Below are 72,089 nucleotides of genomic sequence, written 5' to 3' on the forward strand. Positions count from 1 at the left end.
TTCTTGTAAAAGCCAACATTTTAGAACATTAATTATCAAGGTTGCCTTCCCCAGATCTACAACATTCAGAGAGGAATAAGGATTAGAAGGTAACACAATATGTTTTGTAGGGAACACCTACTGAGCTCTGAACTCAAAGCTCCACAAGCATTTCAGATAACACGTTTAGAAACTAACAAATCACTACAGATCAATAAAAAAAACAAAAAAAAACAAAAACATTTTTCATTATTTTTCTATCCTTTAACTGGTCATCTCAAATACTTGTGAAGCGTTGAGTTCAGAGCTCAGCTTGTGTTCCTCTCTGAATGTCGTAGATCTAGGGAAGGCAACCTTGTGCAATGACATTTATTGGCGTCCTTCAAATGGTTCCAGAAAATGAAGTATTCCTCACAGAAAAATGTTGCAACTACACGTTTATCTTCTTTGTATGTATTGAGCACCAAAAAAAAAAAAAAAAGGAAAGGCAAATTGGATATAATTTCACACAACCAAAAGAATGGGCAGGGCAATATTTCTGGCACCTTTCCAAAATTGTCCCAGGATGTGGATGGCAGAGAAAAATTGATGAAAGATTACAGCGCAGCATGGTCCAGATGGTGGATAAGCAGCCCTAATAGAGTTCCAAAGAAATTCAAGCTGTCCTGCAGTCTCAGTGTGCATCAGTGTCAGCATGATCTATCAGTCAACATTTGAATAAAATGAAACGCTATGGCAGGAGACCCAGGAGGACCCCACTGCGGACACACACAAAAAAATCTAGACTGCAGTTTGCCAAAATGTATATAGAGTACGCCAAAATCTTTCTGGGACAGTCTTATGGACAGATAAGGCCAAGAGAGCTTTTTGGTAAAGCACATCATTCTGTTTACCAAAAACGGAATGAAGCCTACTAAGAAAAAGAACACAGTACCTACAGTCAAATATGGTGGAGGTTCAAATATGTTTTGGGGTTGTTTTGCTGCCTCTGTCACTGGGTGACTTGACTGTGTGCAAGGCATCATGAAATCTGAAGATTTCCAATGGGTTTTGGGTTGTAATGTGTTGCCCGGTGTCAGAAAGCTGGGTTTGCTTCCTTGGTCATGGGTCTTCCAGCAGGACAATGACTCCAAACATACTTCAAGAAGCACCTAGAAATGGACAGAAACAAAAGCTCTGGAGAGTTCTGAAGTGGCCAGCAATGAATTCGGATCTATCTGTGGAGAGATCTTATAATTGTTGTTGGGAGAAGGTGCCTTCACATATGAGAGACCTGGAGCATTTTGCAAAAGAAGAGTGGTCCGAAATTCCAGCTGAGAGGTATAAGACGCTTGTTGATTGTTATAGGAAGCGATTGATTGCAGTTATTTATCCCAAAGGGTGTGCAACCAAATATTAAGTTAAGGGTGTCAACAATTTTGTCCGACCCATTTTTGAGGCGGTGTGTGAAATTATGTCCAGATTGCCCTTTTTTTCCCCTGTTTTTTTTGTGTTATTACAATACACACAAATGGAATAAACGGGTGTATAACAAAACATGTCCAATTACAATAATTTTCTGTGAGAAATACTTGAAAATTTTTGGAACAATTTCAAGAGTGCCGACACTTTTGGCTGTGACTATATATTAACACACACACACTATATTTTTCAGGATGCTCTATCCCCATCTCCAAGACAAGTCAATATTCCAGACATGATTTAGAGAAGGTCTTTTTATTGAATCTGTACATACAGACATCCGCCAAGCTGTGATTGCTTACAGCAACACATAATATATACTTATATAAATATGGAAATGGTCCACTTATAGAATTTCTTAGCATTACTATACACTAGATCTATAAATACGTCTCGTCATACCATGTTACGCTGTAAACACTTTGCAATAACCTCTTAAATACAGGCACAATTCTCAGTACGACATGCTCTGACACAATGCAGTCACCAAGAAAACTTACATTACCATAGGTAACAATAAAATACTTCACAGACAGCCAAGCGTACCTACAGCAGACACTGGGGCGCTATGAAATGGTGCAGAGAACAGCGGTGCTAGGAAAGCCATAGATAGTAATATTTCATATACACATACACCAGCGAGCGGGTTACACGGAACAAGAGGATGGCGCGATCGGTGAATGGCTCAGGTGCTGGACAATTACTAAAGTCACGCAGCAATAAAGCGCAGCCAGGCTGCAGGAGAAGCTAATCGTACAAGTGCAAGAATAGGAATTGTAACATTCTAGAGCAAATTTGTTTTCGTTTACAAATTTAGTGCAAACCTATGAAGGGGTGGAAAAGCTAGCAATTTATTATTAACTATATATATTTTTTTTTTCATATTTTTTCTATTTGCATTTAAAAGAAACTTAAAGTGAATTTGGTGATAAAGTGCAAATGAAAAGAATTTTTAGGTGCAATAGTGCCAAATTGAATTAATTCAATTTTTTTTTAAGTGCTCTGTGTATTCTAGCGTTAAAGGGGAAGTAACACTTTAAAAAGATAATCATCTGGCAGTGTTGCATCAGAAAGGGCAACAGAGTAGAAGGACGCATTCAGACAAATGCACCGTTTAGATTTAATTCTATGGATTCTGTATGTAGCACAAGGAACCTCTATTGAACTAAATAGGGGCCTATGCTGCTGTAAGCTCAGGTCATCAGAAACAGAATGACTAGGTGTTTCATCCCAAAAAAAAATTAAAAACTGGTACAATGCATCTACCTGACTAAGGTCTAACAGTGTTCCTTCAACATTTTTTAAGTCTTAGGGTTATGCTTTTGACTTAAAGGGCCTCTTGGTTGTAAATCTATATAAAAAAGAAGTACCAAACAAAAAGCAGTAGATAATACATTAGGAACAAAGCAGGCCCTTTTTAGGAGATTGAAAAACAAATCATGTACAATTTCCCCTTTAACATACAAGACCTGATCATGTCCAGTCAATGGAATAGGACAAAGTTCTAAAAAAGACCATCAAGATCTAAATATAAGCATTGGAGGATGTTTTACGAAGAGTATGTAAAGCCATCAAGCAACAACCCCGCATCATTGTACTAAAGTTATACGCAGGATCAGGGTTCCCTCGTTGGGTGGTGAAGGCCCATAAAACTGAAGGAATTACAGGCACAGCCACAGCCAGGAGGTCGGTCAGGAAGTGGTCACTCCAGTGTTTCTTGGCTACACAAGATTGTGTTGGGCCTTTACTTCGCAGCTGAACCAGAGGCCCATCAAAGTCAAGTTCTTTCATGGCACGGTTTGACATGGAAATTGGAAGAGAATCATTGCGTTGAGAATCTGGGGATAGAAGGATAGCTGAATTTGGATCATCAGGGGTCAAGTCTATTAAGTTAGTAGAACATTTGAGCTGAAGACCCTGAAAAACAGAGGAAGAAGATCGACCAATCAGATTGTCATTATGAGATTTGAAGATCTTCAGGATGAGATTTTCAAGATCAAGGCTGTAAGGAACAACATCGGTCTGGATTGCCTTCTCCATCCAAAGTGAACCTTGAGCCCACTTTGAATTAAATTTCTCCCTCTCCTTCTCAAAGCCGACCATGCCCTGTAAAGTAGCAGGATTCAAGTTTGCCAGACTGTCACCATCACTTATGGTGTCCATGATGATCTCATCATACAGAGAATCCCTGTTGGCCAGCTCATCATTCAAGATAAGATCACAATCTCCCATTTCCTCCATTGCTTGGTCCTCCATTAAAAGTCCATCTGACATTTTATCGTAAATGGCACTTTCTGTAAGGGATGCCCCTGGTGAGTTACATATGTAATCCAAACAGGAGTCATCTCTAAAAGCCCCATCTTGAGCCAACTCCATGCTACGCAGAAGGGTCTCCAGCTTCCGGTTCTGAATATTAATGTCTATAAAATATTTCTGAATTCCTTTATCTTTCTCAGCCAAACTATTTTTCATGGTCTCAATGAACTGCTTTAATTGCTTTATTTCCTTCCGGGCTTCTTTCAAGGCAAGCTGGGCTTCCACGCGATGACATTCCTCTTCAATCCAGTCTTCTCTCATACGAGCAAGCTGAGATTTCAAGTCTTCTATTTCTGCTTCCCTGCAACACACAAAAAAAAATAAATCTCATCTCAGGAAAGAACCACACAAGTAACCAAGATCTCTGAAATGCTTAGCGTTAAAGGGTTTTCTAAGATTCCGAAAACATGTCTGCATTCTTCCATAAACAGCACCGCATCGGTCCATAGGTTGTGTCTAGTATTACAGCTCAGATATTTAGAAGAGAATTGGGACTGGAGTAAGATTTCTGGCCAAGTGCATGGCACTCATCGGACGCTCCTTATTCATTAGGAGGCATGCATCTGACTCAAGACACCCCCCCTCAAGACCAGCGAGAAAATTGCCAGTCTTGATGAATCGCTTCAGCAGAACAGGCAGTGACGTTTAGCCAAATATGATAATTGGGGTGCTTGGTACACCCTATGTGGGCAAAAGTCTCACTGCACCAATCTACCTACTGGTTTTCATGTCCCTGCCTCTCTCACTGGTGATTGTCTGTAGAGAAAGGTCAGGAGAGCCAATGGAGTCAGTGTTCACTCCACGAAAGGCAGTGCTGTCAGTCACCAGTGAGGGAGGCAGGAACATGCAAAACCAGTGGGTGGATCGGTGCACTGAACCTCTTGGTCACACCAATGGTGCACCAAGCACTCTTATTAGCATATCTGATTAAACTTCAGGTTCTGCAGAACAGAGGCAATGATAGAAGCACTAAAGTTGCAATTTTTATAGGGGCTGTATCCCCTACAAGGCTGTTTGCTTCGTTTATATTACCAGTTTAGGCTGATAGAATCCTTTTAAATAACACTTAATGGTGCGTAAAACTTTACATGACACATTTGTACCACTCTTTCATTCGAAAAGAGATATTTTATTTACTTGTACGCTAGAGCTTACAAACAAGAGTTGGGCAAGTAGCATGGGGTCCCCAATAGGATACTGGGTTTTGTCACCTAGTGCAGAAGAAGAACCTAGTGTCCCATCCACCTCATGTTTTTTTCAACCACTCTTAGGAAAACCCTCCCCCCCCCCCCCAATTAATTTTCTAAAATTGCAGTTCCTCTGGAGAGTGGGTGCTGTGCAACTCCTTCTACACAATATCAAAGGAGTCTCACGCCCTAGAATGGGTCAGATGAAGGGGCCCATGTACACTACTCAGGCTTTAGCTTCGAGAATTATGGACACAGTGTTGATGCGTTGTCGATACTGATAGTTTAAGTGGCCAAAGGCAGCTCACAGAGGTAACCCCATCATGGGAGACATGACCACCATGGTCTGAAGACATGCAGCCTAAAAGGTGAACAAATATTTCCACAAGGCCCTATTCTCCAGGCATATGTCAGAACTTCCATCAGCTCCATTCTAACCACGAGATGCATTTTTGTCCACTGAAGCAACGTTCAATCTAAAAAAAAAATAATAATAATAATTTGTAAATGGAGAATACCTTTCTTCCAAAGTGCCCTGTGACTCCTTCAGCTTTGCTTTCAGATGTCGTATCGAGACTTCCTTCTGTTGAAGTGGGGTCAGATATTGTTCGGGACTTGGTGGCTTGATGCCGTGGTTATCACCACAAGATGCATATCTCATGGTACGTCTATGGAGAGAGAGGAAAAAAAAAAAGCAAAACAACTAAAATTTGGTGCAACTCTACTCCAGTCCCACCCCCTTGACTTTTAAAGAACGCTATTTTTTTGTGCAACTTTTCCATTAAAAAGTCACAAAACTAGTTAGAAGAAAAACCATCCAAAAAAACCCCACAATTTTAGTCTGTGCATAAAATTCAAGAACCTCCAGAGCTATTTTGATGAATTTGGTGCAAAGAACTTTGATAAAAACCACAAGTCAAAAAAACGGGACTTAAACCCGTAAGTGATGAATCGGGCCCTTGGTGTCTATTATGTCAACGTTTGCAAAACTTACAGTATTCTGTTATATGTACAACAAAGAATAGAAAAAGATAATCCAAAGATTATAACTGTACATCCCATCTATGTGGTGTCCCCGTCACGAGGGTCACGCAAATATTTATACACACTTACCGAAGAGTAGGGCTGGTGTCACTGCCCTTGTAGGATCCAGAGTTACTGCTGCTCGGAGAGGACACTCCATAGGCATCATGAACATTCATGGGACTGGTCTGATTTCTACATAGCACTGAAAAGAGATCCTTTTCACGCGAGCCGGGGGAGCTGTGCACAGGCTTTGTTGAGGAGCAAGTATGACTTCGGCCATTGGACACGCGACTTAAAAAATAAAAAAGAAAACTAACCTTACAATAGCCAGCATGAGCAATTTCTTAATTTAGGATTTTTTGGGGGCAGTTAGAGGATGGGGGTTGGGGAGGGATCAGCTCAAGCAGTTGTCAGTCCCACCCCATTTGAAATAATTTTTAGCCCACAGGCTCAATGACGTACAGATTAAATTGAGCTTTTACTTGCTCTCACTAACTCTACACACCTGCTCTGGTCTTTGTTGATGCGCTGCAGCCCCGACGTCACATCAACAGCGCTGCAGCCCCGACGTCACATCAACAGCGCTGCAGCAAACCAAGAAGCTCAGATGATGTACAGTAGACAACATCAAAAGATCAAAGCAGTGGTGGAGGGGCAGCATTGGATCCACGGAGGGCAAATAAAGCGCAATTAGTTATTTTATAAGTCACTGAGCCTATGGGCCAAAAATATTTCAAAATGGGCTGACTCCTTTATAGAGGAAATTTTGCAACTGGATTTTTCTCATTCCTTAGACGAGGCAGCAACAAAATGTTGTGTTGCACAAAGCATCTTGTAGCTCTGCCAGTCATTTTGTAAAACATGTGTGATAAGTCAGTGACTGAAGTGTTACAAGAGTTTTCTATCTACAGAGGATGTTCTGTACCTTTGTTTAAGCTTTATTATTAGTATACATACAGGTTTGCATTACAAGGGTCTGACCGAATGCCATTGCTTTTTGGCAGGAAGCATGCATGCTTACCCATTGACGTTTGGGGAAAATGGGATGCGACACGGATCGCGAATACGGCCGTGTGCTTGAGGCCTTAAAGAGCTGAAGTAGACACCCAAAGGGGGGAAAAAAAAAAAAAAAAAGTTACTTGATCAATGCCTTTTCATTGCACAATTGAAATGATCAGGGTCGTGATTCTGTTCACACCACACGTGACAAACTTCTTGAATTTTTTTTTTAAATTCTGTATGGATTTTAGGGATATTTTCACTTCTTAAAATTTCATTTTCTGGATTCATTGTAAGGAAATAAAAATAAATAAATATTATTTCGGCCAAGCAGTATTAAAAAGGCAGAATGACTATGTCAAAGACATTCTCTTCCCCCATTGTAAACTTTTGTTTTACAAACAAGGTGTATAATGTGAACAGAGTGGAGATAAGCAATTATACATGTACTGCCCTGGTTCGGGGTCCGGTCCTATGTAGGACTTAACTTCTGAGCCCGGTGCTTGTTAAGGCATTGGACATTATGGGGCTTAGTCCGCAGCCAATGCGTCGAAGATGCCGGGTGTAGAAGCGAGTTCAGTCTACTACGGGAAACTGGAATGGATGCCAGACTAATGCAGTGTGAAGCCAATTGCTCATCTCTATAGCAGATATTACACATACACGTCAATAGTCAGGACTAAATGTTAAAGTACAAAACGGCACTAATTATATATCTAATTTTTTTTTGGTCAAATTAGCAATTCTTATGATTGCAAACTAAAATAAAGCAGCCAACGTTCTCCCAATCATTATTTCTCTGAGATATTGAAGGAACGTGTACTCAATACATATATTATGCTGCACTTAAAGACACTCACTTGGAATGGGTCCATCAATATAAAAAGATGCAAAATAAGAATGGAGGACAGATCATAAACTGTACAAAAATCACAATTTGCAGATTTCCTGCTCAATTTTAAGTCAATTTACAGGGAATAAAATCAAATTTCAGAGGCTGCAGTTACACGCCATGGTGACACGTTCAGATACGGTTATTGTGGGCAGTAGTATCTGAAAGTGGAAACCACTAGACAACAGATTATGCAAAGCTAACCATAGATAGGCCAGATGAGGCATTAAAAGGGAATTTCATCTGTCAGAAGGTTTTTGCTATGTAATCTGATGGCAGCATGAGGTAGGGGCTGATACTAGACCATGTGCTGTTTAAAAACAATGACTGTTTTATCAGCAGGAGATTATCACTGCAGGACTAAAGCTCTTGTGAGCCCTGGTCTGACCACGCCCCCTACTGTAATAAGTAGCTCACTGTCAATAGACCATGTACATAGAAAGCCTGCTATGGGCGGGGTTAGCTTTCTGAGCTCTTCTACATGCTACATCTAAAAACTCTGATAGTTTACTGGGTGCAGCAGTTGTGATACATTGCTGGAATCAGGGTCTCTTTTATGCTGCTCTCAGATGAGGTAGCAAAAACCTTGTGACAGATTCCCTTTAAGCACTCACTCACATGCTATCCAATGTTTTATCGGATAGCACTCTGATCCGTGTTACTCAATGGGGCAGTGTGCATGCCAGATTTTTTTTCACTGACAATCTGTCTGGAAAAAGATAAAATAAAATTGCAGCATGCTGCAATTTGCCACGCAAAAATAGGATGGCATAGACGATCCTTATATTCAAGTCTACCGGTGCGTGGAAATCATCAGACTGCACTCGGATGACATCTGAGTGCAGTCAGATTTCCACAGACTCTCAGAATGGAGAAGGAGAAATTTTGTTCTCCATTGTCTCCTCATCTGAATCAGATAACACTGATCAGAGCTTGATCCAAGTGTAATGTACATAATCGATCTGATTCTCTCGTAAGAGAATATACCGTTGTGTGGCCATAGTCTAAGTGTGTATTCATATTTACTAAAACATTACAAAGAAATTTTAATATAGAGGACATGAACTATTCAGTGTAAAAGATGATCATTTTTTTTTTTATTTTAACCTTATTAGTTAAATTTAAAACTATAAACAAGACAATCTATTGCTCTTTTACCTCATCTATGCCTCCAGTACAATAAATTGGTCATTTATTCACCCACCTTTGAATGATGAGAGGACTCCGCTCATTCTGCACTAATGTATACAGTAAAGTTGTCAAAGTGGTATACAAAAATGGGAAGTCAGTCTATTTTGACTATAGTGGCCAGTGTGAAAACTGAAAATTGAAAGATTTTTTTTGTGAATAGTCATGGAAAAGGAAAACCACAACAGACCTGATACGTTTCTGACAATGACTTTTTTATTTTAGCTAGATTCCCTTTAAATAATATAAAAAATAATTACGCCGCCAGGTTTATGAAGCACCGAGTCCAGCATGTGCATGCTAAGGAGACCCCAATAGTCACAAGCATCCCCTGTCTACCCACTGCTGACTTATCTTGGGGTGGACGAGACGAAGAGGCGTCAGCGGCGGAAAGGGGGGGGGGGGGGGGACGAAGAGGCGTCAGGGGCGGAAAGGGGGGAGGAACGAAGAGTCGTCAGCGGCAGAAAGGGGGGAGGAACGAAGAGGCGTCAGCGGCGGAAAGGGAACGAGTGAGCACTCCACAGCAGATAAATTTAAAAATTCCCTGCTTATGAAAATATAATATAATATAATATAATATATAGAAGTGTCCGGGCGCTGGAGTCAGTACCTGTGAATGCTACGTATAACAATGCACAGTTGCTCAGTCATCCTTTACATGCACAATAGCTATGTAGTATTACATTTCCCCTGCAGGGGGCACCATGTTAACATCCCTATAGTTAAGTGTTGCAGCTCAGCTAAGCAGTACAATTAGTTTGAAGCAGTCCATTGGCCACATCAATAACCTATGGCCGCTAAACAGAAGCCCTGAGAAGGGCCTCCTATTCCCCGGCATCCGCAGCTCCTCATTAGTGTGACGCATGCGACATCGAGCCAGTCCGGCTAATCAAAAGAAGACCCGGAGATGCAATAAAGTTGGAGGCTGCTCTCAGATAACAGATGTGGCCGCTGGACAGAGTCCTGTGAATCTATTCGCATCATCTCTAATGAGCAGTTTTCAGAGCTGACATATTGCAGTAGCTTTACCGGCAGTCCCATGTAACATCACAGATAACACAATGGTGTCACCGCGCGTTCTTTGGCGCTGCTATACATGTACCAATGCGTAACATACCCGATAATACTGCAGTTTTTCTGGCTGCGTTACTTTGCTGCAATATATGATGATAATGAAGAAAGCACTGATGGATACACTGCACTGATTCACATCAATGGAGGGGGAGCACCAAAACTCCACAGGGTTCACATAAAATGAGGTACACTTATAATGGTGGAGGTTCACATGCAGTCACCTATCAGTGGTATTCCTGGAGACACGTTTCTGAGGCTCGGTACGGTACGACGGTCTTCCATAGGAGGAGAAAGGAGAAACGTATGCCATCATGAGTTCATACAGTACTTCTAGGTAAAATAACGGTGCCCCTCAATGTAAAAACCTGGGGACCCTCGCTTACATAATCTCAGAGGTAGTCTATATACCCACTCTACGTCAGTGCACTGATTAATGAATACACCAACTCAAATATTGCTATTACATGTTAAAGGTGCTTGGTTAATATTTTTTGATCCAAAAGTTCAAAAGCCATCCAACCACGTCAAGGTGTTCCCAAATATGGATGGTCCCATCACTAGTGTCCTATCTCTCTATGTGCCAAACCAGGCCTCATCTGAATAAGGAAGTGAAAGGAAACCAGGCATAGCTTAAAATTAAAACATTGCGTGGGAAAGATAGGTGGAAAAGGGTGTTGGGCCCTGGAGGAGGCCACATCCAAAGGCTTTTGCGTGGTTTACATTGGTGGCATGTGGCCTCCTCCAGGGCTCCCACACCCTTTTCCACCCATCTTTCCCAGCAAGGTTTTAATTGCAAGCTACACCTGGTTTTCCTTTGACTTCACAAGCTCAGATGAGACCTGCTATGGCATATTAAAAGGAAAGTCACTAGAGAGTTAGTGACCATCCATATTTAGGCACACCTTGACGTGGTTGGATGGCTTTTGCAATTTTTGATCAAACAAGGTTAACCCAGTACCTGATGTTTCTAACGCTTACAACAATGTTAGCGTTCACATACTCATTAGTCGCAGTGTGCTGACGCATCGTGCATGTATATTTTTGTATATGGGCCACATGGCGTATTTGTGCACTTGTACAATAATATTAAACAGGTGTGAAAGTCCCTTTTAGTCACTTTTTTTTCGTCCATGTTACATTAATCTTACATTAGGTTGTAATCTACTGACTGGCAGTTTCTGGTGCAATAAAGAAGGTAGGAAAATGCCATAATCTACTAGACCCTAACCTAATATCAGTTAGGTTTAAATATGTACACCTTTGCAAATTATTTTCTCTTCATTTTTCATTTGCTTTCTAAAAAAAAAAAAATAATAAAAAAGTCCATTAAACAGACTGTTTTTATACAGTGTTACAAATCAGTCAGAGCTCCTGATGCCTTTCTGCTCACCCCTCCCTTCTTTCAGTGTTCTAGCATGAGGGGATTGTACACAGATCTGAAGTTTGGTGTGGAGAAAGAAGCTGCAGTCTCAGGGAGGGCAGATAAAACAAGAAAAGCAGTGCAGGATAGAAGCTGTGCTGATATGAGCCAATTAAGCCAGCAGCATCCCTGTATACATACAGAGCTCATTTCCAGCCTATATTACTAGGAGACACTCCGGCAAGAAAAAAAAATAAAAAAATCCATAAAACTTTGATCATGATGTAAATTGCACATCAAGGGGGATTAAAAAATGAATTAAAAATGGATTTAAAAGTAGCACTAAATAAAATCAGGCTGCAATTTTAACTAAAAGGTAACCACTAACAAGTGTAAAAATAATTTTTAAATGTCAAATGTGTCCATAGACTATAAATGAAGGCACTGACTATCATACTTCCAGTAAGTATAAATATGCAGTAGTCTCGGTCACATGCTCACACTGTGCCAACATTTGTACTAGACCTCTATACAGTATAGCTAATGCATTAGGCAAAGCTGATGAAGTGACGCCGCCTATCTCAAGAATGTTAATGGCATCACAAGGTCTGTCCAGTCAATAAATGGAGGAAATTCTTCATTATAAAATGTTAACATTTTAGAATTCTGGATTTTATTGCATCGATTATGAAAAATGATCCAGCCTGTAAGGAGTGCCAGTGGTTTTCTTTACTGCATGGATGTAAATTGTTGTCATTAGATTTGTAAATGAGGATCTCCAGTTGATGGAGTCCAGTGGGCGGTGTTCCCCCCCCATCTGTGACTGCAGAGCGGCCAATCCCTGATCAGGACCGCCCACTGGACTCCAATGCTCAGAATGAGTCAGTGGATACATTTTGCTCAGTTCTGGATGCTAGATCTAATCTTTCTTGCAGATAGAGAACCAGTTACATTGCACTTGCTGCTTTAAGTCTACACAGTGTTTGTACTCGAGGAACACAAGACATCAATCATCAGAAGACAGGACTGTTGGCCAATGGCACATCAGAAAATTCTTACTTGCGTGAGAATGACGTCTTCTTGCCTCCTGACACAGCAGTTATATGAACCTCTGGAGCAGATATGCTGCCGGTACTGCTAGATGAACTGAAATCCGCTTCACTTCCTAAAGCCATAGAAAAATGGAACAACAATGTGAATCCTCAGCCAGACAGCGGCAGTCGAGGCATGAACGCTTTACATCACCCATAGGATCAGCCAAGAGGATTCTTGAGATCCGGAGAAAAGACGTCTGAAAAACTCCACTATATAGGAGCAATGGGGTTATTATTACAGAATATTCCTGATGTATAAGTAATAGGAACACATTATCTACCAGATCATACTTTGCTATAATGAGCTGTCCATTTCATGCTTTATTGGCCATCAGCTAGATTTTATTTCTAGCCATTATGTACTAAACCTCCTCAACAGACACTTTTTGTTGGCAATATATAACCCTTCCTTGTCTAAGCAATTTTTTTTTTTTTTTTAAAGTAAATGTTATTTATTTTTTTGCCAGAAAACAGGGAGCTAGACATATATCTCATAGAGTAGTTGAGTGATTCAATTAGATGATCAAAAATCCCCATAAACAAACACAGGGTTAAAGAGCTGCATGAACGCCAACACCCTCTGGTGCAGCTCATTTCTGCAGGTAAATTCTGTTCATAGCTTTCTAGACATCTATTAATCATTATAATGTGTGTGTGTGTGTGTGTGTGTGTGTGTGTGTGTGTGTGTGTGTGTGTGTGTGTGTGTGTGTGTGTGTGTGTGTGTGTGTGTGTATGTATGTATGTATGTATGTATGTATGTATGTATGTATGTATGTATGTATGTATGTATGTATATTTATTAGATGGTGGCCCGATTCTAACGCATCTGGTATTCTAGAATAGGTATGCGGCCGACCGGGCGCAATCAGCAGAACGTTGTTTAAATTTGGCGCCAAAATCGCTGATTGGTCGCGGCCGGCAACCGCGACTAATCAGCAAAATGGTGTTTAACTTTGGCGGCAATATCGGTGATTGGTCACGGGTGGCGGCCGCGACCAATCAGCGAACTGTGTTAGTGAGGACCGGAGAGCTTGTTTAAATTTGGCGATAAAAAAAATCGACCAATCAGCAGAGCCCATTTGCCGCCCATCTCGCTCATTGGTCGCGGCCGGCCACCGCAACCAATCAGCGTCGTATTAGTGTGGGCCCGGGAGCGGCGCAGCTTGTGCGGCTTCGTATTAGCGAGGACTGGGGAGCGGCGCAGCCTGTGCGGCTCCTTCTGCTGCGAGAAGTCGGGAGATGAGCGGCTGCTCGCAGCAGAAGCATCCCGACCGGCGGCGCCGCTCCCCGGTCCTCCGTTCACACTTGCTGTCGGGAGATCAGCGGGCCAAGCCGCTGATCTTCCGGCGTTAGCCGCATGGAGGTCAGCAACGCCGGTCGGGGTAGTTGTGCTGCTAGCGCCACTCATCTCCCCGCTGCATCGCCGCTGACCTCCGTCCGCCAGATGAGCCGCCATCTTTTTTCAGAAATCCCGCGGCGCTGATTGGCCGCTGCCGGACCAATGAGCGACGCGGGATTTCCAAGACAGACAGACGGGATAAGACAATTATATAGTAATATACACAAACTTATTTTAGGCGAATCCCATGCCGACCACAAAAAAGTAGTGATGGATGACACTATAACAGCTTTTATACAAAGGCTGGATGATTTCCTCGATACACATAACATTGTGGGTTATAGTTAAATTAATGACAAAATGTATAATTGGGGCAGGAAGGATGGACCTAGGTCTGTATTTAACCTACGTAACTATGATTTGAGGTCTTTCCTCCTTGGCATTGTTTTAACACATAATGCTCCAGATCAGAAAACTGCCAAAACGTCTGCATTTAGGCCATGTTCACACTAGACATTTTTACTGCATTTTTTTTTTCCAGCAGCAAAACCTGATCTTGGCATTAAAGTTTCTGCCCCCAAATAGCAGGTTTTGCTTGCGTTTTTTGCCACTTTTTTTTTTTTTTTTTACTGTCCATTTGTCTTTATACATGCTGATAAAGTTCAGTGACAAAAAAACAAAAAAAAAATTGACTATTCAACTTCATCAGGTTTTGGCACAAAAAAAGCAAACCCTGATACCTGCGTTTTTTGCCACTTTTTTTCAGCATTTGTCACTGCCCATTACTTTCAATGGGTGAAAAACACTGTAAAACCGATGAAAGAATTGACATGCTCTATTGTGCAAAAAGCCATGCAAAGCACAAAATACCAATGACACAAAAACTAAGGTGTGTGCATGAGATTTCTGAAATCTCAGACTTTGCTGGTACTATAAAACACAGCTGAAAATTTGCATAAAAAAAAAAACCACCTAGTGTGAACATGACCTTAGAAGTGGTCACACTTGCTGATTAAGAACTAATCAATGGCATGCGATTAGCAATATCTGACTGGTATTCTGCCAATTACTCTTAATTCCTAAGGAAGCAATAAAAAAAAGTTATGTGCAGTTTTTTTGAGGCAGAAATTAACAAACAAAAACAAAAACTAACTACAGTAATTTTCTAGTGAAAACACTTTTTTTGGAGGCATTTTTTCATTTCCTGAAGTGGTTTCAGAAGAGTTTTTCATCAAGACTTTCCACACCAGATGTTTTTTTTCAATAGCAGAATGAAGGGAGGGGGGGGATGGGTAGCTATGTAATAGTGAGGTGCATCTTATAAAAGTGTTGATAAAAGGGGGGCATTTCTTGACAGTGCGCAGTTAGAGTAGTGCAGTGTCAAGTTCAGGTGCAGTTGTGTCACCCTGGTCAGGCTGCTGCGGTCACGGTACTGGTGCACGGCGGTCCGAGTGCTGGTCAGGCCCGACTGGGGGTGCGCGAGCGACAGTCTGTCAATTGTGGGGTTATTAATAAAATGGTTTGTGACGCCAATTGGGATGTTCGGCCTGGTATGGCCAGGCACTGATGAAGGCCCCTGGGAGTTAGGTGGTGATGAACAGTTCCAGATGATTAACCCTTCCCAAATCAGTGCTGGCTCCCAGGGGAGTTGGAACAGAAATGATGCAGCAGAGAATAATCAGCGTTAGACGGGTTAGTAATCAGTTTGCACCTTTTACAGAAGTTCTGAAAACAGTTCCAGAAGATTCCATATAACTCACACAAAGGGTTTTGGTCAGACCTGCACGGTGAGGGTTCAGTTTCTCTGCTGTGATGTGGTGTAGCCTTCCTGCTCCTAATCATATCTCTGGTAAAATACTCCTTGGATCCCAGGGATCCAGGATAGACAGGTACTGGATATGTGATCCCTTGCAACGAGCAGGCAGCTCAAATCCTGTGGAAAACACTTACTTTCCCTTGCAGCAGTGTCCCTTATTCTATGGGCTGCTGAGCTCCTGGGCAAAGCACTTTACTGCTCTTTATATGAAGACAGGGCAGTCTCAGTTTCACCACGGACCCTGGAAGTCTATGTGTCCCTAGGAACCGATACCTTGCCTCATGCAGCTTGTCCTTTAAGAGAGCACGCTGCTCCGGTTCATCTGGACTTCCATGTTGCCAATTCTTCTCACATCTTCACTGATCTACTGAAGTACCTCCTCCCCTCTGAGGGATCGTGCATACTTCCTGGTTCAGACAAAAAGTGCACAATCCTCCAGTAAGGGATCAGTTACAATGTATGGATACAGTTTTCCAGCACAGAAACCAGCCCTCATCATAGCTGGCAATGCATACAAAAGAATATCACACATGCAGGCATTTTGTGGTGCTACAGACATGGGCGCCACACAGTGGGCTGCAAGGGGCAGCATGTGCCAGTTGTTTGAGGCAGTATGGAGTTCCCTGATTGACATTCCTGTAACCTCTGGAGCCTAGGGTTCGGGCCAGGTACCAAGGAGCGGGCCTGGTCTTCTGGCATCTCGAGGTCTGTGGACGTGGAATTACATGGGGGGCAGGTGGCCTGTCCCGGGTGCATTGCCAAAGTGGACAAGAAATCCCTGAGGTTGATTGAGTCAGCGGGCTTGGTGGGTAGTCCAGGACAAATGGGTGGCAGGGCTGAAGAGGTACTGTACTGAGGAAGAAGGAAATGTGAAATGCTGTGCCCTATCCCACGTCACCACCTGATTAACTGTAGAACGAGCTAAAAAGCTTGTAACAGAACTTCAACATGACGTTTCAAGGATGGAGCGAGACTGCCATCTACTGGCCAGAGACAGTCAAGCGGAACCAAAATACACAAAGGAAGTTGCAGGCAGGGGAGATTCAGAGGCTGGACCCGATCAGGTGACTTCCAGGAAGGAGTTCAGAGAGATAAGAGGGCAGCGCGCCAAACCTGAGGGGTCTTTGGCGCCAAGCAGCAGAGAGGAGCAGACGTGCTCCCTGCGTCCTGAGAAACCCCGTGTGACAGGCCAAATCCAGAGGCCTGAGAGGTGCTCCAGCCGGGCACCGGTAAAAGAGCTCCGGATCCCTCACAGTTGTGACTCGAGTGCTGTGCCTGCTGAGGATACTAGGAACCTGATCGCTGTGCTGAGTGAGTTCGTGGAACCCGACGTCGGCCGCCGACAGACGAGGCCTGGACCCCCCTATCCAAGGCTCGAGAGACTGCCCCCAACAGCCAAGCAGAGAGGAGCTGCATACGTGAGCAGGGCCGTCACTTCCACTGCTCACCCACGGTACCGGGGACAATTGGGTTTAAGTACTCAGGTTGGGAGGGGGACGGTTGGGGCTAAAGTAGCACAACGTGATTTAATTGAATTCATCCGGAAAGAGACTCATGGCCTAGCGGGAATAACCGGTGACCCCCGCTAGGGCCAAATTCACGGTTAAAGAACCTGTGTGGTGCTTCTCATGCCTGAGGGCATCACCTTACTTTAAGAGACTGCGCCTTACTTTAAGAGACTGCGCCTTATTTTGAGAAATTTTGTATTTTTCTGATATTTCAAACCACTGTTCATTACCCTTGTTGCTAATCCCTTGTTTCAGTATACCTGTTGTATAAAACTGTTTACAAACATTTCTGACTGTTCTCGCCTTGTGTCTCTGTGCGTTGCATTCCGGCACCTGCATTACATAACGTCAACTGACTAGTAAACATTTGCCTATTGTAAAGAACTTGACGTCCCCTGAATTGTGTGTGATAATTCCTGAGGACGGAGGCCTGGAGGCCTACAAGTGAGTGTGATGCATCCCACACCCTACAGCACACTGGGACACCCCTTGTCTGTAAAGTGCCAAAGCGCAACCGGACAGCAACTCTGTCATGACTACTGCTCTGCAGCACTTTACAAATATTTGGCCAATACAGTTGAAAGCAATGATGGAGGAAGGAGAGTCAGCTGATTCTCCCTCTCCCATGATTTCCCCTCTACATCTGACATCTCAGCACAGGGAGTGTGATGACGTCATTGCAACGCGTCCGCTGTGCAGAGTATATGTAGACATCATGAAGAGACCAGAGCAGCGGGGGAATGGGCAGAGGTATTTATTTTTTTTAATTTGGGGCCCATTATACTGTAAGGAGCACCATGTGGGTCCATTTTACTGTATGGAGCACCATGTGGGGCCTTATACTTTCTGAAGCCCTTTTTGTGCCCATTATACTGTATGGAGGGCTGTGTGGGGATTACAGTTGGAAAATCATACTGTGATGGGGGGGGGGGGGGTCAACATTCTTTGTTGAGGGGATTGAGGGAGGTGGAGTAGAGAAGGGTCATCATACCGTGTGTGGAGAGTACTGTGGAGGAATTCACTGTGGGGGTATCATACTGTGTTTGGGGGCACTTTTGTCTGCATCATACTTTAAAGTTTTTTTTTATCCTTTATTATTACTTGTTTAAATTAAGCCATTAGGCCTTATGCTTTTTACAGCTCTTACACAACATATTATATTATTATATTATTCCTTTTATTCTATGATCTATTAATTAAAATGTACTTGGTTCGTGGGACAACCGATTTACGTTTGTTTCCATATGAAAAAGTTCATAGTCATATTTGATAAGGAAAAATTTCCTCAATTGTACCCTTTAATAAATATTAAGGTTGGCCCACGACTTCCCGCAGTTCAACTGAGCCAAACATGGAGAACTATAGAGCCCCAAAAGAGTGCAGTTTAGCCGAATCGTAGGAGGTTTGTATGCGGGGACTGTAGCTGATACGCTTGATTATGGCTCTCAATGTGGCCCGGGACTGGCACAAAAATTGTGGGCAAGTCAAAAGTGGTTTGGCCATAATGATGACTGTAATGCAAGTTTTGCCACAGATCCTGCATTGCACAGATTATCTGTAACAGGATGAGAGCGCAAGTTGTATATTTATGATGCAATTTTTATTATTGTTTTTATTTCTTTTTTGTTATAGGTTTGAAAACAAAGGACACCCTGGGCAGCAGACACTAGATACCAGATATACCCGTATATTTATTCTCCTCCTGGAGGATCACGCGCTCTGCGCTCGTGTTGTCATGGAGACAGACTTTAATGCATCCTTGTGCTCGCAGGTCAAGTAAGCAAAATGAGACGGCTCCATGACAACAGGGAAGAGAAACGAAAAAAAGACAAACCCGAACCTATCAGCAGCAGCGGGACCGAGCGGCAGCTGCCGAGCTGGAAGGTAACAATTTAGATTACCTCCAGCCTTCTAAAAACAGCGTAGAAGAGAACAGAGCTGCTAATGAGAAGAAACATTTCCAAACACAACGTAGTGAGAAAGGAATCTAACATTCTCCCTGCAAAGACAGAGCCAAGACTGGAAGAGGTTAAACATTTCACTTGGTAAATTTTTCATAGTTTTTACATATATTTTTTGACCCTCACCCCTTTAGGATATATTTTTTGGCCCTCACCCCTTTTCATTTTATTAAAGAATATTCATTTTCTACATTTATTCATATTTAATAACATTTGTAACTCCAAGATGTAGTGCAGGTAGCCAAAAAGTCTGACTTGTTGGTAGTAATTTGTAATAACTAACGAATCCCCCTCCACCCCACCACCCATGTACCACCGCATCTCCGAGCCCGACAGGCAGTGTTGTAGATTTCAGACTACTCCGGTGAAACCACCGAGTTTTTTTTAAGCAGAAGACTTCAGGAAAAACACCACCAGCATTTTCCTTAAGAGTCTTTGATGTCTTTTTTGAGGTGGCTTTGCCGCCAATGTCTTTTTTTTCCCTCCTCTTTAGTTCATTTATAAATTAGCGGCAGAACTAAGTAAAAAACAACTGACGAATGGTCAGGTCACTTCTTTAAGACGCTTTACCGCTTATGAAATGGTTAAAAAGTGGTGAAAGACAGAACATCTAAACAGCAAGCCGTTTTTACAGTACTGTACATAGGATTATTTTTAATGTTTATTATTTAGCGCATTTTCAGATGTGTTATAGGCGGAATTTTGTCTGAAAAAGACGCCATGTGCACATATCTCGATACTGAGAGTTTACTAGATGCAAAGTTTAAGGGGTTGTCCATGTTTGGGGCTCAAGTCTGTGGTCACACTAACTGCAGACTTGCGACTCCTCACAGTGCACAGTCATATGACCGCAAGCATGTGATTTGCATACTTCCTGACACATTCCGACTAGACATGTCCGGCCTCACTCAATTCACTTGTATCTAGTCTAGTCGGCATATGACCGCATGTGTTGAAATCACACACTCACCCCTGGCTCTGGCATCAGAGAATCCTGACATTGCGCACTGTGAAGAGTCGCAAATCTACAGTCACAGAATGACCATTAAAAAATGTTATAATTGGTCTTCATTTCAAATGTTAAGTACTTGCCTGTGTTTTGCAGATTCTTTTTTATAAATTATATATAAACTAGGTCTCTTTCCTGAGATATAACATCTATTTTTATAAATTGAATACACCCTTCCTTTACTTTTGTTCCTTGCATGCAAGTGCCAGGTAAGTGGATAAAGAGCCTCACCCTCTCCTTGATCTTTTCTTAAGAGAAATTGAAAAAGAAAAAACTGCATACAGTACATTTTTTCACAGATGTCACAAAGTTGTATTATACTACCAGGATGAAAAAAAAAGCCTAACTTGTTGAATTACTCAAAAATAATATACCCCCTCCCCCCCAAAAAAATGCATGTAAAGTTACGCCCACACATTGCCTCCATCTGATAATTTGGACACAAGGGTGACTGACCATTTCACCAGCGCTAATCCGGCATCATCCATAGCAGAACTGAAAGAGCTGACATAGAAAACAGCAGGAATTTGCAAACCGGAGGGAATGACAGTCGGCCATGTGCGGAGGGTGAATGGAGAACATTGTTGCAGCGCAGTACCATCCATCTCCCGGGGATTTGTTTAAACAAGAGACCGTTTCTAAAACAGAATATTTCCAAAGCCATGATAAACTAAAACCAAGACCCGGTTACAGTGAACAATTCTCCGCACGAGTCAGTGACGCATCAAAACAACGCAAAGAGGAGTCTTCTCAAGAGGTCACTTGTAGGAATGAGGATCCTTTAGATTTGTCCAGAAACAGCGCCATTATTCTCCATGGGTTGTGTCCGGTATTACAGCTCAGTTCTATTCAAGAGACTAGAGTTTAGCTGTAATACCGGACACAACCCATGGACAAGAGGGGCATCATTTTTTCTAAAAAGTAAACAGCAAAACCTGTACAAAGTAAGAGTTAACCATCAATCACTAATGTTCCCGTACTTCTCTAAAAGGAAGTCATCATCAGAAAAGGACATGGTTTAAATCAGGTTTTTGTGTGTTATATATACTTAAAAAAAAAAACACCACAACTTTAAAGAGTTCATCAGGTTCCTTATCATCAGAGACCGGATTACAGTGACAGGTAACACCTCTATATACAACTGATCCATCAATTATAATAGGTGATGTCACAGCTGATACTGCTTCTGTTCCCTTCCCAATGACCTTTGCACACAGACATTAGATGCATTAATACAACAGATAGGGTCGGGGTCTGATCATTGTGGCTATGTACATGTGTTATTTCCTGACACAATAGGAAGTTAAGAGTCTTCAAAAAAAAAACAACACCACCACCACCACACATACACACATTGAAAAGTAAAACCTGACTGCAAACAATTGGTCGTTATCTGATGATCATTTCCTTTAAGCGGCATATACAACTTTAGGGCAAAGTCGCCATACCAACCAATTATCTTATGTATACTGGGACCTCCCAACAAGGAAACAAGAATTTAACAATTTTAACAGTGGATCCTTTGGTTCTCAGGGGAAATTAGCTGCTGTCAGAGGCATCTAGAAGAAACTTTCTCCCCTTACCTTATTAAAACCCAAAAAGAATGGACACCGTTGTATCCAGCCTACGTGTCCATAAACTGCAGGGTGGATCTTTATTCTAGGAGGAGCTTATTTTACAAGAGCTTTGTAGCATTGGTGGGAAAAAAGAAATGAATAAAAAAAAAAAAAAAAAAAAAAAAAAAATCAATAAAGGCCAACATACAACTCTGAACTTTCTTTACACAAAGCAACGCGTTTCAACCTCAACTCAAGGTCTTCATCAGGTTCAAAGCCCTATTAAAATACATGTGATGGCGATCCAAGTGTATGAGTAGAATTAATTATAGCAGTGGTCTCCAACTTGTTGCTTATCAGCTGTTGGTAAAACCACCACTCCAACAATACTGGGAATTGTACGTTGGTTTCTCCGGCTATTACTAAGGTTTGATACCACGGCGCTTGAAGGAGGAAGAGAGGAGAACTAACTGTCCTTTTCATCGATTGCACTATGCAGCACAAACTGTCCAATCTGATCTTCCCACTTTTATCTAGAACATCATTTAGCCTCTCACCTATAACGAGCCTATGTCCTGTGCTATATTACTCACTCAAGTGAGAGCCCGCCATGTACTCGTATCCAAATTAGAGCTGTAGTTACCATAGCAACCCTAAATTGTTCCGAATTACAACGCGCTCAAGTTAATTAACATTCAGATACCGGGAAATGTCTGGATTTGCATTTGTTTTTCGCTCATGCAAAATTAGACAGTTGTTGCTATCACAAGGCATCAGTCACTACCAAGAGAGTGTTGGGAGGCCCTGCTGTGACCTGATGTAACTACTAGGGAATAGTGATGAGCGAGCGTGTTCTATTGACCCCTTTGGTGAGCACGCTCGGGTACTCGCCGAGTACTTTGGCGTGCTTGGCATTTCTTTTACTGTCGCCGCGCCCGCAAGTGTCACAATTTGTTATGAGAAGATTTGCTTTATTTGACCAGTAAATTTGATCTGAAGCAAGAGTGCCCCGATTGCCACGAAAAGAAGTTACACTTTGAGTTCTTGCTAGACCCCAAGCATAATAAGCTGGAAGAAAGGGAAGAGGTTAAGATAAATAAAACATTCTGCTCACCTTTCCAAGCCTTCTCCTGTCCTTATACCACTACCTCTCCCAAGTCCTTCACACTAGTTTTTTTGTTCCTCCGGAACAAACACCACTTATTGATCTCATGTGGTCAAGTGGGAGTAGGTCAATGGAAAAAACCGCATTGACGTACGTTGCCCCTTCACAAGACCAATCACTTGCCTCAGCGCAGAAGAATGGAACACCAGAATGGATGACCAGGGAGGTGGGACAGTGGTGGAAGCACAAGCAAGAGCCTAGGTGAGGAGAATGTATATTATTATAATCCCTTTCCTGGGGTTGAAACATTTTTAACAGTTTGCTAGATTTGTGCAGATAGAATACCAAAAATTTAGATTCACCAGAATCAAAAATTTAGGGGAAATCCGTAACACATTTGTTAAGAATTGATCCGCTGGTCTCTAAACACCTCATCGCCTAAATATTCTTGCTGTAGTTGGTTCAGAGACCATAGATGCTCACCTGTAGCTGTATATTATTGATTGCCATAGCAGCCCAGTCATTTTCTTGCCCAAGTGTGACTGCAGATCCTCATGGAAGTTGCAAATAAGGATGCCCACTAAATAGTCATTGTGGCCTACAAGCACTTTAAGCCTTGGACGACCAACAGAGGCAACGCTGTCTACAATTTGGATCATGGCAATTGCTGGGTTTATGGAATAGGGTGTCAATTCTGCTTCCCCTCCGTCCCCCACGAGGGTATATGTATCAGTCATTTTCAAAGCCATACCATGCTCAAGTCACAAGGATGCAATGTTTATATTGCTTGTGGAAGAACTAAAACAATGATAATGAAAGATTTGTAGAAGTAAGAATTTTACCTGTCTTCAGAAGTCCACTTTTCGGTTCCTTTTTGTATCGCGCCGGCTGGACATTGCCATCTGCAAAAGTGCCAACATTGACTCTCTTGTGGCTGTAGTCATCCTCACTTCCTGTGCAGAATCCCATGGGACTCATACCAGCATCAGAGGGCGTCTTGACTGGGGACACGGACTGACTACTTGGACACCCAGTATCATCTAGAAAAAAAGAGAATGAAGCCAGCTTCATAAAAATCGTGAAAGGGTGTGATTATGTAAGCCAGTCATATCTTCTGTCAACATCTTTGGCCCCTGTATTAAACTGTCTCGGAGAAAACTTGGCCCTGTACACTGGGAAAAAATAACTGGAGTCTGGTTGACGACCCCTCGAGGAATCATTTACGTAAGGCCCTTATCCTTGGGTCTTCAGTGGAGAAGATTCTCCAGGTCTTCTGAAAGCCAGATCTGATGCAATACCAAAAAGAGACAGAACTTTTAATAAATGCCAGAATTAAAGGGGTTTTCCCCTAGTAGGATATCGATCGATACTGGCATCTTCCAACAGAATAGGTCAGTGGAAAGAAGAATCGAGCAATTTTAAACACTGGATATTTTTGCTCACAGGGAAGAACAGGATCCTTTCATTTTCCTCAGGATAGGTCATCAATATATCAGTGGGGTCAGACAACCGGCAACCCCCATCGATACGCTGTTATTAGGATATTGATGATCTAAGGACAAGTCAACAATACCTTAGTAGTGGAAAACCCTTTTAAAAGACGATACGAATGATTAAAAATCCAGTGCCACACCTGATTATAGGTTTAGTCTGTAATTGAAACTCAGCCTTAGTGAAGGAAATGAAAGTGAGCTGCAATACCACCCTGAACCCTTTAGTCAGGAGTGGCGCCTTTTCTGAAAGGTAAAAAAACGCAACATATTTCTAATGCTGGACAACCCCTTTAATTTTCATGAGACTTGCAAATGTACTTGTTTCTTGGTAAACCAATACTGCTAGCCATTTTTTCCTGGAAAATACAAATATGCAACAATCACCAGAACTTTTATCTCCATCAGAATGGAAAGGCAGCGCACGTTTGACAGCTGCACTATTCATTAAAGGGACTGTCAGCATAAAGTGACTGTTAAAACTAAGTCCCACCAGATGGAATCCAAGCAGGTGGGCAGGTGTATATAAATCATTGGCCCCACCGTGAAGCACCGAGCCTGTACTTGGTTTGAACAGTCATTTTGTGCCATCAGAGTCCCTATAACTTGTGCTGTCAAGCAAAGCACTCGGCTTTTACAGCCGTGGTGAATGAACGTGCGGCGGTCAGCGACCTGACTTGCCACTCTGATTTGTAACAGAGAAAAAAGTACCAATTCAGGAATAACATTTCCCCGGTCTGCTGATTGATACTGGTTTCTGCAGTGAAACCCCCACATTTGAGACAGACCCTTTAAGGGAGCTACTGATAAAGCCAAGCGTTTCACCTCTCCAAAGAAATTACAGTGACGAAAGCCGCTCGTATACATCGCCACTTCATCTGCTGCTTACTACTTGGTCATAGGACACAAATTCTGCCAAAATTTAGTGGCAAGAGTGATTCATGCAGTGTCCTATGTGTTACTCCTCTTCTCTTTGACATGTGAGCAGATTGTATTGTGGGCTGTTTGTGATCCCCAGGCTGCAGGTTGTAAGCCTCGGGCTTAGAGGGACTACTCATTAATGGTGGTTACTAAATCCAACTAGTATAAGGAAAGTTTTACAGTTTTGTAATATTCTCTATCAATAGGAGCCCTAATTTACTACTCCTAGTAAATCTTGTTCTGATGATGTGATGGGTTCGCAGTGCACGACTGTTCTCCAGCTCGGATAGCTGGGCTGTAACGATGCATGTACCGATGTGTCCATTGTATGACCAGGACAGAGCTATAGATTCCTATTGAACGACTGCAAGCCGAGATCTTGAAATCCATTTAGAATCAATACAGAAATATTATAGTACTGCCGAGTCCAGGCTTGGACTGGCCCACCGCAGAACAGGAGAATCCTCCGGTGGGCCACCACCCTTTTATATGAGCAGCACTTGGAACAATATACTTGAATCACTGTGTACTAAAGCAGCATCTTATTCATCTAACAATCTACCCAGTTCATTCTTATAGAAATTTGTGATTGAGGATAAGGTCATATTTGCATGTAGCTGGGGCCCTGGAGGTGGTTACTGGTGGGCCCTTGGCACCCCAGTAAGACACGGGCAGTGACAATATACGCTCCAACTACAACCCCTACATATATTACAGTCCTGATCGCAAGATGCAATCCTCTAGCATCCTCCCCCCCCCTTCCTCACAAAAAAAAACAACAACTTTTTTTCAAGAATTTAGATTTTTTTAAAAAAAAAAACTTTCAACTTTTCTATATTTGGCCAACACAGTACAAAGATATATTTTTCTAGTATAGACTTTTTTCGCTAGCTTTTTGCCAATTTTTCTTTCCGAAGTCATAATGAACATAAGGTATCTTGGGAGTTCCCAGCAGCCGTCATGTGTTTAGCTGCTGACTGTACAGCCAGATGCGGCTGGCAGAATGTTTTCCACAGTCTGACATCTGAGACCGGTGGCCTCTATCCAAGCACATAGATGAAGGGAAGGAGGTGGTTCTGGTGCCATGTGGTAAACACTGTCCCCCCGTGTTACTAGCTGGAACGTACACGCTGGCAGTACGGGAACGATATAAAGTACAACTGTTCACATCCAGGAGGGAGTTCACTCTTAATATTTGCCTTGCTCAAAGAACACAGCAGAGGGATCGGATCACACAGACTTTGTGTTCATTTTCTGCTAGAATTTTTGCCATCCCTAAAAAAAGGTTCTTTGATTGCCTCATATACTCATCATGACAATCATGGGTTAATTGATAAGACCAAGTGCAGATAACGGTGCCAGCCAAGAGGCCAGTCTCCGGATGGATGACATGGCATCCGCCCACCATAGGGACTCATTGCAAAAAATATGCAGCACCTTTAATGTTAGTTTTACAATTCTCAGGTTTCAGTAGAAGGATATGTGTGAGAGAGAACAGAAGTATCAAGAAATCCATGAAATATTACATACTGTTATACAATGCCCATACAACACTGACATTCAGTGTCCCAAAAATACTAGCATGCAGTAACCATATAAAATACTCCCATATGGTGCCCACATAATACTGTCATCTATTTGCCATCATTAAATTCCCACATTAAACAGCCATTAACTTTACAAATAATACCACCATCCAATGACTAGTAGTTCGGCACAGTTGAGTTTTACAAGCTCCATTCTTGCATTGTACCCAGGGTTGGACTGGCACACAGGAGGACTGGTGGATTCCCTGGCGGGCCTCTAAGCAGGAATGGGTCTGGAAATATATCATGTAGCTGAACAGTGGGCCCCCAGAATCAATGTGGTGGGCATCACCGTTTAGACCTGTGGAAAGGGGGGAGCGGGGGGGGGTCCAGTCCTAGGGCTACCCCAAGACTCAGAGGCCCAGAGTGATGGCAGAGTACTCCCACCCATAAAACACGACTATATGAAGCTATAAAGCGTCTCCATACATACGCACTTTCGTTTCACATCAGACACCAGCATTAACAGTCCCGATGGTTAATTACCTGAACAGAAGCTGTTGCTACTTATGGTCCTTGCAGATCGACTTGAAGTCAAGTTGAAGTCTTTGCTCTCCTCTTCCGAGAAAGGAGATTCAGAGGACGGGGAAACTTTCTGCTTTGGCAAGTATGGCCTCAGCACCAGGCGGGGGATGCGGCTGCGGGCACTCTCTTTGTCTTGCATTTTCTGTTTACAAAAGACCCCCCCAAAAAATTAAGGCATTTGTGTTGTCTTTACCAAAAATTGAAAGAAAAAAAAAATAAATAAATAAATAATGGACGTAAGCAGCATATGTTACGTATTGTTAATGTTTCCATGGAAACAGATTAAGAAGCCTGGCGAAAAAATATTTACTGGCAGATTGTAATAGCAGCCTTTCATTACCACACATACATCAGGATGACAATAAACTAATGTAGTAATGTCTATAGCGGTTTATTACAATGCTTGGGTTGGCATAGGTTTCGCCAGTGAGAGGCATACACAGGGGTGACCCATAAAATGCAAAATCTGACCAGAAGAGAAGGATCCTGCAAGAAGTGGTGTCACTTCTTCCTCTCTAGTTTCAGATCACTCATATGGATAGAGCCCGTGATGACGCACTACCTGCTCTACGTCATGAACATGAAAGCCATGCCGTAGTTACTGGTCTATCATGGAAGAATACACGTCCATATCTAAACACTCATGTAATATGTGGGAATGGGCTGAAGTTGGATGGTGTCCAGTCCAGAACATTTACCCGAGGCCCCATCTAATATGGTAACCATATAGTGGCAAAATAAACGGTGCAAGGACTTTCCTACTTCTTGGGTGGAAACTTGTCGTAATGAGAAAAAGCAAAAATTTGGTCCCATCTTTGTGTATGACCTTGCAAAACAATCTAACTATATATAGCCATATTGTTTAGATCTATATGGGCATCTACTAAAGGGTCGGATTGATTTGGAAGACCATATATAAAGCAAAAGCCTATGTTGTTGGAGTCAATACGCCACAAAAATCTCCTCTTCTTCAAAACTTCCAAGTCTTGTCGATGAGAGTTTCTGGCAACGCTGAAAGGGACTAAAAAGTGAAGATCTTTGGGCAAATTCCCTTCTGATTGCAATATTATCTACCCTCATGCTTTATTTGTGGGGGCAACTTCAGTGATTTCTTATGGGGAAAACCAAAGTGAATTTGGGGAAGGTTATGTAGGAGCGCACCACCCACTACTAATTACTAAACTTGTACTGTAAGCCGTATTTTCATGTAATTTGCATTGTGCACTCCTGTATGTAGGCTCAGCCTCGGATATACAAGAGGCTTTTGTCTAACACTTTCTGCCAGTCAGTTAATGGCTTACTATCTATTCTACATATTACATTCAGTCACTATCGGTGCCGATTTATAGGACATACGCTAAAGAGCAGGGAATTAAAACGAGGCTTCGAGTCTATGGAAAATTCAATAAAAGCTTCCAATACACAATGCAGCTAATTAATGACTATGCTCACAGGAAACAATCACCGGCCAACCTTGCCTCAGACCATCACAGCGACATCCAGAAAAAAATCTGTGCCTCCGAGGCCAGTGATGGGGTCTAATAGGTTATTGGTGAATCAACCAGGAAGAGAAACGCTTGACTCCAACATCAGTTGCAAAAGATCATGTTCTGATTGACCCCCGGGGCCAACCGAGGGTCAATCCAACCCTGCATTATTTAAAGGGAGTCTTTCAACACAACATGACTGTTCAAACCAAGCACAAGCGCTCGGTGAATTCTCGGCACAACCAGTCTACTGCACCTTCTCACCTACTTGTTTTCCCATCCTTCTTCGTGCCAGTCTCTTACTTGATTGACAGCTTTGTCTTTATGGGAGCCAGAGGAGGGTGAAGAAAGATGGAAGACAAGTAGGTGGGATTGTACACTGAACTGTTTGGCCACACCAAGGGATCAACGACTGTGACTGTGTTTGGTTTGAACAGTCATTTTCTGTTGACAGAAAAAAATCTGTATAAAAAAACAAAAAACAAAAAAACAAACAACAACTGTATACTGAATGATTTACCAAGGATTGCTGGGAGATTTCACCCACCACATGGCAGCTGGCCCAAAAACTCCTGCATGGGGCCACGCTCCAGTTCCTTGCGGCAAATATTTTTTTCTGGAGGCCTAAAACGCAACTTGAATCTTCTGGGGCCCAACCTAAAATCTGTAACAAGGTCTCCTAACTATTGTATGCCATTTGTAATACTGGATTCATCATAGAAGGCAGACGGGCATTTGTGCCCCCTCAGATCCACTGGGTGCGACTGCTAGCCCTGTATTGTCTATAGCTACACCCCTTGTCAAATAGACTGGGTCACATCTGCCAATGCCAAGTATATTCTAGCACCACCAACATGTCTCCAGAATATACCCCTCGATGAAGACTTCTCACATCTCTTCTCTGCTCCAACATGAATAAATAGAATAAATATGCAGAAAAAGGACAACTCCTTTGGCACCAAGTAAAGGAAAAAGATTTCTTGCACATTGACGGTACATATGCAGCCATTTACTTTACAAAACAGGAAAGGCTCTCCGTAATCTGCCAAATATCTCCATGATAATTGTAGGGTTACAATTACTGCTCAGAACTGGATGTGGAATTTATTTCATGGAACTGCCCTTGGTTTTGGTTGTGTGTGATAAAAGCAATACAGTCCTGGAGAAACTATATATTTATATTATTATAAACTCTTCCCAGGCTCTGGGAACATAGAGGAGATCAGGTGCTCATTATCGGGGTATTAGATTTGGGCCAAAAAAAAAAAAAAAGGACCAGCAGTTGCAATGGAAGCGATGACATCAACGTTTAGCCACCCACCGGACCACCACAGTTTGTGATAGGCTGCAGTGGTCAGGTGGCTTGAACTGTACATCATCAAAAGCCAACCAATGATGCACAGTTCAAGTCACCTGACTGCTGCATGTCAAACCCCAGCAGTCCTTTAGCTGGTTGAATATTGCTGTCATTGCCGATACAGACCATGAGAGGCCTGCACTGGATTCAGGAAGTAACAAGCCCCGCCATCTTTTTTAGAAAGGAACCTGTCACTCAAACTGCGGGCAGCATTAATCAGAGCCTGGCTTCACAATCCCCCATAGCGAGAGATCATTAATCACTTCTAGCAGCCCTGGGAAGTTGGCCGGGGGGCTAGTCTTGTCTCTTAATAGATTTCCCGGATGGATTTTTAAAGTATACGCTCCGTGAACCACCAGTGCATTTTGGATAAAAAACATACCTGGCTGCAGTTGTGCAGTTAGGCTCTGATTCATGCTGCCCGTGAAGCGGTTCCCTTTAATGATAACTGTGTAATTACATCTTTCTCCTGTGGTGGAACTGCAGGGAAACAGCGGTGGCGCTGCAGGGAAACAGCGGTGGCGCTGCAGGGAAACAGATTCTTCTACAAATAATAACTGATTGCTGGAGAGAAACAGGTTCCTCTACAAATAACTGATTGCTGGAGATTCCAGCATCACTGACCCTTCCAACAAAAATACAATCCAGAGTGGACAACTCCTTTCAGATGCCTCCCCTGTGGTTTCCCCCCCCCCCCCAATGCTGTAGCTTAAAATAATATATGGATGACATTTCTTCCATTCCTCGGGGTCCCCAGGAATTTTAGGGTCTTGAGGCGGTTACACTAAAGCCAAGATGAAATAACATCAAGGAAACCGGAGCCCGAGCCAGCAATATGCTGCTAGGAAACAACACATGCAGGTGAGAGTTGTCACACGAGGCTGCTAGGTTACACTTGGGATTTACAGCAAAAAAAAAGTGTGTTTTTTTTTTTTTTTTTTTTTTAAATATGGATCCATTTTTACCTAGCACGGTGATAAAGAAAAAAAAAAAAAACCACAGTATTAAAGTCACATGCTGCATTGGATTTTGTGCACATACGTACACTGGTCAGTCAGTTATCACAAATATCAGTGCGTCACTCACAAACATATGTAATAGGCCTCATTCAGACGGTCGGTTTCCCAAGCAGGCAGGACGTAATCTGTCTGATACCCATAGACTCGAAAGGGTTATTCGAAGGCTCAAAATCAGACACGTCTCCGGTTTTAATTTTTTTTACAGACACGCTGTTCACAGTCCCATAGACTATAATGGGTATGTGGTCAAATCTATGAAAAACCTCAGCTAGAATACATGAAAACACAGACATCTGAATGAGGACGTAGAGAGCAAATGATGTCATCTCTAGTCTTATCGTAGAGCTGGCTTACAATTCACTTTGTATCATAATAAATATAGTTAAAGCAAATTATATACATATATTTGCAATAAAAACTGAAAACATCAAAAATAACCTGAAAAATAGAATACGACAGAAGAGAAAAATAAATGCTTCAGATTTCATTGCCACTTTATACTCAGATTTGCAATGGGTTAAACCTTCCCCCAGAACATCATCCACTATAACACACAAAGCCAGACAAGAACAATTATAAAATGATCAATAATGCAACAAAACCCAACTAAAACAACAGATTGCAGCAGATCATTGTGGGCTATACATGATGCAATCCCCAGGATACAGTATATGCTCGATCATGATCCATACCTTGCGGTCCTGCAGAGGTCCCATGGTCCACCCCACCACAGATCAGCTCACACCCTGTGGATGGGACACAGACAATGAGAGGACACAATGTATCACTGATCAGAACCTCTCCTGAATCCCCTCACTGACACTTGTTGACTCAGGACTACAACCCCAATGGTTTGGTTGTTCACTTCTTGTCCATCAATGACTCCAAGTAGCAAGACCAAAACCAAACCCACCAATCATCCAGCCCCTTCCCATAAATAATTGTATCAATTGATACCCCTGCCTTGATTAATTATGCCAATTAGCCAGGCTCCATGCAATTGCATCAGCCCCTTCTATAGCATGAGACATTGTAGCAGAATGTCCCCCAGTCTCAGGTCCCTGATGGTCTCCCTGATGGTGTCCCTTCCTCTTACCTGGGCTCCTGGCTGCTCTCCAGACAGTGGTGCACTGCAGCTGACACAATGCTGTCTGCAGCTTCCTCCTCCTCCTCCTCCTCCTCCTCCTCCAGCAGCACACACCTCACTGGCTGCAGAGCCGATGTCTTCCCAGAGACAGGGCTGAGCTGTCAGAGCAGAGCTGTCAGGGCAGAGCTGTCAGGGCTGCGCCTGCTGCAGAGCTGCCTCCCTCTGGCTGTGCATCAGGACATCACACTGCTGTGCGCATGATGCTCCATGTCACTGGGGAATGACACAGCAGAGCTGGATCCGTGCACATATCCAGGAATAATGGGACAGCCAGGCGGTGATACCTTAATGAGAGTCACATATTAGATCACAGCCGGAGTCACACACACCATTTTCTCAGCCCTTTTAAAAGCTTGTAAAAAAAAATGCAATGAGTTTTTCCTATTGAGAAGCCTACGAGGAAAAAACATACTGCATTCGGAGAAAAAAACAAACAAACACTTTAACCCCTTAGGCCTTGTTCAGACGTTCAGTTTTCACAGATAGAACACGTCCCCATTATAATCTATAGTGCTGTTCACATGTCATTGGTTTTTTGCGGACCATGTGCAAAAATCACGGAGACATGTTCATTTCTTCTCTGGCACCACGGATGAAAAAGGCCAATATATCTGCATGATTGTCAGGTATGGCATACCTCCCAACTTTTGAAGAAGAGAAAGAGGGACAGATCACGGCCACGCCCTTGGCCACACCTCAATCTACGCCCATTTACCATTTCTTTCTCTCCTGGCAGGAGGAGTTGTCAGAGGGGCGCTGGTAATGAGGGGCATTCAGCAGACAGCCCTCATCCCCATTCCTGGTATGCATGGCCCTCTCATCCCCAATCCTGGTATGTATGGCCCCCTCACCGCCAATCCTGATATGCATGGCCCTCTCATCCCCAATCCTAGTATGCATGGCCCCGTCATCACCAATCCTAGTATGCATGGCCCCCTCATCCCCAATCCTGGTATGCATGGCCCCCTCATCCCTAATATCGGTATGCATGGCCCCCTCATCCCCAATCCTGGTATGCATGACCCTCTCACCCCCAATCCTGGTATGCATGGCCCCCTCATCCCCAATCCTGGTATGCATGGCCCCCTCATTCCCAATCCTGGTATGCACGGCCCCCTCATTCCCAATCCTGGTATGCACTATACAAGTGATGTCGTTCTTGCACTCATCCTGGCAGCACTAAACCTGACGTTCATGCACTCATCCTGGCAGCACTATACATGACGTTCATGCACTCATCTTGGCAGCACTATACCTGATGTTCATACACTCATCTTGGCAGCACTATGCCTGACGTTCTTGCACTCATCCTGGCAGCACTATACCTGATGTTCATGCACTCTTCCTGGCAGCACTATACATGACATACATTCACTCATCCTGGCAGCACTATACCTGACGTTCATGCACTCATCTTGGCAACACTATACCTGACGTTCATGCACTCATCCTGGCAGCACTATACCTGCTGATCATGCACTCATCTTAGCAGCACAATACCTGCAGATCATGCACTCGTATTGGCAGCACTATACCTGCCGATCATTCACTCGTATTGGCAGCACTATACCTGCCGATCATGCACTCATCCTGGCAGCACTATACTTACCGATCATGCACACATCCTGGCAGCACTATACTTACCGATCATGCACACATCCTGGCAGCACTATACCTGCCAATCATGCACTCGTATTGGCAGCATGATACATGCAGATTGTGAACGAATCCTAGAAAGTACTGTACAGTATATGCAGATTCACCATAACCAAAGGGGTGTTGCTCACAGGGTATTTATGTAGAGCAGCCTAAAGACATGACCCAGAGGATCCTGTGAGTCACACCCCCTTGTACAGACTATAATAATTTGCACTAAATAAAAAGGCCCATATGTCTGTAACCTTATGGCTGATTTAAAAAATAAAAGTGCAATACTCAGGAGATAAAATGAGAGCAAAAACTGCCCACTTTTGTGTTTTCTCCAGATTATGTGAACAGGAAAAATAAGTGCAGAGATCGACCCTGACTGCACTTTCCGGAGCAGATATGAATGGCGCAGCGGGTACTTAGGGACTAATAAGGCAGTTTTTGGCTGAGTCTTTTCGATGCCGTGTGTCATAATAAGATTGCACTGATTTTAATCATCTGGTCGCCGTAGTGCATGCTGGGATATTACAATTACGCTGTATAAAGGAATGATGTAATCCATAGCAACCAGCAGAGAGACGTCTGCTTCCCATTGGTTGCAGAATTTTACGTTTTTTTTATTTTTTTTGCAGACATGAATGATGTAGTGGAAGCCGGGAACGTGCTGTATTTCTCACTTGCTTCAGTTTACCATTTATGCCTTCAGTACTTATGGATGGGAATATTGGGGTAACAATATTAAAAATTCAGGGTGGGAGGGTCATGCCTGTGCAGGTGCCTTAGTATGGCACAGGCAAGAAACCCAAGGACTGGACATTTCTTAAAGAGCTGGACATTTAGGTTCCATAGACGGGGCACAGCCACATACTGGACCCCCGGGTCCCAGCACTTCTATATTACAGACCCCCAGGCTCTCCGAGTGTCATTGTGTGAAGTAATAATGAATATTTACATACAGTACAGACCAAAAGTTTGGACACACCTTTTCATTTAAAGATTTTTCTGTATTTTCATGACTTTGAAAATTGTACATTCACGCTGAAGGCATCAAAACTATGAATTAACACATGTGGAATTATATACTTAACAAAAAAGTGTGAAACAACTGAAAATATGTCTTATATTCTAGGTTCTTCAAAGTAGCCACCTTTTGCTTTCATGACTGCTTTGCACACTCTTGGCATTCTCTTGATGAGCTTCAAGAGGTAGTCACCGGAAATGGTCTTCCAAGAATCTTGAAGGCGTTCCCAGAGATGCTTAGCACTTATTGGCCCTTTTGCCTTCACTCTGCGGTCCAGCTCACCCCAAACCATCTCGATTGGGTTCAGGTCTGGTGACTGTGGAGGCCAGGTCATCTGGCGGAGCACCCCATCACTCTCCTTCTTGGTCAAATAGTCCTTACACAGCCTGGAGGTGTGTTTGGGGTCATAGTCCTGTTGAAAAATAAATGATGGTCCAACTAAACGCAAACCGGATGGAATAGCATGCCGCTGCAAGATGCTGTGGTAGCCATGCTGGTTCAGTATGCCTTCAATTTTGAATAAATCCCCAACAGTGTCACCAGCAAAGCACCCCCACACCATCACACCTCCGCCTCCATGCTTCACAGTGGGAACCAGGCATGTAGAGTCCATCCGTTCACCTTTTCTGCGTCGCACAAAGACACGGTGGTTGGAACCAAAGATCTCAAATTTGGACTCATCAGACCAAAGCACAGATTTCCACAGGTCTAATGTCCATTCCTTGTGTTCTTTAGCCCAAACAAGTCTCTTCTGCTTGTTTCCTGTCCTTAGCAGTGGTTTCCTAGCAGCTATTTTACCATGAAGGCCTGCTGCACAAAGTCTCCTCTTAACAGTTGTTGTAGAGATGTGTCTGCTGCTAGAACTCTGTGTGGCATTGACCTGGTCTCTAATCTGAGCTGCTGTTAACCTGCGATTTCTGAGGCTGGTGACTCGGATAAACTTATCATCAGAAGCAGAGGTGACTCTTGGTCTTCCTTTCCTGGGGCGGTCCTCATGTGAGCCAGTTTCTTTGTAGCGCTTGATAGTTTTTGCAACTGCACTTGGGGACACTTTCAAAGTTTGCCCAATTTTTCAGACTGACTGACCTTTATTTCTTAAAGTAATGATGGCCACTCATTTTTCTTTACTTAGCTGCTTTTTTCTTGCCATAATACAAATTCTAACAGTCTATTCAGTAGGACTATCAGCTGTGTATCCACCAGACTTCTGCACAACACAACTGATGGTCCCAACCCCATTTATAAGGCAAGAAATCCCACTTATTAAACCTGACAGGGCACACCTGTGAAGTGAAAACCATTTCCGGTGACTACCTCTTGAAGCTCATCAAGAGAATGCCAAGAGTGTGCAAAGCAGTCATCAAAGCAAAAGGTGGCTACTTTGAAGAACCTAGAATATAAGACATATTTTCAGTTGTTTCACACTTTTTTTGTTAAGTATATAATTCCACATGTGTTAATTCATAGTTTTGATGCCTTCAGTGTGAATGTACAATTTTCAAAGTCATGAAAATACAGAAAAATCTTTAAATGAGAAGGTGTGTCCAAACTTTTGGTCTGTACTGTATATGATGATAAATCCGGTCACTGTGACTCACCTCTGCCATCTACTGGCACTCGGGATGAAGTGTGACTATATAAGCTTTCCTTCTAGGCTCTTATTTTGCCCCATGCCGGAATACTCTTCCCATGGCAAAGTGGCCTGTTACTTCCCCTTCGCACCCAATCTTCTGACCTAGTGAAAGTGTAGAGCACATTATCCACAGAGTTTAGTAACGGGCAGGGCCGTAACTACAACCGGGGCAGCCGGGTCACTGCCCTGGGGCCCCAACCACCCAAGGGGCCCCAAACTGATGTTAAAAAAATTGTATTTTAATACTTTAATTTCTCATAAAATATCCAGCTCCTATATTCCTGTCAGACAATGTCACCCGGAGGACAGGAGAGACTATCATTTCAATAATTTCCAGGAGCTCTGCCAGCTGTCAATGAATGGAAACCTGCACTGGCCTGGAGAGTCTCATAGCACAAGATTTGTAACAATATGTTAGTCTGGAGATCACTCCTGACTGGAACACTCTCTTCATCTCACGCTCCCTGTTCCTTTGGCCCTTTACCTTTCTGAGTTGCAAACTCGGGGCCATACTGCTAGTCGTCCTGTCCCAGGACCCCTCTCCGGTAAATCACTCTGTCCTTCTAGCACTTTTCCATTCTCTGCTCAGGATCTCGCTATCTACTGCCACGGTCTCCACTCACTTTGGGGACACCTAACTCATGCAGCTCTGCTGAGTACTCAGGCCAAAGGTCTGCTCTAATTGCAATCTAGGCAATGTCTAAGTCACTACCAGGACGACCTATATGATCTTGCTACATAGCCCCTTTCCTCTCTGGGCTAGTCCCAACTCTTAACTTTATCCATACCTACTCACTACCTGTTGCTGGGCAGAACACTATAATTAATAACGCATGTCACAATACACATTACACAATATACGTGTCTTCAAGGGAGAAGGTGGGCAGTATGTCCATCTCTTTACAAATAAACACATAAATACTTTGTGATATCATTACAAAAGAACGGAGCCTGTAACTATACACATATTAAAGTGGCATCGTCACAAAGCACAGCCTATAAATACACAAATACAGTATTGTCATCATTACAATGGAACATATCTTATAAAAACACTTATAATTGTGGCTTCATCACAATCGAACACAGCTTCTTACTCTGAATCAATCATCAATGACAGGTTCAATTGCTGAGACACTATTGTGATCACAATTAAAGGCCGTGCAATCCCAATATTGTGCACACTGCAATATAGTCACTAGAGATGGCGGTCTATACTTACATGCACACTTGGTTATTTATATTTCTTTTTCCTTTTCTCTGTGCATCTCTACTATTTATTTGGTACTGTCTTTATTCCTATATTATTATTATTATATACTTGATTCATTTATGGGCTTAGATATTGGAGCTTATATATATATTTTTTTCTATGCTCCTTGATTAATTTATTTATTTGTATCATGCCATATATGCTCTAGTGATATTTGGAATTATGTACCATCATTATTGATATATACCGATTGTGCACAGACTTATGATATATTATTGTTTTGCTTATTTATCATTTTTTTCCTTTTTGGGTGATTTTTTCTTCCTGTTTTTTGTCCTATGTGTTTATTAATCATGTTTTTTATTAGAATGTTCTATTTTCTATGTCTTGAGAATAATAAAATTTTGCATATATTTATATATTATCGTTCCTATATCTGATTATTTATTATATTTGGTGCCCTTGAGTTGTCCCAATTTTCCTTTATTTTGCTCTTTTGCATTTATGGGGACATTGGCACAAATATATAGCATAAATTTAGTGTGGTGCTAGGTCTGCCCCCCATTTCTTTACATGCAAACACTATTATGACATCATCAACTGACTGGACGTCTATATATACACAAATCCCCTAGTGATATCATCACTATAAAGGACAAACAATACATACACATCAACTTTTGTAATATCATCATCCTAATGGATTGCAGCTAGTGATGAGCGAGTATGTTTTGTTAACCTTTTCGCCGAGTATGCTCGGGCGATCACCGAGTATTTATAGCATGCTCGGTGATATGTTTGAATCACTCCCGTGTGCATGATTTGCAACGGTTTGACAGCTTTAGTACATGTGAGGACTGTGTAAGAAGTTCTCACACATTCCTCACATGTACTAAAGCTGTCAAACAAAACATACTCGCTCATCACTAATTGCAGCCTATACACACAGACACATAATAGTGACCTTCTTTTGGTAGAGTTGCCCGCAGAACCTTGCCCACAACGAGGATTGGTTTGTGATTCCAGGCCTATGATGTCAATCAATAACATCCTCGCAGAATGAGGTTAACGCCATCGTACATAGTGTTCCCTCAATTCTTACCCACATATAGCTCTGTGGAGAAAAATTCCCAGATCTGTAGGCCATTAAACATGATTTATGGCTGACCAGCCAAGAGACACAGTCTACAACGTACGAATTTCCTGACTCCACATCTACACCAGAAGCACCTGCAGAAGGTCAACGACCGGCCATGCTTCCTAATGATGGAATAAATGTCCCGAGAATCAATTTGTCTGTTCACATTAGACAAGAGAGTCAACTGGATAGTGCAGATCACATATAAACCCTGAGGTCAAAGCATTGATTTAGCAGAAGGCAGATATCTGGGATATCATTTCTGCATGATGCCAATGGAGAAAAGGAGATAAAGCCATGAGTAGATGTAAACTACAAGCACTGAAAAAGGAACACAAATGTTAGAGCAAAAAAAAAGCGCAAATTTAGCTTTAAATAACTTTTTCATATTGGACATATGTAGCATATCCACAAGACATGCCATAGATAGATGTCTGATAAATGGCAATGAGACCCTGTCTTGTACCTTGGGAATAGTGGTAGGCGCGCATGCGCTGCTAGTTTTAGAGATGAAAGTAATGAAGAGAGCTGGTCATTCACTGATACCTCTGACAGCGGCATGAAATGGGCCCTATTCCCCCCAAAGTGTGGGACCCACATCTATCAGATTTTTATGGCATATCCTGTAAACGTGTAATTAATGTTGATGGGATGTAACAACCACTTTGTCTTGTGGCAGTTCAGTAGTGGCAAGATAATGGCTCAGTAGACAGTAGTTATTTTGGTTATACATATTCCATACAGTCAGGGGTGGATTGAGAGTAGCCCGGCTCTGGGCAGTTTAGATGGCGTGGCATGCTCAGCACCCGATGACATGTCACGTGATTAACACATGGGTGCCCTGGTGCACGTCTGCAGATGCAGAATGATAGCTCCGCGCAATTTTTTTCTCCTTTTGTAAAGCGTTATACATAACATAGCACTATACATAATAGAGGATTCTATGTAATAAGGAACGGCGCTGTATATAACGACAGGACGTTATATAATACGGGATGGTGCTATACATAACAAAAGGGAGTGCTATGTAATAAGGGACAGCGCTATATATAACAGGGGATGCTATATAATCTGGCACGGATTGCTCAGTGCGCATCGTTTAATAGCCTGTTTAAACAGACAGACCGCAGTAAGTGACTGCTGATCAGTAATGGTTTACCGATTAGTGGTCGTTTAGTGCTGCCGGTCGGTCCACGTAAGCGTCCCCCCTATGCAGAATAAATATTTACATCCAGTAACTCACCGCTGACATCTTGTCTGACTACAGCCTTTTTCTTCTTTGTCATCTTTTCAAACCTTCATGTTGTTGTCCTAACACCATGACTCAGTTATTGCAGAGATTGCCGCACTGATCACTGCACCCCTGAAAATATAAATGGCCATGTACAGTATATGTACACATTTGTTTCCTGAATAAGAAATCCCCCACACTGCGCCGCTGAATATAGTCGTGCACCCACCATTAATATATAATTAGCTATTATGCAACCTACCATTCCAAATGTAAATTGATATTCCAGCACTGTGCCCCCTGTTAACTATAACTAACCACTTTTGCCACCCAATAAATATAGAAATGAATTAGCCACTGTACTCTTTCCCCCAATTCATTACCAGTCACTCTCCTGCGTCCTCAACGCCCCCCCCAACTCTGCACCTCTCGATCCCACACTTCATTATATTTACATGCCCCGCAGATTCATTATAATTACATGACCCCCTCCCCCAATTCATTATGTCATGTCCTTTCTCCCACCCTCCACCCTCAATTTATTATATTTTCCTCTCTCCCACCCTCCACCATTAATTCATTATTTTTTCCTCTCTTACCCTCTACTCTTAATTCATTATAATTACATCTTTCCCACCCCCATTTCATTCACTTTATTGAAAAAAAAAGTTTTAAATACTTACGTCTCCATACAATCTTCTGCGGCTCCTCTTTTTCTTTTTTGCCTATACTTGCAGTGTATATGTGTGTAGGTCTTCAGTTGATAGATATAATTCTGGATAAGACCCTGAGGTGTGCATGCACTTAAGGCCCATATAGACGGGCTTATAATCAGGAAATGTTTGTGTGGCACCCTGCACCACAGGTACCACAGGACCCAAACGGGTGCATGGACGGACTTCTTCACAAGAGGCCCTCATTACAAACAAACACCTCCACCCTTCCACCTCATACCACCAGAGGGAGCCTGTTAGGGATATATATATGGAGGGTGGAGTCAGGCAGTTCAGTCAGAGAGTTCAGTCAGACAGTGTGCTGGCACTTAGACCAGTGAAGAAGCAGCACGTCTACCGCTGTATTGAGGGCCCCGAGTGTGGCCGAGGCAAGGAGAGAGGAGTTGTGGGGGCAGAGGAGCATCACAGGCTCACCCCAAGACACAATCCGGACACCGGGTCCGCGCCTACAGGGTTCTCTATACCCAGTAGGGACAACCGGCATACCAGGAGGCTTCCAGACCCCTGGTCATCCTGAAGCTACCATCAAATACATGACTAGGAACCACGAAGGCCCCGGCGTCCAGGGATAGTGGTTGCCAGAGAAAAGTCCTACTACCAAGTGGTCAGGTGAGAGAGCAACGCAACATAGAAGCCAGGCCAAGTTCCAGGCTGGCCAGAAGCTTAGAGAGAGGGAGACACGGATCAGGAGGCCTTATACCCGCTCACTGGGGAGAGTCCTGAAGTGCACCCTTCCTAGCAAGTACCCTGGACGATACCTGCCGCTACACCAGTAAAGTTATTGAAGCGAATCCCCTGTGTGCGTGTCCGTCATTCCCCCTGACCCGACCGGGCCATCTCTCACCTGCATCCCATCCATCAACCCTGCCCCAGGGGCCCGCTCCGCCTGTGGGGAGCAGAAACATCCCAGCTGCCATCCCATCACCCCCGGAGATCTGCAGCAGCGCCGGTAACCATTACCGGAAACCACAGGTGGCGTCACGAGACAAACTGCTAAACAACACTAAAACCCCTTTTTAAAGAGTGACCCCATAGTACGGGCCCGGGAGCCGACTGCCGTGACATCCCAATAAGGTAAAGGCCCGGGTACCGAGTCCTTCATATCCCCCCTGGGCGAGTCATCTGTTCACAATTTTCAGCCTGTCTAAGCTAGCTGGAAACATCTCGAATAATGAGCAAAGCATTTTTTCGTTGGATGAGATGATTTTTAAGCTTGCTTAAAAATCATTGTTTTCGGCAGCACAATGTCCTTTGTAAAAAGGACATGTGCTGCCGAGAGCAATGATGTTATATGTGCAGAGCATGAATGTGCAGTTTACCTGTCTAAACAAGCCAATAACAATGGCTTATTGCCTCACATGTAGCTAATCATCAGTGGTTTAAAGTTCAGCATGTCTAAATTATCACATAACTCATTAAACCTGCCAATATCTATGGATTTGGCAAACAGTCTAATGTGTATAGGGGCCCCTGACTTTCCCTGATAAATGATGTCAGGGAAGATAAGGATCTGTCCTATCCAATTTCACACTATCATCCTTTTGATCTTTAATAGATAAGTTACTGCCAGACATGTTCCATCACAGCTATGTCATAGAGAACATAGGACAACTTGGACATAGTAAATGCTCCTGTATATTGGAGGTCCGACCTCATCATTGTCACATCTCAGGACCCTGCTCATCATTTTCACAGCTCAGGGCCCCTCCTCATCATGTCACAGCTCAGGGCCCTCCTCATCATTGTCATAGCTCAGGGCCCCTCCTCATTATTATCACAGCTCAGGGCCTTCCTCATCATTGTCACAGCTCAGGGCCCTCCTCATCATTGTCACAGCGCAGGGCCCTCTTCTTCATTTTCACATCTCAGGGACCCTCCTAATCATAGTCAATGCTCAGGACCCTCTTCATCTTTGTCACAGCTCAGCACCCTCCTCATCATGGTCACAACTCAGGGCACTCCTCATCATTGTCACAGCTCAGGGCCCCTCCTCATCATTGTCACAGCTCAGTGCCCTCCTCTTCATTTTCACAGCTCAGGACCCCTCCTCATCATTGTCACAGCTCAGGGCCCTTCTCATCATTGTCACATCTCAGGGGCCCTTCTCATCATTGTCAATGCTCAGGACCGTCCTCATCATTTTCACAGCTCAGGGCCCTCCTCATCATTTTAACATCTTAGAGCCCTCTTCATCATTGTCACATCTCAGGACCCTCCTCATCATTGTCACAGCTCAGGGCCCCTCCTCATCATTGTCACAGCTCAGGGCCCTTCTCATCATTGTCACGTCTTAGGGCCCTCCTCATCATTGTCACATCTCAGGACCCTCCTCATCATTGTCACAGCTCAGGGCCCCTCCTCATCATTGTCACAGATCAGGGCCTTCCTCATCATTGTCACAGCTCAGGGCCCTCCTCATCATTGTCACAGCTCAGGTCCCTCCTCACCAAATTTAGATGTTACTTGCTATTCCTTGGTAAGGTGTTAACTTCCTAATCAGTGTATATACACACACTGCACATACACGTGTATATACACACACTGAACATACAACTATATATACACACAGTGCACATACACCTATATATACACACACTGCACATACACATGTATATACACACACTGCACATACACGTGTATATACACACACTGAGCATACACGTGTATATACACACACTGAACATACATGTGTATATACATAAAGTGAACATACATGTGTATATACACACACTGAACATACACCTATATATACACACACTGCACATACACGTGTATATACACACACTGAGCATACACGTGTATATACACACACTGCACATACACGTGTATATACACACACTGAGCATACACGTGTATATACACACACTGAACATACATGTGTATATACATAAAGTGAACATACATGTGTATATACACACACTGAACATACACCTATATATACACACACTGCACATACACATGTATATATGACGCGCCCAGGGGATGGGGAGGACTCGGCGCCCGGGCCTTGTTGTTAATTTTGGGGGATGTCGCGGTAGTCGGCTCCCGGGCCCGTACCCTGGGCCTCTCTTTAAAAGGGGTGGAAAATTATATAAAAGTTTGTGACGCCACCTGTGGTGTCTGGTGAGGATCACCAGCGCTGCTGCAGCCCACTGAGGCCGGTGTTAAGGCAGCTTGCGTGGTATAGCTCCCCACAGGTGGAGCTAGGCCTCAGGGCAGCGGGGATGAAAGGATGCAGGACAGATGGGACCCAGCCGGGTCAGAGCAAGAACAGGGACAGACACGATAGTCACTTCAGTACCTCTTACTCATGGAAGTTCAGGCACATTCCGGAGCACTGTGGGGTGAAGGGTGCATATCAGGATCCTCCCCAGTGAGCAGGTGTAGGGCCTCCTTTTTCTTGCCTTTGTGTAGTAAGTTTCTGACCTGACTGGAGCTAGGCCTAACTTTGTCTCTATCCTGCACCGGCTGACTTTGTGGTAGGGCCTTCTCTTGGAGTACGCGCTCCCAGCTTGCGGGGCCTCCGTGACTCCTGGCTCAGGTACGTATCAGTTCTTGGGTGATCCTGGGACTTGACGTCTTCCAGGGGTCTCCGGTTGTCTCTACAGGGGGGGGGGGTATACAACCCTGTAGACGCTGACCCGGTATCCGGTATATGTTTTCTGGGGTGAGCTTGTACAGCTCCTCTGCCCCCAATGCTACTCACTCCTCTAGCCTTCGGCCTCGCTCGAGGCCCTCTCTAGGCTATACACACTAGCGGCAGCTTGCCGCGCTTCACCGCTCTTATGGCGTCGGCACGCCTTAAGCTCCCTATTCTGAGCTACAACTGAATCTGACTAAACTGACTGAGCTCCACTGCACTCACTTCTGCAAGGGCTCTCCTCAGACTAGACTGAGCTCGACTCTGTATTCAGATCTGTACTTGCTGAACTCTTCAGCGGAACTGACTGCCTAGCTCCACCTTCCCTTTTTATATCCCTAACGGACTCCCTCTGGTGGTCTGAGGTGGAAGGTGGAGGTGTGTGTATGCTGTGAGGGCCTCTTGTGGAGGAATTCGTTCATGCACCCCTCTAGGATCTGAGGCACTCATGCACAGCAGGGGCGCCACATATACACACACTGCACATACACGTGTATATACACACACTGAACATACACGTGTATATACACACACTGCACATACACGTGTATATACACACACTGCACATACACCTATATATACACACACTGAACATACATCTATATATACACACACTGCACATACACCTATATATACACACACTGCACATACACCTATATATACACACACTGCACATACACCTATATATACACACACTGCACATACACGTGTATATACACACACTGCACATACACCTATATATACACACACTGAACATACATATATATATACACACACTGCACATACACCTATATATACACACACTGCACATACACCTATATATACACACACTGCACATACACCTATATATACACACACTGCACATACACATGTATATACACACACTGAACATACAACTATATATACACACACTGCACATACACGTGTATATATACACACTGCACATACACGTGTATATACACACACTGAACATACATGTGTATATACACACACTGAACATACACCTATATATACACACACTGAACATACACCTGTATATACACACACTGCACATACACGTGTAGATACACACACTGCACATACACGTGTATATACAGACACGGAACATACACCTATATATACACACACTGCACATACACCTATATATACACACACTGAACATACAACTATATATACACACACTGCACATACACGTGTATATACACACACTGCACATACACGTGTATATACACACACTGAACATACACCTATATATACACACACTGAACATACACCTATATATACACACACTGCACATACATGTGTATATACACACACTGCACAAACACGTGTATATACACACACTGAACATACACATATATATACACACACTGAACATACACCTATATATACACACACTGAACATACAACTATATATACACACACTGCACATACACGTGTATATGTGGCACCCCAGGGGTCCGGTTGCCACAGTGGCATTGCCTCCCTCAAAAGAGGTAATGTCATGCCTGGAAGCAAGCCGGGGTCCCCTAGTCAAGGATACTAAACATGCAACATTTTCCTTGCTCCAGACCAGCAAGGGGAGTCCCCTCCACTTGGCAACTGGGATCTGGGGGCGGGGTTAGTTAGTCTTAGTGTTAGTAGTTGAAGCGAAGACAGCGAGGAGAGAGGAGCCGGGGACTGGAGCTGCGTGGCAGCTCACCCCAGACGTACGGCACAGAAGAACCGGACACCGGAGTCCGAGGCTGTGGGGCACTGAAGGCCCAGCCGCAGAAACCGGAGGGCAGGAGATTGCAGGTCTCCTGGCCCCATCAGACGCCCGGAGGCTCAGCAGCACATAGGGCCCAGCACCGCCACATTGGAGCGACGCACTAGCAAGGCCCGAGCTGCCTGCCATACGGGTGAGCACAGAAACGCCGCACTCAGGGACGAGCGCCACCGCACCGCTACAAGTAGCAGGGTCAAAGAGTTTAATGAAAAGTGAAGGCCTCCAACTTCACTTGGCAAGGAGGATTCTTTACTTGCTTCCAGGCTGCCCGGACTTCCACTTTTAGCCAGTACCCTAGTCCCGGCTTGCTTAATCAGCAACAGTAAAGACCCTGGGACTGCACTTCCTTGTCTCTGTGTTTCTTGCTGCGCCATCAACCCCTGCACTACAACGCCCAGCACAACCTGCAATATCTACACTGCCTGGAGCTAGCTCTTCCTTTGGAGAGCCACACCATCACTGCTGCAGTAACACCAGCTTCAGAGGACTGCTCCGCAGCAGCGGCTCCCTTTAGCCGCTTTCCACAGGTGGCGTCACGAACTCTATAAAAACTCTATAAATCCCCTACATATAATCCCTTTTATTGACCACCCTGGGTCACGGACCGGGTCACCGCCACTGTGACATTCCCCCAGCATCTATCGGCCCGGCACCGGGTACCCCACGGCCCAGGGGGCGCGTCATACTTGGTGTCACGAACAGGATTCACGAAGCCCGGTATAACCGGGTCCTGTGTGCCATAGACTTTATTGAATGGTGTGATTACGTGGTTTGCCGCCCGCCGAGGGGAAGAAAGAAGCCCCTATCCGGAACCGCCGGGTAAGAGATCCTTCCACCTGCAGAGCAGCATACTGGTACGTCAGCAGATGCCCAGGACCTGGCGGAGGTTCACTAGGGGGGAGGAAGATGCCCGACATGGAGGAGGGTTCAGCCGCAGGCGCGCCCGCTGCCACTGTAATGATGTTATCAATGCCATATATACCGGGGGCGGCGTGGTTGCCCCAGTACTCAGGGGAGTCGCACACCCTGACTGACTTTGAGGAAAGACTGCGCAGTTTGTTTAAAGTATACCCCCTGTCTGAGGAGCAAAAAGTCAGCATCCTTATAGGCCAGCTAATCGGTGCAGCCCAGAGAGAAGTGAAGTCCTGGCCAGGCAGAAACAAAGGCACTGTAAAAGAAATACTGGCCCGATTGAAGGATACCTTTGACACCCGCACCGCAGCAGAAATTAAAATGAAGTTTTACGGGTGCAAACAAAGAGTACAGGACAGTGTACGGGACTATGCTCTTAACCTGCAGGAGGCGCTGCGGGCCATCAAACAGGTAGACCCTGACAGTGTGCATGATGAGAACAGATTGCTGACTGAGCAGTTTATTGAGGGGCTCCTGTCCAGCGCTCACAGGACACAGCTGCGCATTATGGCTCTGCAAAACCCTGATCTGGACTTTGCACAATTTAAAGACAGAGCCATCCGGGTGCTGCGGGAATCAACACTAGGAGGCGCTGCATCCCACCGGCGCCCAGCTATCACCTACCACCAGGAGGTGGCATCCTTTTCCCCAGAACCTTTGGAGGCTGACGCACAGACTCTGAACAATGACCCGTCTGCCGACCTGCGCCTTCAGGTCCAGGAGCTTACCAAAAGTATGGCCGCGATAACCAAAACCGTGCAGGCCATTCAAGTGTCCCAACCCCCAGGAGTAAGATGACCAGGCCCACAAAGCTGGCGAGACAAGTACGTGGGAGGACGACCGGTCCTACCTGTCGTGCTTGATGGCATCCCAATGCATGCGTTGCTGGACACTGGGTCCCAGGTGACCACGATGCCATATGTCCTTTATAAACAATACTGGACTGACTCAGACATTACCCACAGTCCAGATGAACATCTTAACATCTATGCCAGCAATGGTCAGCCCTTGCGTCAGGTGGGGTATAAAGAGGTGACCATAAAAGTTGGCAAAGTAGAATTGCCATCACAAGGAATGATTATTGTTGATATTGATCGTCGAGAAAGTCATCCCATGATAACCTTAGGCACTAATGTGATAGAAAATGGTCTTGCAGAAATTATTGTTTTGTTACAACAGGTCGCAGAGACTGCCAGTTCCAGTCAGCAGCGGGTTCTACAGAAAAAAATCAGAGCCCTGATGAAAAGACAACAGGTAGAACTGTCTGGTGGAGAAATTGTCAGTGTCAGGAAGAGTGATCCGTTCCCCATTGCAATTCCCCCTAGGAGTGAAATGTTGATATGGTGTCGAGCAGCAATTGGTCTCAGGGGTAGAACCTGTATACTCTGATAGTAGGCCCACCATCTTGACAGCCAGGGGGGTAGTCGATGTTCGCAAGGGGAGAGTGCCGATCCACATCCTGAATTGTGGGGAGAAAGAGGTCCATTTACCCCGGTACGCTACCCTTGCCAAGTTATTTACTGTCAGTAACAACTCAATAAAGACAGTGGAGCCCTTGCCTCCATCCAAACCGGCGGAGGATAATGGCTCCAAGGGGCAGATGGAGGATTGGTGTCAGAAGCTACAAGTGTGTGTGGCGCCCCTGAGGGTACGATCGCCACAGGGATGCTGCACCTCTTCAATGGGGTGTGGTATCCCTCCTTCGAGGTAAGAACGGTGCAATGGTCAGGACCCCACCTCCACATCCAACACCACACTTCTCCCACCAGAGGGGGCTAATAGGCACTAGTGTGCTGCCCCTCCCGGGAAAATGGGAGACTGGGGAACCAAAAGATAGGGGGAACCATGTAGAGGGTGAGGGTGGAGGACACACATTTAGTTTACACTTAATATTCCATATTTAATAAACAGCCATCTTGGGCTCATGGTCTTTTGATTGTGATCTTCATCCCTGACCGTGGCTTCTGGGTGAACCTGCAGTGGCTGGAGACGCGGTCCTCGTACTCTGGCCTTGAGTCGAGGGGCGGGTTGGAGTTAACTGATGTCTCAACCCGGTCAAGGTCCATACCCAAGAAGGCCTGGAGCTTAGGAGTGTAGCTCCATCGCAAAAAGATCCCAGGGGGATGCAGACGGAGCGGTATACGCCACCTGTCCTCGCTTTCTGGCCTAGTCAGAGGGATTCCGGCTGCAAGAGGGGTACTGGCCCCTGTCACCTGACTTTGCTACTCTACGTCCTAGTCAGGGAAGCCCGGCAGGCCCAGAGGACCCCACCGGGTAACGGAAGGAGCGCAGTCGCCACCCGTACCCTTATTCTGAGCGTAGTCCAGAGGGAGACCCGGCCTATCTACACACACACAGACAGGAGTGGAATCAGTCTGAAGTCTAGGAACACTCTGGTGCGGGGCCCTGATCTAAGCACTGGAATTGACCGGAGGTTGTCGGACCCCCGTTCCTGGTGACCGCAGAACTCTGTGAGGAGCAGGGAGAAGCCTCGCAGCTGCACGTTTTACCGTGAGTAAACAAACTCTGGAAGTCTACCCCTATGGCCTCTGGACTCTTTATTTCTGCACTACACCGCACCGCGCAGCACCAGACCTCCTTCACTACGACTCTCTCCATCCCTCTCTGCCCTGATGCCCTGCTCTGCCTGTGGGGAGTAGTATCAATGTCGGCTGCCATAACATCCCGCCTCAAAGGACTGCAGCAGCGCTGGTGGTCTTCACCAGGTACCACAGGTGGCGTAGTCGATAGCCTGATAGCCCTTTACATCTTTTTTCAATGTGACGGCCCTGGGCACGGAATGGGTCCAGGCCACGGCTGCAACCCACCAAACATCTGACCTGGCTCCGAGTAAAACCTCCATCTTCCCAGGGCAGGGCTGCGAGCGTCACATACTTGGCGTAGTCAGCAGGATTGCTCAGCAACGGAAGGAAATTGCCCATTGCTACCGGGTACTGTGCGCCTTACACCTTAGACTGTTGTTTCCACTCAAGATGGCACCCACCAAAGAAGAACGCACGCCATAACGCACTGAAAGGACAGTCCCCTAGCACCTCCTATCGTGGGCCAGGCTCCCCCATGGCGCCAAAAGAGCAGACCGCCCCTTCCATCAGAGACTATCCGCGGGGTAATGCTGTCAAAACAGATGGGCTGAACGAAGGCGTGATTGTCAGCCTACCACCCTGGAGCCGCCCCAAAAAGAGGAGGGAATGGAAAAACAACAAGGTGCGGCCATTGCAGTTGGAGACTTGCTACCCTCAGGAGCGGACATGGACGCTGCTGAAGCGAGTCAGTCGGAGCCTTCCGAACCCGGCCCAGGTTCTTCTCCCGTCGGTGAGGGTGGTGTCGTGTCTCTGACATCGGGAGATATAGAGTTTCTCTGCCAGGAAACCCCGGACCTTGCTCGGAGAGTGTCTGAGGCCCAGCAAGCGATATCCGCTGCGTGGCGGGAGGAAATGCTGCTGCGCATCCGGACCCGCCACCAAGGAGCAGCTGCTCAGGAGGAGACAGCAACAGAGGTCGCATGCAGCCCAGGAGCGGGTGAGTGTGATACCCCTGTCCCGGCTGCTGAGCCCACCGTGCCCCTCCTGGATCTAATGATTGAGTACCTGCTGCCCGGCGCGGTCACCTGGGAGCAGGTCTTTGCCCCGGAGCTTGAAGCCTCCGCTATTGGCGGGGACCTCCAATGCCTCCCGACTCCCGACTCGGAAGGACCTGAGTCTGCTGGGGTATCCACCGACCCCAACCCGCCCTTCTTGAGGACCTGCAGCAGCCCCTGCTGTCTCCGCTGCCCGCACCTACAGTCACCTGGCCAGCAGCTGAAGAGTGGGCCTGGGACAACCAGGGGAGAACCTGATGGGCTTCCCCCGGGACACCCGGGCTGAAGCGCGTAGGAGGAGCGAGCTGTGTCGCCAGCAGATCCTCCAACTTGATCGGGAGCAACGACAGAGGGAGATTCGCTGCGAGCGCCTCGAGGTGCGCTCCAAAGCTGCAAAGTCCAGGGCCCGCCAGGAGGAGGCAACCCGTCCAAGTCCCTGTGTGGAGGGGCAAATTGTCCGCTTCCACCATGGGGCGGGATGGGGCTTCATCAGGGGTCCCCAGTATGAGCAGGACGTCTTCGTCAGCCGGCGGGACGTCGAGCCGCGGCTGAAAAAGGGACACCCTGGCCGGAACCTCTTCCCTGGTGACTTTGTGTCATACACCCGGCACCACGGGGTGCGGGGGTGGTACGCCCTGGATGTTCACAAGCTGTCCAGGAGTGATGCTCCCTCGCGCTCGGCAATGGAGGACCGGTCAGCCTCCGTAGGGAGGAATGAGCCTTTTCCCCTGTGGGAACCTGAGGATTAAGCAGCCCCGGCGGTTGTAACCAGTTTAAAGTTATGATTTTTATGTTTTATCATGTTTTTCCTCCCGGTTTCTTGAGACATTAGTCCCTGAGGACTTGCAGTAGGCAGACTCTTTAATTGTATATAGTTTGCATCCCTTTAGGTGCTCCTTATTGGTTTTATGTAAAACCGTGGCTATTTCTACCTCAGACCTCGGAAGAATAACCTGTCTGGAGTGGCTCTCCTGGAGGTCCAACTCAGGATCTTCATGCCCTGCAGCCACCCCAGGGCCTACGTTGGGGGTTTGGGACAGGTCCCTCACAAGTTTGAACTGACTTTTCTTTCTTGCACTTTAACCCGTCTGCCTATGCATAATGTCTCTTGATGGTTTTATACTTTTATACTTTATAATATGTCTAGTTTGTAACGTTTAAGGAGAAGTGCCTCCCATATTGGGAAGATAGTTTACTGTTATCAAAATATAAAAAGACTGTACCAGGTTTTACTCTCTTTGCAGCCCACGGATGTGCTGTGTTTCACCAGGGGGGAATGTGGCGCCCCGGAGGGTTTGATCTTTGATCGCCACAGGGATGCTGCACCTCTTCAATGGGGTATGGTATCCCTCCTTCGAGGTAAGAATGGTGCAATGGTCAGGACCCCACCTCCACATCCAACACCATACTTCTCCCACCAGAGGGGGCTAATAGGCACTAGTGTGCTGCCCCTCCCGGGAAAATGGGAGACTGGGGAACCAAAAGATAGGGGGAACCATGTAGAGGGTGAGGGTGGAGGACACACATTTAGTTTACACTTAATATTCCATATTTAATAAACAGCCATCTTGGGCTCATGGTCTTTTGATTGTGATCTTCATCCCTGACCGTGGCTTCTTGGTGAACCTGCAGTGGATGGAGACGCGGTCCTCGTACTCTGGCCTTGAGTTGAGGGGCGGGTTGGAGTTAACTGATGTCTCAACCCGGTCAAGATCCATACCCAAGAAGGTCTGGAGCTTAGGAGTATAGCTCCATCGCAAAAGGATCCCAGGGGGATGCAGACGGAGCGGTATACGCCACCTGTCCTCGCTTTCTGGCCTAGTCAGAGGGATTCCGGCTGCAAGAGGGGTACCGGCCCCCGTCACCTGACTTTGCTACTCTACGTCCTAGTCAGGGAAGCCCGGCAGGCCCAGAGGACCCCACCGGGTAACGGAAGGAGCGGAGTTGCCACCCGTACCCTTATTCTGAGCGTAGTCCAGAGGGAGACCCGGCCTATCTACACACACACAGACAGGAGTGGAATCAGTCTGAAGTCTAGGAACACTCTGGTGCGGGGCCCTGATCTAAGCACTGGAATTGCCCGGAGGTTGTCGGACCCCCGTTTCTGGTGACCGCAGAACTCTGTGAGGAGCAGGGAGAAGCCTCGCAGCTGCACGTTTTACCGTGAGTAAACAAACTCTGAAAGTCTACCCCTATGGCCTCTGGACTCTTTATTTCTGCACTACACCGCACCGCGCAGCACCAGACCTCCTTCACTACGACTCCCTCCATCCTTCTCTCTGCCCTGAGGCCCTGTTCCGCCTGTGGGGAGTAGTATCAACATCGGCTGCCATAACATCCTACCTCAGAGGACTGCAGCAGCGCTGGTGGTCTTCACCAGGTACCACAGGTGGCGTAGTCGATAGCAACCACTCAACCCTGATAGCCCTTTACATCTTTCTTTAATGTGATGGCCCTGGGCATGGAACGGGTCCAGGCCATGGCTGCAACCCACCAAACATCTGACCTGGCTCCGAGTAAAACCCCCATCTTCCCAGGGCAGGGCTGCGAGCGTCACATGGGAACTGACTCCACCCCCTTGCACCAAAAGCATGGAGTATACCGGGTGGTCCAAGAGTATGAGCGGGTCTTCAGTAAACACCCATTAGACTTTGGGCAGGTAAAAGGGTCCAACATCATATCCCCATGGTAGATCATCCACCCATTAAAGAGAGGTACCGGCCTGTACCTCCAGCTCACTATCAATGTGCCAAAGGAATGTTACGGGAGATGAAGGAGGCTGGGGTGATCAGAGATAGTTGTAGCCCCTGGGCGGCTCCATTAGTTCTCGTGAGAAAGAAGGATGGTACAATGAGGATGTGTGTTGATTACAGGCAGATTAACCACATTACACATAAGGATGCCTACCCATTACCCAGAATTGAGGAGTCACTAGCTGCATTAAGATCTGCTAATTATTTCTCCACTTTGGATCTCACCAGTGGGTACTGGCAGGTTCTTGTGGCAGATGCGGACAGAGAAAAGACCGTGTTTACAACACCAATGGGCCTCAGCGAGTTCAACTGCATGCCATTCGGGCTCTGCAACGCCCCAGGAACCTTCCAGCAGTTAATGGAGTGCTGCCTAGGACACAAGAACTTCGAAACTGTCCTGCTGTACCTGGACGACGTAATTGTCTACTCGAAGACATATAAAGACCACCTGGAGCACCTGGCCGTGGTGTTTGAAGCCCTATCTGGTTTTGGCCTGAAGGTAAAGCTGTCCAAATGCCACCTGTTGAAGCCCAAGGTGCAGTACCTAGGTCATGTGGTAAGTGCCGAAGGTGTAGTGCCAGACCCTGAAAAAGTCACCGTAATCAAGGACTGGCCAAGACCTTCAACTATCAAGGAAGTGCGGCAGTTCCTGGGGCTGGTAGGCTACTACAGAAAATTTATCAAGGGTTTCACCAAGATGGCAGCACCCATGCAGGACCTCCTCGTAGGCCAGTCCAAGAAGGCCAAGAACCCGAAACCTCCACTTAGATGGGGTAAACCAGAAGACGAATCCTTCACCCCACTGAAGATGGCTCTGACCGGAGACGAAGTCCTGGCCTACCCCAACTATGGCCAACCCTTTATACTCCATACAGATGCCAGCAACGTGGGATTGGGAGCGGTGCTGTCCCAGGTACAGCAAGGCAGAGAGCGAGTGATTGCATACGCCAGCAGGAAGCTCCGGCCCACGGAAAGGAACCCCGACAACTACAGTTCCTTCAAGTTGGAGTTTCTCGCCATAGTCTGGGCTGTAACAGAGCGCTTCAAGCACTATCTCGCCTCCTCCAAATTTACAGTCTTCACGGACAATAACCCTCTGACGCACCTGGAGACTGCGAAGCTTGGTGCCCTAGAACAACGATGGATGGCCCGACTGTCTAGCTACGAGTTCACCATCAAGTATCGGGCGGGGCATAAAAATGGAAATGCTGATGCGCTGTCCAGAATGCCCAACTTGCCAGATGTGGGAGAAGACCTGGAAGAGCTGGAGGAGATAGAGATCCCCGCTTTCCATCATCATGGGGTAACCCAGTGTTCCCACTGTGTAAGGGACAAGCGCTCCGCCAACAGAGAGGCCACGTTCAACCCATTGCCCCACCATGGATGGGCAGAAACGCAGGATAGCGACCCAGCTGTCCGCCTAATCAAGGAGTTGCTGACACAAGCTGACTCGTACCCTGATCCAGATGCTCCACAGGAGACCCAACAGTTGTGGAAGGAGAAGGGCAAACTGTTCATCTACGAAGGAAAGCTGTGTCGAAGAAGTATCAACTCCCGGACACACGAAGTGGTCTGGCAGGTGGTAGTCCCCAGGCGGGATGCATCAATGGTCTTAGAAGCGTACCACGATGGAGCAGGACACTTTGGGTGGAAGAAGTTAGAAGTCCTGCTACCTCCAACAGCACTTTTGTCGCCCGCACGGTTACCCTGAACGAGTGTCCAAGGTCCAGCCTTTGAAGCAGAGGTGTTCCAGGAATTCTGGAACTTGTACGACTGCAAGAAAATCAGGACAACGCTGTATCATCCTCAGACCAACGGGTTGTGTGAAAAGATGAACCAGGTGGTGATAGACCTGTTGAAGACGTTGCCACTTGAAGAATGAAGCCTGTGGCCAGAGAAGTTACCAGATTTGGTGGACCTGTATAACCACATCCCGGTGAACTCCTCCAACTGTACACCCGCTTACCTGAAGAGAGCAAGACGTGGTAAACTACCCATCAACTTGGACATGGGAGTCCTAACACCAGAGACGACTTCCCCAGATGAGGATTGGGATACCGAGCGGCAGCAACAATACCGCAAAGTGCAAGAGTGTGTTGAAAGAAGCTTGTCCCAGGCAAGACAGAAGCAAGAGAAGACTTACAATCAGCATGCACCTGCCATTCCCTTGTCACCTGGAGAACAGGTACTTAAAAGAAAAAGATGACTCCACAAATTAGATGACCAGTGGGAGGTAGAGCCATACACCATCCTACCCTCGAACTACGATAACACTAAAGTGTGCCTCATCAGCAAAGATGGAGGGGAAACTTCAGCGGCAGTCTCAAGAGATCACTTAAAGATATGTCCTGAACAATTGAAACACACGGGAGAAGATCAAGACAACCCTCAACCCACAGAAGGAGTGGAGGAAGTGGTCCAAACAGTACTCGGAGAATTTCCCCGGTCTTGGACGCAGGTGAACAATGCAATTGTAGTACCGGTCCTTACCTTTCTCCAAGCAGCCTCACCGGAAGCTGCAGAAGTCCCAGAACAGCTGGAAGACCAGTTGGCCCCAGAGACAGAAGTTTCATCATCAGCAGACCAGGAGAATCAACCCTCTGCTAGCAGTGAACCTATTGTACCCATGGTGAGCCAAAGAATTTGTAGGAAATTACCCAGCCTACCAGTGTTACCTCAGAATACCTGTAACCACACCAGGGTTAGACACAAGGGACCAGGGTAGAGCAGTAACTACCAATGTACTATGTAGATCGACCAGGAGTACCAAAGGTCAGCTCCCTGCCCGTTGGAGAAACCAAAATGTAAAGAATTAAAGTATAAGAGAACTAAAATGTATGCTGTATATAGTTACCTGAAAGGGTAAAGCAGAAAGGTTGTGTTTTCAAAGTGCAAAAGTTGGTCATGTGTGCATTTAGTTACCCGGTAAGGGTATAAAGACTTGTAGGTTATGGACGGTGAATAACAAAAGAACTTTCCATTGTAAATAGTTGCACTTATTAGAGTGCCCCTTATTGGTTTTATGATTACAACAAATGACCTCAGAACAAAAACCCGTTTGGCGTGGCCGAAGACGTGGTCCAACACCTGGATCATCTATGCCCTGCAGCCACGACCAGGGCCTACGTTGAGGGTTTTCGGACGGGTCCCTCATGTTGCTCAAAATTGCACCTGACTAAAGAAGAATGTTATTAACAGTGTTTTATAATGTTTTGATAACCAGTAACGTTCAAGAAATGTTATATTCATAATCTTCTAATGTGAAATGTTATTGTTAATTGTTAATTTTGAAACGTATCCTCAGTCCGGGAGTACTGAAATTAACTAGGAGGGAATGTGGCACCCCAGAGGTCCGGTTGCCACAGTGGCATTGCCTCCCTCAAAAGAGGTAATGCCATGCCTGGAAGCAAGCAGGGATCCCCTAGTCAGGGATACTAAACATGCAACATTTTCCTGGCTCCAGACCAGCATGGGGAGTCCCCTCCCCTTGGCAACTGGGATCTGGGGGCGGGGTTAGTTAGTCTTAGTGTTAGGAGTTGAAGCGAGGATGTCGAGGAGAGAGGAGCTGGGGACTGGAGCTGCGCGGCAGCTCACCCCAGAAGGAGCAAACACCGAAGAACCGGACACCAGAGTCCGAGGCTGTGGGGCACTGAAGGCCCAGCCGCAGAAACTGGAGGGCAGGAGATTGCAGGTCTCTTGGCCCCATCAGACGCACTGCAGGGTCCAGCACCGCCACGTTGGAGCGACGCGCCAGCAAGACCCGAGCTGCCTGCCATACGGGTGAGCACAGAAACGCCGCACTCAGGGACAAGGGCCACCGCACCGCTACAAGTAGCAGGGCCAAAGAGTTTAGTGAAAAGTGAAGGCCTCCAACTTCACTTGGCAAGGAGGATTCTTTACTTGCTTCCAGACTGCCCGGACTTCCACTTCTAGCCAGTACCCTAGTCCCGGCTTGTTTAATCAGCACCAGTAAAGACCCTGGGACTGCACTTCCTTGTCTCTGCGTTTCTTGCTGGGCCATCAACCCCTGCACTACAACGCTCAGCACAACCTGCAACATCATCTACACTACCCTGGAGCTAGCTCTTCCTGTGGAGAGCCACACCATCCCTGTTGCAGTAACATCAGCTTCAGAGGACTGCTCCGCAGCGGCGGCTCCCTTTAGCCGCATTCCACAGGTGGCATCAGGAACTCTATAAAAACTCTATAAATCCCCTATATATAACCCCTTTTATTGACTGCCCTGGGTCACGGACCGGGTCACCGCCACTGTGACATTCCCCCAGCATCTACCGGCCCGGCACCGGGTACCCCACGGCCCAGGGGGCGCGTCATATATGCACACACTGCACATACACGTGTATATACACACACTGAACATACACCTATATATACACACAATGCACATACACGTGTATATATACATACTGCACAGACATATGTATATACACACACTGAACATATACCTATATATACACACATTGCACATACACGTGTATATACAAACACTGCACATATATATGGTATACACACACACACTGCACATACGGTACATACCAGCCTGTCTCCTCTTCAGTGCCTCTAGACTCCTGCACTTGGTCTCATGACCATGATGGCATCAAAGGCCATTAAATAGTTTTAACCTTTGAATAGAAATGCTGGTGGCCCCTAAGAGAGTGGGGGCCCTGGGCAATTGACCAGTTTGCCCTCCCCCAAACATCGGTCCCGACTAAGGCTTATTTTTGGAGTAGGACTTATATTTCAAGCATACTGCAAAAACCCTGTAAAATCATGCTAAAGCTTATTTTTGGGGTAGGTCTTACTTTTGGGGAAACACGGTAGCTTTGTATTTATAGGCTGTGTTATATTAGTGTGACATCAGAATACTGTTTGTATTTATGTTGATTGCTATCATGTCTCATTATTGTTGTGCACATTTCTTAGCTGCCATGCATTGCGTTTATTTCACAATATTGTGGGTTAATTGGTTTTCTTCTTTCTAATTATACATATTAATTGCATGCATTTAGCTCTACATACCAAAAAAACCTAAAACCTGTATCAGTGTCTGGTCAGAATATATATTTGCATCACATGTTAAATAATATTTTCTATCATGGTGATCTCATCCAGAATGGCACAAAAAATGTACATAGTGACTGTGTGATGATAACATGGCAGGACGGGTTATATAACCCACGGCTACATTGACCTGGATATGTCAGTTCCATCTGAAAGCTCAGGGCTTATAATAAAAGAAGAACATACAATTGTGGCTGATGGAGAGCCAAAATCAAATGGAGTAGAGAATGTCAAGAGTCGGTCATGATGCTGGAAGAAATTGTCAGAAAATAGATAAATCTGCAGATGATTATACTGTTTTAGGCTATGTGCCCACGTTGCAGAAATGAAGCAGAAAATTTCTGCTTCATTTCTGCAAGTCCTCTCCCGGAAAAACGCATGCGGAATTCCGCACGCGTTTATCGCGCGTTTTTCACGCGTTTATCGCGCGTTTTCCACATGCGGAATTGCCTTGCGTTTTTTATGCATTGGACAAAGGCAATTCTGCTTGCGGAAACGCAAAATTAATTGACATGCTGCGGATTTTTGAACGCAGCATAAACGCTGCGGAAAAATCCGCAGCATGTGCATAGAACTTGCGGAATCCCATTGGGGACCATGGGGTGCGGGTTACCAAGCGTTTTACAAGCGTTTCCGCTGCAGAAATTCCGCATCAAAAACGCTTGAAAAACGCTACGTGGGCACACAGCCTTAATGGCTTGCTGTAGATTTTATAATGCATGTATTCTGACAATGCAATGCAAAACCTGGATGATTAAGGAACAAGACAGAAGAATCAATGCCTTTGAAATGTGGTGCTGGAGAAGGATGCTATCAATACCATGGGTGGCAAGTAGAAGAAACAAATCAATTTTGTAACCAATCAAGCCAGACATATCACTTAAAGCAAGGATCACCAAGCTACAACTTGTGTCCAAAGTAGGCATCATACGAAGAGAGCAATCACTGGAGAAGGGCATCATGGTTGGAAGAATAGAAGGAACCAGGTGAAGAGGAAGACCAGCAACCCGATGGCTTTATACTATCAAGATAAAGGCAGAGAAGACCCTGGTGGTTCATCCATCAAGTTCCTGTGGCTCAAGTTCAAGCTGGAGGCCGTAAAACAAATAATAATACAATTCTGACAATACATTCACCTTTTATTAATAGCTGAATTCAGTTTTAAGGCTTATTTTGCTTTTCTCTAGTGGTCATCTACTAAACATACCATTGTTGACTCTATTACATCAATGATTCCAAAATCACATTCATTCGGGCCTGAGTCAAGAGTTAGGAACACATTCATGATTGACAGATTGTAGAACCTTCACCCTTTCATTACCGAGGAGAGAACATTATATATTTCTCCTAATGAAGCAACTAGGACATGCCCTCCACAGCTTCGGTGGTGTGGTATTCTTGATGATTTGTTGAAATGTCATTGTAGGCTGGGATGACTCAACACAATTTGTTCCACAATTGTAAAAAAAAGACTAATGGGAATTGTTATATTTTTGGTTATCTGCTGTCTAAGGCATGAATAGTTCCATCCCAAACGTTGCTGCTGCCAGTCATATTCTAAACATCTGGTTCATAAGGCTGAAGACTAAAGAGGGCCATCAGACTGTACCACTGTCTTAAAATCTCAGCAAAAATTCTCAAATCTATTCATAAACCAATATTGGGTTGCGGATTATATACATAAGATGTCTTATTGATCCTCTAGTAACTAAAGGAGTATTCTAGATCTTCTCATTTCTGCATTTGGAGGTGAGCAGAGCTGGTGTGATCACATCTACAGATATCAGTCATGCAATGCGCGAGTGATAGGTATTGTATATTTGTCTATAGATAGAATATAGATAGACTATATATATATATATATATATATATATGTTGCCTATATATTGTATACTTTAATGAGTAAGACAGGTACTTAACACCTGTCACTCATGTATGCAATAAGATATGGCAGATATCTTTTGACATGATGTCACTGCCTCCGTTCTCTTCCCAATGTGGAAGTTAGTGGAGCAAGATGACCTCTTTAATAGTTTTAACCCCTTCCCGACATATGAAATACCGCTATATCATATGCCAGCTTCCTGACTTTGATGCAGGCTTGCACTCCAAGTCCGCATCTTTCCCCACACATGACGGCTGATTTAACAGGCATTTAACATGCGCTAACAGGGGAACGCGTCGTTCCATGTTCCCATTGGCTGTCACGGGTGTGTCAGATGTGACAGCAAGTCTCCCTGCAGTTGGTTGTAGAAGATCTCTTCGTTTGGCATTACAGACGCCTTCTTAGATCTGTATCACTCTAGGACCCAGCGGCTACCTCCCTCCTGTTAATTGACACCCAGGCCTGGGTGTTTAAATACTTTCTGTTTACTACAGGGAGGGGCCGGTGATATTCACATGTTTCCTTGTGAAGGCTTGGAGCTATTGCAGTCTGCTTACTTCCTCTCTGCTGCCTAGGAGGACGTTTGGTGTAATGTCTCTGAAGTTTACTCAAGCTAAGTTACTTTCCCCCGTGTTTGTCTCCCTTGTTGTCTTTAGTTGTTAGTTGAGACTGACTAGTGCTCATCCCCTCTCTTCCTTGTCCAGGGCCAAGCTCTAGGGAAATACAGGGTTTAAGTTCCTGTACGGCGATTTGTGAGGAACCAATATAGGTATGTTAGGGGAGATAGGATGATATCAGATCAGTTTCCACTCTCCCTTTCCCTAGTGTCTGAGCTCCATTCCCTTCTTCCCTTCGTGTTGCACTTAGTCTTTCCTACACCTTGTGTGACATTATCACTGGCTCTGCACATTTAGACAAAACCAAAAAAACAAAAAGACACTTTTTTTTTTTTTGTTTTTTTCGGGCGTGTTTGTTTTTTCCTTTCTCCCTTGGTATGGGTTCAGTTACAGAGCTCGCAGAGTGGCTGCGCGATCTGTCTCTGGAGGTGAATGACCTCTGCTGTGAGGTTCAGCAACAGCATCAGTGGTAGCCAAGATACACAAGTGAATTGTACTCAGAGGTAAAGATCCATGGGTGACGCAATTGAGCTATACTATTTAAGGTATTGTCTTTTTTTGCACATGATTATTATTACCTATGTTGTCTCTTGCTTTGGCCTAATGTGTATTTGGGCTGGCTGTCACGTATTCACAGGCGTGTGATGTTGTTTATAAAGCCTACAGTATGAATGTGATTGGGACACACTTGTCCAGTGGGGATCCATTGTCTGCAGAACGGTGTCTCTGCGTCACCCATGGATCTTTACCTCTAAGTACAATTCATTTGTATATCTTGGCTACAAGGCCCTTTGGTCATTTTGGATCGATTGGGCCATTAGTCTGTTTTAAAGAGTGTCGCTCTTTTTATATATTCTATGTGAGCACGATTCTGTTTTGTAAGTAATATTTAAAAAAAAATATATATTAAAAGTTATATTTTACTATTGCCACTTTTTGCTTCTCTCAGTTCTAAATTTACAGTGGTTTTCATATTGGCCCAATTGCTTGATTTATTTTTACATTTTATTGGGGCCTGTCCTTTGATTCCTAAGCAAAAGGAAACTCAATTAACCCTTGGTAGTCTGGAGTTGGATAAGCAAGGGGTGCATTTATCGCCAACCTGCAGTTCCCGGTTTGTTCTGACTGCAGAGGTGGTGCTAGAGAGTAAAACCGAGAAAATTTCTGTGTTTGTTGACAGTAGAGCCGGAGTCAGCATGGTTGATGCTGAGTTTGTGAAAACTCATGGTCTTGCTTGCTGTACTTTAGCTAAGCCTATTCCCATCTTCGCCATCGACTCAGCGCCACTTGCACAGAAAACACTAACTCAGATTGTACATAATGTAAAACTGAGGGTGGGGTTGGTTCATTGTGAGATAATTCCTTGCTATGTCTTGGACGGTCTTCCCACCCCAATTGTTTTGGGTTCTCCCTGGTTGGTGAAACATAATTCGTTGGTTGATTGGCAATTCAGGGGAGATCATTGAAGGATTACTGCTATGAGAACTGTTTAGATATTTCCCTTGCTACAGTCTTTACGGCAATATTACCTGATTTTCTGTCTGGTTTTGAAGACGTTTTTTCTGAGAGGGGGTGTCAGGATTTGCCTGTTCTATAGTGATGAGCGAACGTGCTCGCCACTACTTGGTACTCGCCCGAGCATCATGGTGCTCGACAAGCTTGGCGCTCGGCGAGTATTTCCGGGTTGCTCGGGCGGGAACTCGGGTCCCCTCCCTGCATGTTTGGCGCTCTTTAGAGAGCCAATGAACATGCAGGGATTGCCTGCCATGCACTGTAATGCCGTAGCCATGTTGGTTGTGGGCATTACAGTGATTGGCTGGCGGCACAGCGTCATCAGGTATATATCAGACCTGGCGCCGCCATACTCGTCACAGTCACTCCGGATCAGACAGTGTAGGGAGAGCTGCTGCTGAGCTAGGGAGAGATTTGCTTGTGTATTAGGTAGTGTAGGGAGAAAAAACGTACATTACACATATCCATCTTAACAAACAGTCCTTCTGAGGACTAATCCATCTGCAGAGATATCAGGCAGGCAGTGTATATAGGCAGGCAGGCAGTGTATATAGCAGACTGCAGTGCACATAGCACAAGAGGCTCCATTCCAGTTCTGTCGGCTGCTGCTGTTAGATATTTCTGGAAATAGGTCCGGGTCTCAGGGGCCAGGAATAACTTTTTTTTCATAGAATCATAGAATCATAGAATGGTAGAGTTGGAAGGGACCTCCTAGGTCATCTGGTCCAACCCCCTGCTCAAAGCAGGATTCACTAAATCATCTCAGACAGATATCTGTCCAGCCTCTGTTTGAAGACATCCATTGAAGGGGAACTCACCACCTCTCGTGGCAGCCTGTTCCACTCATTGATCACCCTAACTATCAATAAGTTTTTTCTAATATCTAATCTGTGTCTCCTCCCATTCAGTTCATCCCATTGCTTCTAGTCTTTCCTTGTGCAAATGAGAATAAAGATGATCCTTCTACAATGCGACAGCCCTTGAGATATTTGTAGACAGCTATTAAGTCTCCTCTCAGTCTTCTTTTTTGCAAGCTAAACATTCCCAAATCCTGTAACCGTTCCTCATAGGACATGGTTTGCAGACCGGTCACCATTCTGGTCATTCTTCTCTGAACTTGCTCCAGTTTGTCGATGTCTTTTTTAAAATGTGGTGCCCAAAACTGGACGCAGTATTCCAGATGAGGTCTGACCAAAGAGGAGTAAAGTCCGATAATGACTTCACGTGATCTAGACTGTGTGCTTCTGTTAATACATCCCAGAATTGTATTTGCCTTTTTTGCTGCTGCATCACACTATTGACTCATGTTCAGTATATGATCTATTAGTATACCTAAGTCTTTTTCACATGTACTGTTGCTTAGCTCTATTCCTCCCATTTTGTATATGTTTTTTTTCATTTTTATTGCCCAGATGTAGTACTTTGGATTTTTCCCTGTTAAAAACCATTCTGTTAGTTACTGCCCACTGCTCCAGTTTATTTAGGTCTTTTTGAATCCTCTCTCTCTCTTCTCTAGTATTAGCTATCCCTCCTAGCTTTGTGTCATCAGCAAATTTAATCAGTTTACCCTCAATTCCTTCATCTAAATCATTGATAAAGATGTTGAACAATACAGGTCCCAGGACAGAGCCCTGTTGTACCCCACTTGAGACATTCATCCAACTGGATGTGAAGCCATTTACGACCACTCTTTGAGTCCGATCACTAAGCCAGTTATAAATCCACCTAACAGTTGCCTTGTCCATTCCATACTTGGTAATTTTTTCAATAAGGATGGTGTGAGATACTTTGTCAAATGCTTTACTGAAGTCAAGATATACTATATCTACAGCATTTCCCTGATCCACCCAGTCAGTGATTCTGTCATAGAAGGAAATTAAGTTAGTCTGACATGACTTGTTAGTTACAAACCCATGCTGACTCTCATTAATCACTTCATTCTTATCCAGGTACTTACATACATGTTGTTTAATAATTTGTTCAAAGATCTTTCCTGGTATAGAAGTCAGACTCACCGGCCTATAGTTCCCTGGGTCCACCTTCTTCCCCTTTTTGAAGATAGGAACAACATTTGCTCTTCTCCAGTCTTCTGGGACTTCTCCTGTTCTCCAAGAATTTTCAAAGATTATGGAGAGTGGTTCTAAAATTTCTTCTACGATCTCCTACAGTACTCTGGGGTGTAATTCATCTGGACCTGGATCTGCATCTGAATCCTCATTATTTGCTTAAAAAGCAATCCAGAGAACACGGTTTTTCTGCGCCATTTGCTTGTTGGCACTGCAGAATGCAGCCAGGTCCTTTCCATATTACAGCGCTAAAAATCCATCTATTTAAAACTGTGTTTTCTCCGTCACATGGATCACATATACGTTTTCAGAAAATACTGCCATTTCTGGCCTCCATTAAATTTTTTTTTCAGTGTGTCAGCAAAGTTTTTGACACTGGTTTGCTGTTCAAAACAGTTACCTACAGGCCAGGTATTTAAAACTGTGCTTTCTCCGTCACACGGATTACATATACGTTTTCAGAAAATACTGCCATTTCTGACCTCCATTAAAAAATTTCTTCAGTGTGTCAGCAAATTTTTTGACACTGGTTTGCTGTTCAAAACAGTTACCTACAGGCCAGGTATTTAAAACTGTGTTTTCTCCGTCACATGGATTACATATGCGTTTTTATAAAATACTGCCATTTCTGGCCTCCATTAAAAAAAATTTTCAGTGTGTCAGTGAAGCAATTGACACCAGTTTGCTGTTCAAAATAGTTACCTACAGGCCAGGTATTTAAAACTGTGTTTTCTCCGTCACACGGCTCACATATATGTTGTCAGAAAATACTGCCATTTCTGGCCTCCATTAAAAATTTCTTTCAGTGTGTCAGTGAAGCAATTCACAGCAGTTTGCTGGTCAAACTACTTACCTACAGGCTAGGTATTTAAAACTCTGTTTTCTCCGTCACACGGATCACATATAAATTCGCTCCAAACTCAGTCATTTGTAGTGAGCGTGGAAGATTCTGTCCTCCATTTAAAATGGGCAAGGCACGTGGCAAGGGACGGGGAACTGGATGTGATGGTAATGGTGCATGCAGAGGCCGAGGACAAAGCTGTGGGCAAGCCGAAATTGTGCCACAACAAACACCCACATCTTCTCGCCTGACCTTCCTGACCCAATTTCTAGGGGACCGCAGCAGACCACTATTGAACCCAGAGCAGTGTCAAAAGGTTGTTGGTTGGATAGCGGATAATGCTTCCAGTCACTTAGCCACCACCACCACCACCCTGTCTTCCACACGGTCAAGTCTCAGTAGTCGTGAGTCTGGACCTTATATTCCTCACCCTGATCCTCCTTCCTTCCACCATGCCGAGTACCCAGAGACAACTGATCCCACACTTGGACACTCTGAAGAGCTGTTCACTTTTCCATTTATAGATTTGGGCCTCTCGCCCGGTCCACTTGAAGCGGGGCAAGAGGAGATTGCGTGTAGCAATGCCCAAATATTTGAGCAGCCACGGTCACACGAAGGCGACGGTGGGAAAGTGTCACAAGAGGTGGACGATGATGAGACACAATTGACAGAAAGTCAGGAGGAGGACCAGGGTGCGGAAGTGGAAGACGAGGTGGTGGATGATATAGTAACTGACCCAACCTGGCAGGAGGACATGCAGAGCGAGGACAGCAGCACACAGGGGGAGGGAGGCAGAGCACCCCAACAGGCAGGAAGAAGCAGTGTGGTGGCCGCAGACAGAAGGCAGGCAACCGTTCCCTGTAACACCAACACAACAGTTAGGTCTTCCCGAGTCTGGTTGTTTTTTAAAGACTCTGCCGATAACCCCAAAAAGGCCATTTGCAACACCTGCCAGGCCAGCATCAGCAGGGGTGGCAAAACAAACAGCCTGACCACCACTAGCATGATCAGGCACATGGCAGCAAAGCACCCGACTTTGTGGGCCAAACCCCAGGGTCCAGGAACAGTGTCTGCGGGTGGCACCATTGCTTCTTCCGCTGTTGTGCATGCAAGCCAATCCCCTGTCCATGGTGCATGCAAAGATGCCTCCTGCCCTGCACCTGTCGTTGCACACTCTCAAGTAGCAGCATCAGGAAGCACGTCCATGTCCTTGTCCCAGCGCAGCGTTCAGTTGTCCATACCCCAGTCCTTGGAACGCAAGCGCAAATATGCAGCCAACGCCCACAGGCCACACTACTATATTCTCACATTTCACGACTGCTTGCGCTCGAAATGTGGCCTTTTAGGCTCGTGGAGACGGAATCATTCCGCAACCTGATGGCGGCGGCCGTCCCTTGGTACTCGGTCCCCAGCCGCCACTATTTATCCCGGTGTGCCGTCCCCGCATTACACAAGCACGTGTCCCAAAACATTAGCCGTGCTCTCAACAACGCAGTTACCGGTAAAGTCCACCTAACTACGGACACGTGGACAAGTGCTTATGGGCAGGGACGGTACATCTCGCTGACGGCACACTGGGTTAACATAGTTTAAGCCGGGACCCAGTCAGACCTTGGAACGGAACACGTCCTCCCGACGCCAAGGATTGCGGGCCCTAGGTCAATCAGGGTTGCCTCCACGGTCTACAGCTCCTGCACCTCATCCTCCTCAGCCTCCTCCTCCTCTTCAGCCTCCATCTCCGAAATGACCACATCAGTCACAAGGTGGAAGCATTGCAGCACTGCTTCGGCCAAGCGGCAACAGGCTGTGCTAAAGCTAATATACTTAGGTGAAAAACCGCACAATGCTGAAGAGTTGTGGACAGCTCTGAAAGAGCAGGCAGATCTGTGGCTGACACCGCTGAACCTACAGCCAGGCATGGTTGTGTGTGACAATGGCTGGAACCTGGTGGCGGCTCTGAGGCGAGGCGAGCTCACACACGTACCATGCCTGGCCCATGTGCTTAACCTCGTGGTTCAGCAGTTTCTCAAATCCTACCCGGAGCTGCCGGATCTGCTTGTTAAAGTACGCCGCCTGTGTGCCCATTTTAGAAAGTCAGCTACAGCTTCCGTCGCCCTTGCAGTGTTTCAGCAGCATTTGCAGCTTCCGGCTCACAGACTGGTGTGTGATGTCCCCACGCGTTGGAACTCTACACTGCAGATGTTGGGAAGGATTTGTGAGCAGAAGAGGGCAGTTGTTGAGTACCATCATCAACAAGGCCGTCGGTATTCAGTTCAGACTCCACACATAAGACCTCAGGAGTGGACCTGGATGTCAGACATATGTAACATCCTCCAAAACTTTGATGACTCCACCAAGATGGTGAGCGGCGATGACGCCATAATTAGCGTCACCATCCCGCTTCTCTGTCTCCTGAAACGCTCTCTGCTCAAAATCAAAGAGGATGCATTGCAGGCGGAGCACGATGAGATGGAGCAAGGAACCTGTAACATACCTGGCGGCGTGCTTGCATAGTGCACCATCTCCCACTATGCAAGATCGCATCTTAACCTTCAGTCCAGTTTGTAAGTCGTGCTCCTGTTCTACTGTGTGCATGCTCTGGTCTGACTGCTTAGGGCGGCGGCCCGGTTACTTCCTGTTTCTTATAGCTGCTGTGGTCGCACTCCTAATGCATCCCCAGCCTATTGCTGTGAGTCACTGGATATTTAAACCCACTCCACCCTGTAGGAGATGTCTGAGCAACTCTTACCTCAGAGGGCTCCTTGCCTCTGATGTGCCAGGTCCCGTTCTGTTTCTTGCCTGTCCGCCAACCTGGGGGCTGTATTCCCAGGCCTGTCTGAACTATCTCTTAGCCTGTTTGTCCGCCTCTCTGGGGGCTGTATACCCAGACTCGCTCCTGTATCTTGTTGTAGTGTCAGTTCCTGTCTGAACACTCTTCTAGCCTGTTTGTCCGCCTCTCTCGGGGCCGTATACCCAGATTCGCTCCTGTATCTTGTTGCAGTGTCAGTTCCTGTCTGAACACTCTCCTATCCTGGTTGTCTCTATGTCCGTACCTTCCCTTTTCCTGCAGTATCTGAACCTGCACCTAACTCCAACTCGTTGTCTCTGTACTTCTGTTTGTGAGTTTTGTGTCCACTCGCTACTTCATGTGTAGTACCTTTTGTGTATCTGGTTCTGCTTGTTCCTTTTCCCTTCCTCCGTATCTTCCTCCTATGTTCTAGCCATCTTCCTGCATTTTCCTGTCTGTTCCATGTGAACAGAGCCCTGTCCTCTCTGCCTTGTCCACCGCACCTGCGGTTTCGCTCTGCTCAGCCTTGTCCACCGCACCTGCGGTTTCACTCTGCTCAGCCTTGTCCACCGCACCTGTGGTTTTGCTCTGCTCAGCCTTGTCCACCGCACCTGTGGTTTCGCTCTGCTCAGCCTTGTCCACTGCACCTGCGGTTTCGCTCTGCTCAGCCTTGTCCACCGTACCTGCGGTTTCGCTTTGCTCAGCCTTGTCCACCGCACCTGCGGTTTCGCTCTGCTCAGCCTTGTCCACCGCACCTGCGGTTTCGCTCTGCTCAGCCTTGTCCACCGCACCTGCGGTTTCACTTTGCTCTGCTTGACAACCGCATCTGCGGCTCTGAACCCGTTTCCCAGTCTGTACTGGACCCTATCCAGCCTGTGCTCCAACTTGCCAGTGCCCACCTGTTTGCATACCAGCCGTACTTGCCAATACCCACCTGCCTGTCTGCCAGTCTAACCTGCCTGTTCCAGCATTCCCCGGTGTGGGTCAACAACTGTGACCGGGGTCTGACCTGGAGTCGCACCTGGTCCCTCTGCTCGGTTCCTCCTTGGTCCACGGAGTCGACTAAGCCGCCGTGCGACCTTGGTCGGATCGGGTTGATACTTAGTTACGCCCCTCCAGGCACTCCTCGGTTCATGGTACAGTGGGATCACTAATCACGCTCACGCCAGTCAGTCCAGGCGCGAGTGTAACAGAACCATACAGGGTAATTACACACAGCCAAGCCTCATCTCATCCCAACGTGGATTGGGTGACAATGAGGAAGAGGAGGAGGAGGAGGAAGGACAGGAGCTAGTTTCATGCACTATAGACGGTACTACCTGCACAACTGTCATACCGTCTGTTCAGCGTGGATGGCCAGAGGACAGAGAGGAGGAGGAGGAGGAGAGCATGGTCAGTCATCCTCTTGGTGAGGACACGGAAGTCTTGCCTGTTAGTAGTCTGGCACGCATGGCCGAGTTTATGTTACACTGCCTTTCCCATGACCCTCGCGTTCTCAAAATTTTGGGTGACAGTCATTACTGGTTGATGACACTTCTAGACTCACGCTACAAGGAGAAAAATGGGGCTGTACCAGAAGGCCCTTGTTGCGGAACGATTAAAAAAATTCTCTTCTGAAAACGCTGGCGGCAGAGGGCACACTTCGTTGGGCAAACAAGGAGTACAGGCGAGAGAGACACAACTTCAATCCAGCAGAGGCAGGGGAACACTGTCAAAGTTCTGGTAGAGTTTTCTCAGACCCTCCCATTGGACAGGTCCTGAGGCGCGGGGTACTCTCACAAGGAGTGCAAAGTTTGGGAAGATGCTGAGGGAGTACCTTGCCGACCGTACCAACATCCTCCGTGTTTCCGCTGTGCCTTATAATTATTGGGTATCCAACCTGGATACGTGGAATGAACTGGCTCTCTATGCCTTGGAGGTCCTGGACCTCCCCTGCCGCCAACGTTTTATCAGAGCGGGGTTTTAGTGCCGCTGGTGGAATTATAACTGATGAGCGCATCCGCCTGTCAACTGAAAATGCTGACAGGCTGATTCTTATAAAAATGAACAAGGGCTGGATTGGGCCAGACTTCTCAACACCACCGAATGATAGCAGCGTAACCTAAACTCCAATCCAGTGTCTTTTCTTGGGAGGTGTATTCCCATGCACCTTTTCACACCCACACATGGGTATACGCTTCCTGATTTTGCCTATTTGCTCTTGTCCTCCTCCTTCTCCTCATCCTCCATCACCATATCACCAGGGTGACCGTGGTCCGTGATGCAACACCCGCTTAATTTTTTAAAGGGTGTTCATGATGCCCGTAAAAAATTTTTTTTATACAGTATGTTCATGTATACCCCCCAGGGGTAAATGTTTGTCAGCCCATACACTTAGTGCCCGCTCCTTTCTAATGAGAACAGTTTTTTATGAGGCCCTCCTCCACGTCTCTTCCAAGGGGCATTGAAGTGCCTCCAAATTTTTGGCAGCCCTTGCATTCACTGCATAGGCCAACACTATGGGAGACTCTCCTTTCTAATGGGAATTTGTCATTACTGTAGCCCTGCTCTGTGTGTCTTTAAATTCTTAGTGGGGTTTTTCCTAAAATTGTTCAGCCGTTGGACTCACTGCATACCCTATAACTGTATAGCAGACTCTCTCCTTTCTAATGGGAACATGTCGTACCTTGTTACTGTGGCCCCGCTCTGTGTGTCTTTAAATTCTTAGTGGGGTTTTTCCTAAAATTGTCAGCCGTTGGACTCACTGCATACCCAATAACTGTATAGCAGACTCTCTCCTTTCTAATGAGAACATGTCGTACCTTGTTACTGTGGCCCTGCTCTGTGTGTCTTTAAATTCTTAGTGGGGTTTTTCCTAAAATTGTCAGCCGTTGGACTCACTGCATACCCTATAACTGTATAGCAGACCCTCTCCTTTCTAATGGGAACATGTCGTACCTTGTTACTGTGGCCCTGCTCTATGTGTCTTTAAATTCTTAGTGGGGTTTTTCCCAAATTTTGGCAGCACTTGCAGTCACAGCATGGGCATTATCAATATAGGAGACCCGCTCCTTTTTAATGGGAACATTTTTTTTTCTGAGACCCTCCTCTATGTCTCTTCAAAGGGGTATTGGGTTGCGTCCAAATTTTTGGCAGCCCTTGCAGTCACTGGATACGCAATAACAGTAGAGGAGACCCACTTGTTAATAATGGGAACAACAAAGCAAAGTCGGCTGATGGCTCTCTAACAATAGCTAGGGCCGACTGCTGGCCTTTTAAGAATAGTAAGGGCCGTCTGATGTCCCTATAAAAATAGTCTTTATGACTTTCAGAGTCCCTCCATCATAAATAAAACAGGATGTGTCTGATGATGTGTCACACACCACATTGCCAGATAAGGTTGTAAAATGTGAAAATGACATTTCCCGGTGAATGCATTTGTCTTAAAAAAAACGTAAAAAACGCAAAACAATAGGATCTTTCTTTAGTATAAAAAACAGCGTCACCAATTTAACAACAATGTAATCACACTGTTCAGCTCATGCACCTCCTTCTCCATCTACGAAATGACCACATCAGTCACAAGCTGACAGCACTGCTGCACTGCCTTGGCGAAGCGGCAACAGGCT

The 72,089-nt window shown here is 45.4% G+C and overlaps 1 protein-coding gene across 4 annotated transcripts; it reads right to left on the reverse strand.

The window, feature by feature from the left end:
* Positions 1-1,679: 1,679 nt before the first annotated feature.
* SYBU (syntabulin) lies at positions 1,680-32,591 on the reverse strand. 4 transcript variants are annotated; one of them, XM_073679779.1, is made up of 10 exons: positions 32,352-32,590; positions 31,948-32,001; positions 27,354-27,534; positions 23,713-23,910; positions 12,542-12,647; positions 10,344-10,397; positions 6,991-7,062; positions 6,057-6,260; positions 5,462-5,611; positions 1,680-4,057 (listed from the first exon to the last, which is right to left on the reverse strand). In XM_073679779.1, exons 2-10 carry the CDS (start codon positions 31,969-31,971, stop codon positions 2,965-2,967), a joined length of 2,082 nt encoding a protein of 693 aa, XP_073535880.1. In that variant the 5' UTR covers positions 31,972-32,001; positions 32,352-32,590; the 3' UTR covers positions 1,680-2,964. The 4 variants fall into 4 exon arrangements, with proteins under 4 accessions (XP_073535880.1, XP_073535882.1, XP_073535881.1 ...); XM_073679781.1 differs by lacking the exon at positions 6,991-7,062 and having other exon boundaries at positions 32,352-32,591; XM_073679780.1 differs by lacking the exon at positions 10,344-10,397.
* Positions 32,592-72,089: the final 39,498 nt, after the last annotated feature.

This window comes from Phyllobates terribilis, unplaced genomic scaffold, assembly GCF_046119375.1.
Source record: "Phyllobates terribilis strain yellow unplaced genomic scaffold, ASM4611937v1 Scaffold_4__5_contigs__length_816908805, whole genome shotgun sequence".
NCBI classification, from domain to species: Eukaryota; Metazoa; Chordata; class Amphibia; order Anura; family Dendrobatidae; genus Phyllobates; species Phyllobates terribilis.

Excerpts from the sequence above, each read along its gene's own strand:
- SYBU (XM_073679779.1), bottom strand. The coding sequence starts at position 31,971 with ATGGGACCTCTGCAGGACCGCAAG. Across the intron at positions 10,398-12,541 it reads AAGACGTCATTCTCACGCAA|ACCGTCGTACCGTACCGAGC; the intron begins GTAAGAATTTTC and ends CTCCTATGGAAG. Across the intron at positions 6,261-6,990 it reads TTTTCCCCAAACGTCAATGG|TCGCGTGTCCAATGGCCGAA; the intron begins GTAAGCATGCAT and ends TTATTTTTTAAG.